Genomic DNA, 72,089 nt, shown 5'->3' with positions numbered 1-72,089 from the left:
AAGACTAAAATCCTCTTGAATTGTCACAAAATGAAATAAAAATCCAGGGCATTATGTGTTTTGACCTGCATGTCTCGTTTTTTTTTTTGTCATCTTTGTCTTTAATGTGTCCTCGAGTGAACGAGCTTGCAGTATAGTAGCCTGCTGTGTGTCTCTGTGGGGGAATCACTGTTTTCGTGTGCTTCTATATTCAGGTAAGGAAGGATATGAATGAATGCTGAATGTTGAGTGAGCAGAAAACAGTCTGCAGCAAACCAACATATTTATTTTGAAAGTCCTTCCTTAAAACAGGAGGAGGTGGCTATGGTGGTTATTTTTGGGATAAATCAGCTCCTTTCGACCTGTAGTCAAACAAGTCACAATGTTTAAAGGGATAGTTGGGATATTTTTTAGGTGGGGTTGTATGGAGTTACTGAGGTATTGTGTGACTGGTGAATCCGAACCAACCTTTCAATACACCAAAGTAAAAATAAAATACACTAACTGATCGAGGCAGCGGTAGACCAGCAACTCCCGTGTTCTGAGAGGTAAAAATGACTGTTTTTGTCAAAGGAGTCTGGTGGCTTTGAAGAGAGCATAGATAACGGCTTCAGTTCGGAAAGGGCTGTATGACAGCAGGGTAAAGAAAATATTCTAACTAGAATGGCACTCGGAGAGCGCAGACCTCCGCCAAGGTGCCCAAGTACGATTGCCCCCCCCCCCTCCGTGCAGTTTGCGCCATCATCCACGTTTATTTTTGTTTATGTTGAGATCAGCTGTACGTAGCGGAGCTTCGTAAAACACTTCATTCAAAGTGGACAGAAACAAAATAAAACTCACCTAAACCGTCGTCGTTACTCTTTCCAACAATCACCAAGTGTGCTTTGGTCGAACTCAACTGTAATTTCAGTTAAATGTGAAAAAACGCAGAATCTACAGAATCTGCTCTCTCCCTGTCTCTCTGAAGGAAAGAGGTGGGGTCATGCGTCATCAACGCGTCATCAGTTACACTGCGTATGTTAAACCCAGAGGTCTTAATGTTCTGTCTGATCGGAATCCTTTAAAAACAATCCTGAATCCGGATCGCCACCAAACTGATGGATTGTTCATTGTGCCACACCCCATCCCTCCAACAAATTTCATTCAAATCCATTGCGGACTTCTGGAGTAATCCTGCTAACAGACAAACAAACCAACGCCTTCGGCTTTGGCAGAGGTAAATATAGCATACACTATATGATCCGGTTTTAGAGCTAGAGTGAAGATACAGATATCATATGAAACTAGAAGACTTGAAGAATCCATTGGTACCGACCATGTCAAGGAGGCTAAATAACGCTCAAAAGTTAAGCTACATTTTGGCGAAGACAAACTGCCATGACCATAGTTTTCAAAAATCTACGCTGCCTTTTTTCTTGTGGGTATAATTGTGTGTATTAAAAAACAAAGCAGTAGGAAGATCTGAAAGCTCGTGAAGGCTTATAAAACGACAGTCGGCAATATAGGCTGCTCCAAAACCATTAAGAGCTTTAAAAACAAGTAAAAGAACCTTCAAATCTATTCAAAAAGACACGGGGAGCCAACGGAGTGGAGCTAAAACTGGGGTAATATGCTCTCTGTTCCTTGTTTTGGTTAAAGCAGCACAGTTCTGAATAAGTTTACATTTTTCAATTGACGGTTTCAAAAGACCAGTAAGTGAGTATTCAAATAAAAAGGCTTGGTTCTGTTCCCCTGACAAATGACCGTGATCAGACTTTTCCGTTGCCCGTCGGAGGAGGATGATGTGCACTTAACGAAGGTTCATGTGTGCACGTCAGTAGAGCTGAAATTGGCTGTTTTATTGCCTTACCCTGGTGAATCCGATCACAAAGAGCCATGGAAATGTTGTTCTTACTATATGCTCCACACATGCATGAGACTGAGATCAATGAAACAATTCAGTGTATTTTTCACAGTTTTTATACATTTTGTCGACGTCAAGGCAGTCCAGGACGCCGACTAAAGAGTCTGCTTTTACTGCACGCTGCTGCTGCATTGCAGTAGACTGTTAAAGTTTAGAAAAACCTAACATTTATTGTGAAAAGGGCCAGTCAGGAACACTGCAGCTGTTTACCTGAGGCTCTTATTCTTCGAAGTAAACACAAATTGGGAAGGATAAGGGACGACATTTAAATGTAAATTCTGCTTCTCAGAGGAGGAAAGTTGATAAGAGCTGGAAAATAAATGAGCCGAGTGCAGTCCAACTCCCAGAGAGAGAGAGAGAGGCTGCGTTAACCGTGCGTCTGACTTGATCATATTTGGATCTTTTGCCTGTAATTGCTTGTTCCAGAAAGATAGAAAGAGAGAAAAACTGTCGGTGCAAAAAGGTTTTAGGGATGTAAGAGAAGCCGATATCAGGTTTTTGGGAAAGTGTGCATCTCGGTACAGTGAGGTGGTGCAAGACCTGTGTTAAATAGTCTGCAAGCAACAAATATGGCTGCAGTTTGAATGCAGTGATATACAGCCAGAGGTAAATGCACAAAGGAAAGTGGTCTGGATGTTTGTATGAAACTATTAATATCTTTGTCAAATTCTTTATGAAAGTTAACACACTGTAAAAAAAAATTCAGCTTGCCTCAAGACAGTAAGTTAACCGATAAATAGTTTCCCAAGAAATTTTGTACAAACATTGATCCTCAGACAAACTTTTCTTGACTTTTCATCAAAATTGAATTTTCTCCAATATGTCACTTTATGACCAAATACCAAATAATTGCTAATAAGCACATGTTAGCATGCTAACAGGCTAAACTAACTAACTATGGTGACAGTGGTGGAGGAAGTACTCAGATCTTTTACTTAAAGGACCCATATTGTAAAAAGTGAGATTGTCATGTCTGTTATAGTATAAAGCAGGTTTAAGTGCTATATAAATACTGTGAAAGTATTGAAACGTTCAATATACGAAGAAATACACGCACAGCCTGTATTCAGAAATGGTGTGTTTGAAACAAGCCGTTGGGATTTCTGTCCATTTGTGATGTCACAAATATGCAATATTAAGACCATTACGCGGTTTTAAACGTAAACATTCTTAATGTGTCCAAGTTTATTTCCGGTTGCAGATTATGTAAATGACATCAGCTGACAGGAAGTAAACATGGACCCAAACTGTTGCCTAGCAAGGCAATTCCATTGAAATTAGCTAAAACAGAGCGTTTCAGACAGAGGATATACAGGCATATTCAGGCAGACAGTATGGGGAAAATAAAGTTGTTTTTTTAACATTACAGCATGTAAACATGTTCTAGTAGAAACACAAAATACAAGTATGAACCTGACAATGAGCATAATATGGGACCTTTAAGTAGCAATACTACAGTGTAAAAATACTCTATTACAACTAAAAGTCATGTGTTCAAAATCTTAAAGGTCCCATATCGTGCTCATTTTCATGTTCATACTTGTATTTTGTGTTTCTACTAGATCATGTTTATGTGCCATGATGTTCAAAAAACCCTTTATTTTCCTCATACCGTCTGCCTGAATATACCTGTATTTACCCTCTGAAACGCTCCGTTTTAGCACATTTCAACGGAATTGCGTTGCTAGGCAACAGTTTGGGTCCATGTTTACTTCCTGTCAGCTGATGTTATTTACATACACTGCAACAGGAAATAAACTTGGACACATTTAGAATGTTTACTGTGTGTTTCAAATCTATGTAGTGATCTGTATAACTGTATATTTGTGACATCACAAATGGACAGAAATCCTAACGGCTTGTTTCAAACGCGCAATTTCTGAATTCGGGCTGTGTGTATTTCTCCATATATTGAGTGTTTTGATAGTTTAACAGTATTTATAAAGCACTTAAACCTGCTTTATAATATAAAAGACATGAAAATCTCACTTTTTACAATATTGGACCTTTAAGCAAAATGACAAAAGTATTAGCATTAAACTATAGGCCAACTTTATTTATGACGTTTTCTTTTGCAAACTGAAGACGATGAAGAAACAGATACAAAACCAGAAAAAAAGGTAACAATACAGTGGTTTTAAGTGACTTAACTTATAATTTATTATTTGATTTACATTTCATATTAATAATCTGAATATGCAAAGTAACTAAAGCTGTCAAATAGATGTAGTGGTGTAGAAAGCACAATATTTTCTTTCAAAATGTAGTGGATTAAAAGTATACAGTAAATCCAGTAAGTGTAGCACTTGAGTAAATGCACTTAGTTACATTTCACCACTGCAACATGATAAACATTTTTTCATGGTAAAGCTGTTAAAATTCCCTTGAATAATATTGGAAAAACCTCTTTATGTTCTGAAAAGCTTGTGACTTGACATCAGCGGTGTTTCTTTCTGTATAAACTGGGCTACTGTAGTAAATGAATAGTTGGGGGGGTGCTGTGAGCGAGGTTATTCTCTATAGAGCAGTAATCAAAGCCAAAGACAGCGAAGCACAAAGACGCTTTCACACCCTGGCCTCATTATCCGTGAGCTCTTTGCTTTGCATGTATACTGACTTTATCTCTCCCAGCCACCTTCATATCTTCATCTGCAGTCGCTGCTTTCAATTAGTGGGGAGGGGTGAGCCCTTAATGAACGGCAGACGGACTCAGCGGAGACATCGTGGACTGGTGGGCTCATTAAGGCTGATGGTGAGTCAGAGGGCAAATAGGGGGATGATCAAGGTTGTCTTGCAAAAGGCCGGATCACATTGACCAAATAACCGTCAGGTCTCTGAGCCCCGTCAAAGTGTCTCCGTCTTTGTTCTTTGATTTGAAAGTGAAGCATCCTTTGCTACCCAGCTGTCACACCAGTAATCCTGCACTGCATCGAGATGCGTTTGTGAATTAAATTAGTTGTTTGTTACCCTTTTTTTACAATTTACAATAGCACCACAGTCAATAACTACGCCTGATTAATCTCAATATGTTTGCACCGTAGGGTCTTTGAATTTGTAGTTAAAAGTTTGAAGAAGGAAATGCATCCCAGATAATGTGTTCTCCAACTAAAGAGGTCATAAAAAAAGAAGCAGTGAGGTACAGGTTGTAATGACGTGTCTCCATTTCCATTTTCAAGATAATAGGTGCCTTTCTTTACCTTCTCAGGTCTGGAAAAGATACCAGTTTAGGAATTTCCCTTTTTAAAGGAACAGTGTGTAACATTTCGCGGGATCTATTAGCAGAATTGGAATATAATATTCAGAACTATGTTTTCATTAGTGTATAATCACCTGAAACGTGTTTCTACATGAGAGCCTTTCACATTTTTACGTTACCTGAAGGCCACCGTAGTACTCCGACACGCTTGTGAAACTGCGGTAACGTGAGCCGCGGAGTGCAAAACTTCAAAATCTTTGCCCACGGTTTGATTTTTACAGTCATTGAATGGTTCGGTTTTGCATCCATATTGTCCATCAGTGACACTTAAAAATGTTCTGCCAAAAGAAAGTAGAGAGAGAATGAAACCATTCAGATAATGAGAACAAATCTGAAATGAATCTCAAGGGCCAACCGGGCTAAATGAAATGAAACCAGCCAAAGGAAATTTTAGATGATAATATAAACATGTCCGTCCATTTCAAAAGAATGTAAGAAGCATCAAGAGCAGCAGCCAGGAGCCTCTCCAAAAACAAAACAACAAAAAAGACTTTCTTCCTGCTACTCAGCGAGTGATGAAAACTGCTGTAACTCTTTTAAGAGCCAAGAAAGGGATGAGATTGAAAAGTGAAGAGGCGAAAGATGAAAAAAGGGGTTTTGTGAAAAGATGTGACAGTTTAAAAAAAAAAAAAAAAAAATGAAGTTGAGCCTGGGGGGAGGGTGGTGAGGCAACAGCGTTCATTTTGATACAACCAGTAGTAGTTTTATGTCAGACTGGTCTGACTGGAACGTAACTGAACCCCTGCAACACGTGTCATGTCGTCACTCTGTCCTCCTTCTTCAAACATCATAATTCAGCACGCAACCGCACGGATGCCTTTTTTTTCTTTTGTGTTATTTTTTTAATCTAGTAACAGAGTACAAAGCCGAGGCTCGTGTCAATGCGACCACAGAACAGAACTCAATTATGAGTTTTTGATCGTGTCAGCAGAAACCATCCAGAGAGCGGCTCCAGGGGCGAGGGAATCCTAATTTCACAGCCGCCCACGTGCTCCGGCTCTGTAGATCTCATATTCTCCTGGTTTCCCTTGAGGGGGAGCAGGATGAAGGCAGGATTATTGGTGCATTGTGTGTGTGTGTGTGTGTGTGTGTGTGTGTGTGTGTGTGTATGAGTGAGTGAGGGAGGGTGTGACAGAGATGGAAGAAGGGAGTTATTTCTATGTAAACTTGTTAATTCAAGGTGTGAAAGAGAGAAAGTGTGTGAGTAAAATTAGAGAATTATTTGTGTACAAGTTGTGTCTGCGTGTGCGTGTGTGTGTGCGTGTGTGTGTGTTATTTCTGGTAACTTGTTTTTTTTAGAGTATCACTCGTCACGCCGCTTTGTCACACCCGTTGGTGTCACTAGGTTTAGGTAACAAAACCACTATGATTAGGTTTAGGAAAAAAATACTTTTAGGCTTAAAACTGCTACGTTTGTACAGTGAAAATGAAACTGAACGTTGTGAACATGGGACACGAACGAACAGCTGATTGTAACGTGAAAGTGAAATTTAACACACAGGACACGAACAGCGGTCTCCTGGATGAAGGTCTTGTGTTTGTTGAACCCATCCACCTCCGTGGAACTAAACTACGTCACCACAGTCACTCCCGGCGCACTTTCTCTGACTGTTTACTGTTGCAGTGAATGGGTTTATACTGTAGTAACTTGAAAGCCCGGGGCGTCTCATACTGGTGCCAAACGGTGCCTTGTGCGGCAGTATCAAACGCCAAGGAGTGTACAGTATTTGACGCCCTGGGAATGAGAACAGGCTTCATTCATAGACTGTATATATAAGAAGTGGACGTAGTCACCGTGATGTCACCTGTTGGTTTGTGGACTGCCGTTTTGAAGCCTCAAGTTCGTCATTTCGGCCGTCGCCATCTTGGTTATTCGCAACCAGAAGTGGGTAGTGACTAGAAGGAAACCAGCAAACTGGGGAAACTCTCACCAGATGGTTAAGGTTAGGCATTGACCTTGAATGGTTGAGGTTAGGATAGGTCATTGGGCAGCGAGTCTCGCAAGAGTTTTTGCACGTTTTTGCAGATCTCCGATCAGATTTGCGGCCTCCCTTCTAGACACAACCCCAGAAGTTACACGAGAGGGTGGAGCTAAGTACAACCGAACGCTGAATAAGACATTTTTAGGTGACCAAAAAGGTTATAATTAACTTTCATGAACTAAAAACACACTGAAAGGGTTAAAGTTCTAAAACGAAAACGCAGACAACTCCCAGACCGGACAACGCCGTGGTAGCGACCTGTCAATCACAAGGTAGCCATGCCCTAAAGCATCCCCTGCTTTATGGTCTATCTGACTCTAAATGGGACCATCATTTACTAAATGAACATCATGCTGTATTGAAGAAGACTTGAAACTAGCAATTGAGACCATAAACTCATGTTTACAATGTTTACTGAGGTAATAAATCAAGTGAGAAGTAGGATCATTTTCTCATAGACTTCTATACAATCAGACTTCTTTTTGCAACCAGAAGACTCGCCCCCTGCTGGCTGTTAGAAAGAATGCATGTTTATAAGGCACTTGGCTTCACTTTTCAGATTCAGAGTGGCCTACTGGCTGCATTCCCAGGGCGTCAAATACCGACGCCTTGTCACGGCCCTCGTTGTGTGATGCTGACTTACAAGGCACCCTTTAGCACCTGTATGAGACGCACCGCGCTTTCAAGAAACTACAATGTAAACCCATCCATGTCAATTTATACGCTCAGAGAAAGTGGTTGGGGAGTCTGGTGACGTTGTTTAAAAAGACAAAAAAGACAAATGTGTTGTTTGTCTTTGTGTTCACAATGTTAAGTTTCATTTTCGTTTTACAAACGTTGTAATTTCAAGCAAAACCATGATGTTTTTTTCCTAAACCTAAGTGGTTTTGTTGCCTAAACCTAAGCAAGTGTGTTAGTTTGGATTCACAACATTAACCACGTGTTTACTGCGACCGTAGTGGAGCATCATAGTTTGACCCCGTGTGTTAGAAAGTGACTCCGAGGGGTCCTGACCAAGCGTCAGTAGGCTATGTGACGAGTTGGGATGAGGGCGTAGTATCACACATGGGCACAGCCACACCAGCAGACTCAACGTGTATTAAAGTTAGCTTTTTGGTAGAAAACCCTTCAATAAATGTATTTCTCTTGGTAGTATAAATCAGGGGTTCTCAAACTTTTTGGGGCCAGGGAGCTTTTACAGGGAAGAACATTTTCCAAGCACCTCCTCATAATCGTAACATCGATTAAGCATAATGCCTACTATTTGCATTCTAAAACTTTTCAACCTAAATACTTCAGACCTGTTTGATAGTGATAAACAGAAACACATCTACATTTGAATCATGTTAACACCACTTTGTTTTGCCCTGATATTCCGGGTGCTTTGTAATCAGATGTAGCTTTAGCACATCCGGCTTCGTTTGCTAGCATCTGAAGACACACATAACGCATTTTGGTCTCTCGTCGCTGTCGCTCAATATAACTGTCCTCATATTTTTCTTAATTTAGCTAGTTTGGGTTTAGCGTCACTTGACGATGTGGACTGACTCAAATATTTCTCCATAATAAGCTAATAAGCTTAGCTAAGCAGCAGCAGGAACGGTTCATGGTGCCCTGAGTGAAGTGACACAATCATATCAGAGTTTCTATTGGCCCAAAGCTAACGTGGGTGGGAGTATTCTGTAGATATGTACTTCTTAATGATACAGCACAATATATAATCTATAGCTAATTATTTCACGGACCCCCTGGCAGAGTGCCATGGACCTCTGGGGGTCCCCGGACCCCACTTTAAGAATCACTGGTATAAATTACAATAAAAGGTGAAAATGCCTTCATCAAATGGAGTTCATGATGCGTACTTTATATTAAAGCTTCAACATTTTACAGTAGTAGTAGTAGTAGTATGTTTTATCACAAGATTTGACTCCTATCTGTTCTTGGAATCAGCTTCTATAACTATATATACATTTCATAATGTTTTCCTGTTGGTAGTGGGCATCAAACCAGCAGCTTCTCAGCAGCGTCAGCAGCCAGATCATGATGTTTTAATCCCAGAGGATTACATAATCCCACTTGTGTTCGGGGATAAAAGAAGCTCCCAATTCAATTATTCCCCCGTGGAAACATTGTAAAGAAGGAAGGCGACGGCAAGCGTGGAAAATCCTGTTTCAGCCCAAATTTGTGTGTGTGTGTGTGTGTGTGTGTGCGTGTGCGTGTGCGTGTGTGTGTGTGTACGTACGTAGTGTGTGTGTGTGTGCCGATATACTGAAATGCCAGACTGCCAATCTGCAGGGATTGTTGATATCTGGCACCACCTACTGGGTCAACTTGTTAGGTGCATTGAGTTTCTAACATGATACACTGTGTGTTACTAATTCTTTTATATCTTATCATGGACAATTAGAATGAATTATATATCCATTAATAACAATGCATGGAGTCGAGACTCATTAGACTTAGATTTATTATTATATACTTATTTATAAATCCTACATGCTGTATTGTTTACACTTAAAGAACACTTGACTTGCATATAGACATTTTCATTTTATTCTTATTTTATTATTGGTCAGTAGTGCTTTACACTGTATATACCTATTTCTTTCCCTACTTGTGTACATAGCAGTCCTGTCTATTCTTCATCTTTATTTGTCAGCTCTGTTGTCCTTGTCCCGAGCTGTTATTTCTATTTCTGTGTAAGTACGCTTAGAGAGATGCTTAAAACTGGAGTCAAAATCCTTGTGGCGAATAAAACTGATTCTGATTTGGACTTGACTTGTCCTCGGGTTTAGACTTAGCAGTCTATCTACACCTGAAGGACAAGGGACACTCTTTTGAGGACAACAACGTGCATATTTTGGACAGGGAGGAAAGATGGTTTGAAAGAGGAGTGAAAGAGGCCATCTATGCCAAAGTAGAGAAGCCATCACTCAACAGAGGAGGAGGCCTAAGGCATCACCTATCTTCCATCTTCAATGCTGTCCTGGCATCCCCGCCCAGGAGATCAAACAACCATCCCCACTTGACCACACCCGACAGTCATTCACACCTGGCAGCAGCTGACTCTAACGACCCTTAACTACAGCGGTCACACCTCTAGAGGAGCACCAATGTACTGAGTGGTTTCTATTCTCCTGCTAACGACCCCACAGAGGTTAAATTCCTGGGTTCCCCTACCATTCAGCCAGAACTGAAGAAGCTTCTTGAATGAGAAGTGAAACGTCTTCAAGAACCTAAACCAAGTCCAGTTGCTGCTGATTTAATCCTTACTCGGATACCATGACCTGGATGACTGAGAACCTTCACAAACAAACTTCTGAGACATTATACCTGGCCCCAACAAAAATAAACTACTGGAAAACTTTCTGAAAAACAAAACTAAAACTGGAAAACACACTCTGCAAACTAACTAAAACTAAACTAAAAATAGAAAACACGCTCTGAAAACTAACTACAATTAAACTAAAACTAGCAAACACGCTCTGAAAACGAACTAAAACTAAGAAACACGTTCTGAAAACTAACTAAAACTAATCTAAAACTAGAAAACACGCTCTGAAATCTAACTAAAACTAAACTAAAACTAGAAAACCCGCACTAAAAACTAATTAAAACTAGAAAACACGCTCTGAAAACTAAACTAAAACTAGAAAACACACTCTGAAAACTAACTAAAACTAAACTAAAAGTAGAGAACACACGGCAAACTAACTAAAACTAAACTAAAACTAGAAAACACGCTTTGAAAACTAACTAAACCTAAACTACAAATAGAAAACACGCTCTGAAAACTAACTAAAACTAGAAAATACGCTCTGAAAACTAAACTAAATTAAACTAAAAGTAGAAAACACACGGCAAACTAACTAAAACTAAACTAAAACTAGAAAACACGCTGTGAAAACTTATTAAAACTAGAAAACACACTCTGAAAACTATCTAAAACTAGACTAAAACTAGAAAACACGCTCTGAAAACTAACTACAATTAAACTAAAACTAGAAAACACACTCTTCAAACTAACTAAACCTAAACTACAAATAGAAAACACGCTCTGAAAACTAACTAAAACTAAACTAAAACTAGAAAACACGCTCTGAAAACTAACTAAAACTAAACTAAAACTAGAAAACACGCTTTGAAAACTAACTAAACCTAAACTACAAATAGAAAACACGCTCTGAAAACTAACTAAAACTAGAAAATATGCTCTGAAAACTAACTAAACCTAAACTACAAATAGAAAACACGCTCTGAAAACTAACTAAAACTAGAAAATACGCTCTGAAAACTAACTAAAACTAAACTAAAACTAGAAAACATGCTTTGAAAACTAACTAAAACTACAATGAATTTGAAAAGTCAAAACTAAAATAAAATAAAAAGTAATTTAAAATCCCAAACTATTCTAATCTTTATTTGAACCTGGTAAAATCCCAATGCAATAAAAGATAAAGTAGACAGTAAAAAGCAGGCTTTGTACAGCTACAGCTTTATGTAGATATATACATGTATTGTTGTGCACTGAAATACTTAATATTAGTTCCAGGCTTGAAAATAAAGTGTCCAAACGCTGCATCATTTTAATGGTGAACATTGAGAGACATGAGAGAAGACTGGAGCTGGACTTACTCCAGAAACATTTGACTAAAACAAACATACTGCTGATGAATGTTGTGCTGTTTCCAGTCAACATTAAAGGACAGAGTCCCAGTTAGTCTTATTTAACCTTTATTTACTCAGGGTGGAGACATCAAGCGTCCATTGAAACAGTTTCTGAGGACTCTGCTGCGCGCTCACACCGGCCACAGTCGTGGTTTGTTTGGTACTGTGCAAATACACTGAAATATTTAGAGGTTAGGTGTCTTGCTCAAGGGGAGGAAACCAACATGTTACTTCAAAGAGGTTTCTAATGCTGGTAAAGACGTTTTCTGTAACACGTCCTCTCTCTTTCTGAATACGTGAGCTTTTATTGACAAATATGAGGACTTTTACATCTGAGTAGTGTGACAGCAGGACGGAGAGGCAGCTAGTTTATGTTCAACCAGTTTACTTTGTTTCATTGGACTCGAGAGATTATTACTCAGATATCAGGAGGAACGCTAAAACCAGAGTATTTAAAATCAGTGTATTTAGAGGTTTTCCTTAAAGATTTACCTCTCAACTTATTTCAGCTCTTTCTGGTATTGATCCGTTTCATTTGATTACTCCTTAAAGGAACAATGTGTAACATTTTGGGGGATCTATTAGCAGAAATGATAATATTCATAACTCTGTTTTTATGAGTGTATAAGAACAGTTGTATTTTCGTTAGCTTATAATGAGTCCTTCATATCTACATAGGCGCCATGTTGCACCACCATGTTTCTACAGTAGCCCTGTTGCTAAAGGGAGCCTCCGTGAGTTGTTTTCCGATCCCGAGGTGCCCTGACCAAACGGCGGTATTTGACAACTTTCACATTTTTACGTTACCTGACGGCCACCATAGTTCTCCAACACGCTTGTGAGACGCAGAGTATTAAACCGTGGCACCGCCAGCTGCCATCTGACTTGCGTTGCTGCTAAAGTAGTGTTATTATGGTAAGGATGACCTCTGAGCGTGGAGAGCAGCGTTACCACGGTTTTGCACTTAGCGACTCACGTTACCGCAGTCTTGGAAAGGGAGGAGTGAGAGGAGGGGTGTGAGGAAGGGTGTGGTTGCAAATTTGCAATCTGCAACCACACCACCAGATGCCGCCGAATCCTACAACTGTACCTTTAAACAAACAAAAACCGTGGTTTAAATAACTTAACCCATCCCATGAATATGGCTGAATTAGAAGAAAACTTGTATTTCAAAATATGTCTCTGTCGTAGGATTTTCTCACTTAAAGTCATGATGAAATGAAAATTGTCTTTTTAACCCTTTTAGATCACCTGCCCGGTCATACTGTGCACCTTTTTAACAATATATAAAAAAAAAAATGTTTCTTCTTTTTTTTTAATATTAAAATCCAATCATCTTTTGGGCTTACGTAAGTTAGTACCAACCAATTCAACTAGTAATATGGCATCCATCCATCAATCAATCTGTAAGCGACAAGGGAGGTGTGTATATATATTTTTATATACTGAGCCCGCCCACTTTTTAGCGGCCCAATCAAATGCAAAGGATTTGATTTAAATCCCTCTTGTAACTGTACACCGCTCAAATATTCAGTTTCACTAGGGGATACGTCACTAGACAGAAGTTAAAGACGCTCTAACTTCCGTTTCATAGGGACTTTAATGTCTTGAAAATGCTTAAAAATGTTCATATATTGTTAGTCCTGTATGGGGCTGAATAAGTTGTGAAACAACATGGATTCAAGTGACAGTTTCAGCTGTTCACAGTAGAATGTAGTGAATTAAAAACACATACTGTAAATTCATAGTCAAAATATACTTGCCACTGGCAATACATTCAAACAGCTGCAGTAACACATAAAGAAAACCAACACATTACCCGTATCTAACTTCAAACATTAGAAACATATCTGTATTCACCGGGCAACTAAAAGTGTGAAAATATTAAAACCTCCTTGTCCTATTTTGTTATGTATGACAGAGACAACAATCAAAAAACATAATTATAGAAATAATGATCATAAACTTTCACTGTAAAAGGTAAACATGGGTTGTTTAAGTATGAACTTTCATGTAAACATACATTAAAAACTGTCACTTTACACAGATTCTTGAAAAACAGTGGCTCTCTGATCCGTTCTGCTCAAAGTTAAAGAAACATAATCAAGTCATTTACAGTGTAAAAAAACATGGTGCTGCCACACGGTGTCGGTCCTTGTGTCAAGAACTCTGTCAGTTTGTGAGGAAAAAAAGGAATAAAAGACAAAAATTAGGAAACAGAAGACACACAATTCATAAAATCACATAATAAATCACGTGATGGTGCTGGAAAGCGCTCACAAAGGTAAAGAGAACCACCTTACCATCAGAATAGTTAGGAATTTAAAGGGCCAGTTCTCACAAATTAAAAAAAATATATATATATATTTTCCTGCAGACTGCCAATACCTCTTTTCAAAAACAATGCACAAGGCACTAATGTTACTAAGTGTCTACTGTCGTCATTGGAAACAATTTTTTACCGAAGAACGGCTGGCAATCGTGTTCTCAAAACCTTGGCAAATAAAATAGAAACTACAGTATCTGCATGGCCAGATATCATGAGGGATAAGTCAGAAAATAAGTTGTGATATGAGTGAACTGACCCTTTAAAAGTCAATGAAAAGCCTCAGTCAAGTCTCGGGCTGCATTTAGACGAGATCAGGCGTTGCGGCGATTCGCCGTAGGGTTGTGTGGCAGTCTGGGAGAGTCACATTAATGACCCATTAACTGCCACGATTAAAGCTGAAGTAGGCGAGATTGGAGGAGATATGATTAAAATAAAGTTATTTTATATAAAACGGTTGCTATATCCTGACAGTAGTACATGAAACAGGTAACCTGAAAAAAATCATGTGTGTCTGTGTCCTCTGGTGCTCCTAACGGCATCTGCAAGATTTCACAGACTGAAGGAACACAAGCAGTCAGAGCTGATCTGGAGTCTGCTGTCCAGCAACCGTCTATGAGAGCCGGCTGTCAATCACTCGCGTACTCCGACCAAACGGTCAAACTAGGCAGCGCTGATTAAATATGAATCAATATTCTGTTACTGTAATGCCCACTTCTCTCCTCAGATGTTCTCAGAATCATCTTGTAGTGTACTGTTTAGCTGTAAAATGAGAAAGTTTTTGACCCGGCAGCCATGTTGAGATCTGCTGAGGAAATACCAAGCACCGCTTACATGACCGGAGCACAGGCAATTGGAACGCTCTCTCTCTTAAGTGGCTTTTTAAAGTCTGAAAACAGAGCCATGAGGAGGAGCAGAAGTCTAGTTTTCTCTCAGAACACTTGAATTACAATATGCTGAAAGGTTATTATGGAACTTTTGCCCAATGATGCCAAAAAATTGTTGCCTACTTGAAACTTTAACATCTTTAGTTCCCTCATGGCTGGGTTGTACAGCTCTAGATTGCCGGTTATGTGATCGATAGTGACGTTGGGTTGCGTTTCTCCAAAAGTAGATTCCGTTTCTACTTTTAAGTAAAACTTTTCTACTGCGTTTTTTTTCCGGCACCCCAAACCCATTACCCCCATTCTAAATGAATGGGACAACCTGCGTTTTCGCCGCAACGCCTGATCTGGTGTGAATGCAGTCTTAACACATGAGGGTTCTTACTGCTGGACTGTCCACGTCACCTCAGGTCCTTCATCTCAGGCTACACCCACACTAATACCATTTCATTTTAAAACGCCGTTTTAGAAACGATTTCCGTCCAGACGAGCGTCTAAGGGCCGTTTCAGAATGAATCTCCGTCCATACTACCACGCCTGAAAACGCATATCACATGACAATTCACGTACACTGGGCATGCACGTGCTTGCCCAGCTTCCCTCCTGCGTATAGGCAGCAGCAGCATTATAAAATGTAGAATTTAACCGCACAACAGCTGCTGGCAGAGACAACAAGGTCAGCAACGCTTGTGACGCTCGTCATCCATGTTGAAATGAACCGCTGGTGGTCGAGGCGGATGTTGTTTGTTTTCTTCCGGTAAAAGGTTCACGTGATGGGACGTGACGATTCAGGGAAGGACACGTCATGACTGATAAGACCCAATCGATAAGCACGTCATCGTTTTTCAAAGATCTTGGTTTCTGTCCGTCCAGACTGAAACGCAACCCTGGAGTTTTAAAACTAAAACAGGGTCAGCGGCGTTCTCACACGTCTCCTTTGTGGATGTAGCCTCAGATGAGATATCTGACGGTACATAAACCATTTTGACTTGATTTTTAGAGGCACATGTAGAAAAGTGAAGCCAGTGAAAGGACATGTTTTAGAAAGAGGTTGGCTTCAGCTGAATCTCGTGGAGTTATCTCACCCGGTTACCACTTATTTTCTCTGGTTTTAGGGAAGCAAAGATGTAACAATGTACAAACATTTCATTCATTTTGACGTCTTTGACTCAGACTTTGATTCAGATCCGATTGGACATCAACCTGGTGTTCAATTTCAGAAAGAACGACTGCAGCTTGCACAGCGGGCACTTCGGCTTCTTCCTCTTCTTCTTACTGTTCTTCCCTTTCTTGTACACTCCGTGATATTTCCCCTCTTCGTCCTCCTCTTCGTCCACCCAGGGGACCCAGGCCCCGCTGTGCAGGCTGGGATCGGCTCGAGGGTCGTCGGGCGGAAAATAAACCTGCACGGCTGATTGGTTGTAGAATGCGAGTCGGGCCATCAGCTGCTGGACCACGTCTGGTCTCTGGTGTGCCAGGTCCTGCCGCTCACACGGGTCGGCCGTGATGTTGAACAACCAGATGTTTTTGAGGGTGGAGGATTTGGGGGACGTCGAGACGACGCGTTCGAGGTTCCACCAGCGACCAGGGAGATTGGGAAGAACCTGAGGAGCAAATGTGCAATTATTTATGTTCAGTTTGAAACAGTTCAAATGGGTCTAAATGTGTTGCAGTACCTGTGGGGGGACCCAGTCTCCGTGACCTGGGTCTCCTGTTAGCAGCTTCCAGTCTCCAACTCTGATGGCAGCCTGGACTGACGCGTCCCACACGGGCTGGAGACTTAACTGGGGCGCTGGTTGGGACTTTGTCTGCGGCATCCCTGGCTGGGACATGTTCTGGTACATGTTCTGGTACTGCGATAACGTCCGCCTGGACTTTAAATGTAATTTGAGCTGCCTTTTGGATTTTGGTTGAGGTGGTCTTGACCGTGACAGGTTCTGCTTCTGGGATATGTTGCGCCTGGATTTTGACTTTAAACGTGATTGGCTCTGAGGTTGAGATTTAGGGCGAGATGTTCCTGATACTGATGGAGCACCACTGGAGTGGGACTTCACATGTGGATTGTAATGTGGCGGTCTCTGGCTCTGAGGGTAGACTTTGGTCTTGGGTTTGGGTTTGAGTTTTGATTTTGGGAGGGGCTTAAGCTTTGGTTTGGGAATGGGCTTGGGTTTAGGTTTAGGTTTAGGCTTAGCATGGGAAAAGGTCCGAGGTTTCTTGGTGGTCTTCAACTTGAACGCTGACTTCTGCTTTGGTTTCTGCTTCAGGATCTTCTTCTTCTTCTTTGGCTTCTTTGGGCCTTTCGATTTGAGTACTAACAAATCAAACAAAACACAAGTTTGACGGATGAGGAGTATGAAGTAAATGTTCAAAACATACCTTAAAGGGAGATTTGTCAAGTATTTAACACTCTTATCAACATGGGAGTGGACAATTATGCTTGCTTTATGTAAATGTATGTATATATTTATTATTGGAAATCAATTATCAACACAAAACAATGACAGATATTGTCCAGAAACCCTCACAGGTACTGCATTTAGCATAAAACAATATGCTCAAATCATAACATGGCAAACTACAGCCCAACAGGCAACAAAACCTGCATGGTTTTTGCCCCAAACTGCATGTGATTATCATAAAGTGGGCATGTCTGTAAAGGGGAGACTCGTGGGTACCCATAGAACCCATTTTCATTCACATATCTTGAGGTCAGAGGTCAAGGGACCCCTTTGAAAATGGCCATGACCAAAATTTAGTGTAAGTTTGGAGCGTTATGACATGGTTGGTACCAATGTATTCTTTAGGTTTTCTAGTTTCATATGATGCCAGTATCTTCACTCTAGCTTTAAAACTGATTCCGCCACAACCTCAGAAAAACCCCTTTGGATTTTTACGAGGTTAATTAAAAATCACAAGTTGCGTTAAAATGGATGAGATGTGGTTGAAAGCTTAATCTGAACAACTTTTTCAAAGGTCAAGAATTCACACTTATGAATAATACTTTACTTTTCAGTCACAAGCTAAATGTAACGAACTACTCTGCTTATAACTCACCATGCTGTTTCCACTAAAAATACACATCAGTAAGACAAATACTATATTTATCACCAGTTGACTTCCTATTGCCACCTGAGTGCAGCTTTGTAATTCATCTCACAAATTAGATGTATTGACACCCCGTTGTCCTTTGACCTTGACCGAGACTGAAGTAGCTTTTTGAGTATGTTTTATTTATTGTTACCTGAGGCTCTGTCTGTGCTGGCATCCCAGTTCATGGTTTGGGCGGGAGGATGGTGGAGAGGGTCAATGTTGTGAAGGATCTCCTGACGAGGTGACTCCTTCCCCTCGCTGATGGTGGGCCAAACATCAAAACCATCCAGGCCGTGACTCTGAGAGACAAACAAATCCCAGAGAAAGTCCAAATGAGAGGTCTCTTTATGCGTGCCAGTAGCCAGATACATTTACTGAACAGGAATAAATAATAATACATTTCCTTTGGTAATAGAGGCTACTCCAGAGTTTCTGGATTAGTCCATTGCTGTCTTGATTGTAGCCAAGATAGCTTGTTTATCTGCTTTGGCAATAGAAACCTACTTGCATACTTTGCCAACAAAGCTCTTTGGGAGCTGCACTAACTTGCCAATAAAAGTAGTTTATGTCTGAACTTTGTATAGAAACTCATCACAATAGGTCAAGAGCACATTTATCTACATGATAGTAAAAAAAGACAGTTTTACAGTAGCGCTGTAACCCGAACTTTAATAAAGTCTGAGGCCAAAGTGAGGATGAGCTCCACATTCAGCTCTAACCGTGACAACAAATAAACTCACGCATGGACATGTTATCAGTGGGAGACAACTGAGATAACATACAGAAACAAAATACTCGGAAAAGCCTGAGAGGAAAGTTTTCGCTCATATCAGGAGCTTGGGTGGCCAACATGGTGAGTGATATTCCTAAATCTGGTGTGTTTTGCAGCGCAATAAAATGGTCAGTAATGCACTCAGTGAAAGTGCCTTTTCCATGGTAGTTACCCTTTAATACCCTGATAGAATGAGAGTAGTCCTAATAGTCGTGTTTCCATCCAGTTGTATAGCGAATTAAGTTTAAGTGTCACGGTCTGGCACTGTGCCAGAGGACATTGGACTTTTTCCTTTTTGTTAAGATCTTGTGTTCATCCTTTTAGTCTATTAGTTCTGTAATAGTGATTTTGGTTTCTTGGATTTGGGTTTTCTGTTATATTGTCTGCTTTCTAGTGTTTCCTGTTTTATTTTGAAAATCACCTGTTGTGTCATGTCTAGTTTTATTTCCTGTCATGGTCCTGGGTTTTTGTTATAGTTACCTCTGCCAAGGCCGGAGGCCTAGGAAGGAGGTTATGTTTTCACCGGCGTTGGTTTGTTGGTTTGTCTGTTAGCAGGATTACTCCAAAAGACCACAATGGATTTGAATGATTTTTTTTGGAGGGGTGGGGTGTAGCACAATGAACAATCCATTAGATTTTGGTGGCGATCCGGATCATGATCAGGAATTTTTTTAAGGATTCCGATCAGCCACAACATTAAGACACATGCGCAGTGTAACTAATGACGCGTTGATGACGCATGACCCCGCCTCGCTCAAAGCTCTTCACACTATATGTCGGCTTTCACCCATTCACTCACACATTCATACACTGATGGCAGAGGCTGCCATGCAAGATGCCAACCTGCCCATCAGGATCTGGACTGGAGGAGCCGGGGATCGAACTACTGACCTTACGATCAGTGGACGACCCGCTCTACCTCAAGCAAAGGCTTTTCCATATCACATTTAGCGCATCGATTCTCTATCGATGAGGGCAAAAACCACCTCAAAAGAGTGTAAAAACTTTTTTTTTCGCAATTGAGGAATTTGTATTGAATTATGCCGTTTCCATACAGTTTTTTTAATGTGCTACTTCAAAATGCGCGTAAAAATATGTGAATGGCACAAGGCTACTGACAAAAAAACAGTAGCCGTGTATATACATACATTCAAAAGTGTTAAAAAATGGTAAGTAATAGAAAAAAGTCCCTTCATATGTTGTTCTAATGAAGTAGTGAATTCCACTGACCTGGCTGGTGTTTCCCCCGGCCAGTCCCACTAGCGTTGGGAACCAGTCAGTGATGTGCAGCAGAGCTTTGGAGACCCGTCTCCGGCGTCTCAACAGCGGGCTGTGAACGAACGCCACTCCACGGACTCCACCTTCCCAATACGTACCCTGGAAACACAGTCCGGACGTTTAGTTACAGTTCGTAAAGTCATTCCTGTCAGTTAGCAGAGATCTCTATATTTACCACTGATATTCATTTTTATCTCATTGTGTGAATATTAGCAGACACTTGAGGATAATGTGTATGAGTATTAATATATTTTTGGGAGAAAACAAGATCCATGAATGTTACTTTTAACAGCTCATACTTATAGGTTATGTAAACTCCTCATTTGAAACAAGGAGAAAAAAAAAACAGGACTAAAAGTCTATAACTACATCCAACAATAGCTATAAGCAGTAAAATTCATGTACGAAATACAAAATACAAGAAGTTCTTTGTACCTTTCGGCCTCGTAGCGGCCAGTTGCTCCCTCCTGTGAATGGCTGGGCGCCGTTGTCGGTGGAGTAGATGATGACGCTGTTCCGGTAGAATCCGTACTTTCTCAGAGCGTATGTGACGTTTCGGACCGCCTCGTCCACCGTGGACACCATGGCGGCGAACTTCCTCCTGGCGACGTTAGCCATGTCACGGTAGGGGTAGATGTAGGACTTGGGGGTCTGTAGCGGAGTGTGAACTGCCTGGAGGAAAACATCAGCATTAGTGTATTTACATGTGTTGTACATTTACATTTTTTTTTTTTTTTTCGTGCTGAATGTGCCACGTCAGATTCAGCAAACGCTCCTATAACTTCAGATAACTGTGTAAGTGACCTGCGTACACATGATGAATGCCACCTGTGCATAAATGAGCGTGCGTTCACGAGAATTGTAGATTAGTATAATTAAATCCCCAATGATACTATATGAGGCTACGCGTCCCCATTCATGTCTCTGCCAATATATCAGCACGGCGTCTAAAGACACGCCGTCTAAAGACACACGCCGTCTAAAGATACGGACTCTTCAAGGCAGAGACATCAAAGACATCCAAAAGCAGTAAGTCAGCCATGATGCGCCTGGTTACACTTCCTGTTGACTTTATTATATACAGAGACAAACAAGGCAAACGTGAGCATGGCTCACATACCGACGCTCACTGCTTGACCCCTACTAAAGTAGGGCATATGGTTTTTCCCTTTTGGAACTAATGGAATTAATGGGCATTAACTAATTAACTAATTACAAACTAATTGTAATCTAGTTGATAACTAATTTGAGGTTCCTAAGTGAAATAGTTTCCGAGTTCTACTTCGGAAACTAAATTGAAGTAAAAAAAACTCCATCAAATGAACACGGCTGTCCAATAAAATAAAGAATAAACGAATATCACTCTGTTGATTTGAAGCACATTCAACCTCTGAGTTCTATTTTCTGTGCAGCGTGCTTTTAATTAAATGGTTTTGGGTCCACGTGGGACTGTGGCAGCTGCCAATTCTCTGGTGCTTGCTGTTGTTTCCCTTTTCCCTGGTGTTTTTTTGGTTGAGTTGCTGAGTGATTAGAGGGTTATTCAGTTCACCTGTTGCGCAGGGTGTGGGGACTGGCTCTTAAATGATAGTTGAGAGCAGCTTGGTGCATTCCCCTCTAGGCCAATCAGGGTGTAACGACGCCCTTTCTGTAGGGCTTAAAAGAGGAGGGAAACTGCACACCCAGTGTCATTCTGATCTCTCCTTCACTCAATGCAACATGTGTTATCAGCTTTACCAGAAACTCTGGTCTGTTTTGGGCCCTTTTGGGATTCTGTGATCTTTGTGTTTTGTTTGTTGAGAGTGTTGACTCCTAGTTGGGGAAACAAGTTAAGTGCCAACCAATTAGGTTACCTGCACTGGGACGTTTAGGTACTATTTGTGCAACGATCTGGCTTGCCTTACAATAGCCTAACGCCTGCAGGCTGTATTTTTGTATTCTATTCATTTGTTGATTTTCAATGAAACCCTTTATACCCATTTCTTTTAGTGTATTTTATTTGGGAAAACTTTAAAGGAGGGTAAAAGGAAAAACACAAACCAATATTTCAGTTTCCTTAATTGTTTGTTAATATAGAGGCATTTGTTCATTATTGAAGAGGCAATTGTTCATTATTATTATTAAGAAGGCATTTTATTTTATATTATTATGTGGATGGGAACTGTTTTTCAGTCTTCTGACTGAACAACTAAAGTCTGGGGAACTCAGTACCGCCACAGGACAAACAGTCTGTAAATACGTTTCTGATGCTCATCGACTTTTCATGTGGCCTCTGACTCCCCACATCCAGACATAAACTAACCGCAGCATCAAAACACACATCGGGCTGTGTTGGATTTGACCTCTTTTATGCAACTACGGGTTTTTCTCTCTCCGCTCCAGATGTTTCTCATCGATGCTTTTCTTGACATTCTCTCTGATGTGAAACCTCGGCGTTGATACCTGGAGGGAGAGCAGCAGGAAGAGGGGCTTGTCCGCGGGGTCGTGACTCTCCAGGATCTTGCGAGCTCTCTGTGTGAAGAGCGTGGTGGAGTACTTCCCTTCCTGGCCCCACGCCACGCCCTCGTTGTCATGGAGATCATACCCACACAAGCCCGGGCCATCACAGGACCCATAACTGGGGACAGATGGAGACATGTGAGTTATGATAAACATACACATTCTGATCAGTTCAGGTTAATTCTCCTAGTAATAATGATAATAATAATAATAATAATAATAATAATAATAATAATAATAATAATAATAATGCATGTTTACCTGTAGTAATCCACACTTCCTGTTAAAGAACCAAAGAAACTGTCAAAACCCTTTCTGGTGGGTAGACACGCCTTCCTGGAGGAAAGAGGAAGAAACTGTGCATCAGATTTATATGATAATGTTCTACAAACATTTTTTAAGTTTTAAACCTGCATTGTCTACATGAACGTTTGTTAGCCTGCAAGTCGTCTAATCTCTTTGTGTATTACACTCAGCGATCAGTGGAAAAGTGTGAATTCATTGGCAGGAATGTGAACGCGATACAAAAAAACCCAAATACTTTACAGGGTTTCTTTAACACATAACAATTTAGAAAAAAACTAATTACAAAACAGCTGTTTGTCGTATTTCCTGCTTTTGAACAGCGTTGGGAAGATGCTTTATTAGCTCTGCTTATTTGGATTTTGATATTTAACAACCAGACGTTTTTTAGTGGCGGTCCGCCTAAATGAACTGAACTGCCTCGGAATGTAGAAGATTTCAAATTAAGATTTCAGTTGTACACTCCGCTGTGCTTTTTACCAGGATTATTTCCTGTTTTAGGTGACAACGGTGACTGAAAAGACAAGACATCTATACATCAATATTACATGTTCATAATCATGTGACTTTTTCTAGCACTAGCAGTTTGTACATCGTGATGGTGTTCCACAAGGCGGGACAGAGGGTGGTAAAAGGTTAACGATGCAAACTTTTCCAAATTGCAAATTACTTTTTCTTTTTACTTTTAGTACATACTGCAGCTGCCCTTACGGCCCAGTTACACAGCCGTTGTCGAAATAGACGCAAAATGTTATGTATTGATTTCTATACATAGACACAAATTTAACTTTTTTTTTTCGTGATTGTCAGCACGAAATCAATTCGTATGTAATCGTAACGTAATTGTGAACCGGGAAGTATAAAGAAACGCCGTGTGGAGAGGAAGTCGGGGTGGATGGGAGGGTCAAAAAACACAGGACTTTCGCCCAGGAGACCGGTGTTTGTGTCCCGTGTGAAACCACAAGTCAAAGTTGATTTATTTGCCACGTAACTTCCGTACTTAAGTTTCTTCCGGTATTTTATCCCAAACTATGATCTTTTCCTAAACTTAACTAATTAGTTTTGTTGCCTAAACCTAACCAAGACTGGAGCGGAAATGGACACGTGTGTCACGTGTCGTTGAAAGTCGTGCTGAGCGTCACGTAAAAAAAGGGAAATTTGTGTCTATGTACACGAATCAAAATTTCGTGACTATTTCAATAAACTGCCGTGAGACTGTGTTGGCCCTTACTACGTACTGTTGCATGCAGTATCCATATAATTGACCCTTCGCTAAGTCCCGCCCCTCGAACGCAGACTGGCCAATCATTGCGTAGTATCGACAAGCTCCGACCAGGGTCCGCCAACTACAACAACAAACTAGTTTGAACGAGTTTGAACTTCTCTCTCAAACTCTCTTTTTTCACAATTCTTTGCATCACCTTTTGTGTGTACAACAGAGAGCAACGCTATAAATGTCTTTGAGGAAAGAAAGTCTGAAAGCGTGCGCCGTATTTAAAGTATTATTGCATCTTCGCTTTCTCTATGGCAGCAGGCTTTTCAACCCACCTTCAAATGTGGCCGTCGTACAAACTACGTTTGTTTCTAGTGTGGCAACATCAACTAAACGATAAAATATTAGACACTATAAAAACTTGAGTGAAGTAGTTGGCAATAAACACTTGAAGAACAGTTTTGCCTACTTTCACAAAATCTGAAGATAAGACACGTTGAAGCGAGGGGGACAAAGTGAGAATAACAAGCTCGGTGTGTTTGGGCTCATTTTGTTAATAGTGACCGTAGAACAGAAACTCCCGGTCGTATTCACCCAGCTGTGACGTCTCACATCTCACCTGTAGAAGCCCAGGTGCCACTTGCCCACCATGTGTGTGGCGTAGCCGGCCTCGCGGAGCCTCTCCGGCAGAGTGTCCATGTGTGAAGGCAGACAGCTCGGCTGGCTGGGTCTGATGATGGAGTGCTGCAGTCCCGTGTGGATCTGATATCTGGAAGAAAAACAGACTTGTTTTTTGGCTTTCTACCAGACGAGCTGCTCACACGCGATCTGCTGCGAGGCCTCACAGTAGGACCAGAGACTTTATTTATCCTCACAGCTTCCTCGCTGTCAGCTTGCCTCATCAATTATCCGATTATTCAGAGCCTCAATAACTGTTCTGTCTTTTGTGTCACACAGATCTGAAGCATTTGACTTTAATTTCTTTCATTTATTTTATCAATCTTCATTTTAAATAATGATTTACTTCTTCTTCAGCCTGTTTCTTCTGCAACTGTAACATATGAATTTACCCTCTGAGGATCCATAGTCTTATCTTATATTAAACTAATAATCATGCAGGATATGCACAAGATATTGAACAATTACTTATAACTAGGGCTGTCAGGTTAACATGATAATAACGCGTTAACGCAATTTTGTTTTAACGCCACTAATTTCGTTCATGCATTAACGCAATCGATGCTGTAGCGGGCTCAGTTTTAAAGCTAGAGTGAAGATACTGATACTAAAGGAGGCTAAATTATGCTCCGAACTCATGCTAAATTTTGGTGAGGAAAAACTGGCATGGTCATTTTCAAAGGGGTCTGTTGACCTCTGACCTCAAGATATGTGAATTAAAATGGTTTCTATGGGTACCCACGAGTCTTTCTGGACAATATTTGATATTTTTTTTGTTGTTAAATGATTTCCAATAATAAATATATACTTGCATTTGCATAAAGCAAACCTATTTACTCACTCCCATGTTGATAAGAGTATTAAATACTTGACAAATCGCCCTTTAAGGTACATTTTGAACAGATAAAAAATGTGCGATTCATTTAATCTTGATTAACTATGGCCGCGATTAAATATTTTAATCGTTTGACAGCCCTATTTATAACATCTGACAATGAAATGAGAGTAATATAAGACCGGAAAGAGTATGAATTAGTGCTGAGATTAATCGATTAGTCATTCGATAGACAATTTTGATGATTAGATAATGTTTTTTAAGCCAAAAATGACAAAAATGTCCCGGTTTCAGCTTCTAAAATATGAGGATTCGCTATTTTTATTTGTGTTATATGTAAATTGAATATCTCTGGATTTGAAAACAGACTAATCAAAATTAAAAATGTTCATGCGCTGCAGCCCTCAAACAAACCCAGCTTTATGCCAAAACATACTAAATGGGGCTAAAACTAAATCAATGCTGTTTAACTCAAACAGGGAATAAACTTATTCGATTGATAAAAAATAACCACATGAATGTATTTGTATGAAGTACAAGTTGCTCTGTATAATATAGTAATGACAAAAATTCCCCTAAGTGGTGTCAAAATCCAGTCCAGAGTGTTTCATGTGGCAGACAGATGGACGAGCCCGTAAAGACGGTCCGTACCTGCCGGTGATGAGCTGGCTGCGTGACGGCGTGCAGATGGGCTGAACATAGTAGTTCTCCAGCGTCACGCCCTCCGCCGCCAGCTTGTCCAGAGTGGGAGTCTTGATGGTCGGGTTGTGGTAGCCGATGTCGTTGAAGCCCTGCGTTAGAGTCATGACAGAGTTCTGTTGAATGTTTCAGATTATAGATGATTTTAACATTTGGCCAATCCATCATAGTGAAGTTAAACATAGAGGGTTTAAATACCACTTTTTTTATGTGATACTCGTCTCCCAGATGGTTACAGACACTCTTTACATCTTCCTGTATGTCGGAGCCATTTTCAGCTCTATTTATACTCTATGTGTTTGTGTTTACACCTCCGACCACCACGCAGACCATCCTTCTGTTGAGATAACTGATAGAGACGTACTCTAATCAGGTTCAGGTGTGCTGCTGTGTGAGAGAGACAGGTTTTGGTCACGCAGCGCAAGGCCAGAGCAGGAAAAAGCCGACAGACGATTAATCGGACGATATTTTCTTTTCTTCTGCAGCAGCCTAGTCGGCTACTTTTGCACAAGGCTTTTTTAATAAATCAGTTTTTGTCTAAATTCTCCGAATTTAATCATTAGTAAGAGAACACCCTGAATTGGTAGATTACTGTACATTGTTGGAATATGTTCTGTTTATTTATAATGGGCGCTGCGCTGTTCTGCTGTCCCTAGTTTGTACCTTTTTGTGGAACATTTTGGTTTATTCCATGTGAAGGAAACAAAGCAATAAACTGGTCACTTTATTGGAAGCATGTATCATTACTAAACCTCACAGGAGCAGCCCTTCGATGGTATTGTATTGTATGTTATCTTACAAAAAATGATTCCTTATCTTTCGTTCGTTTTCCTACGAATGTCCAGCAACACGTGTCAATTTTCTGCTCGTTACATGCATACAGTCTTTTCAAAATAAACTTCCATCTTCACAGGAAACAACTTGGTTAGGTTTAGGAAAAGATTGTGGTTTTGGGTTTAAATAACTGAAACGTAAATTAAGTACAGAAGTTACGTGACAAATCAATCAACTTTGAGCTCTGGTTTCACACGGGACACGAACACCGGTCTCCTGGGCGGATGTCTGTTTTATTTTTACTCACCCATCCACCCCGACCTCCTCCCTACGCGGAATTTGTCGCTCGTTCTATTTCCTCGTTCACTATTATGTGGATTACATACAAATTGATTTTGTAAGGTATATACGAATTACAGTGCATTAGTTTTCATAGGTAGAGCTACGAACGTTGTATGAGACCAGCCTGAAACATTATCATATATTTGAGGTCTTGGCGTTATTAATAATCTACTGCATTTTGAATACTTCTCAGGTGTTGTAGTCAGATCAGCGTCTTGCTGCTAGAAGCGTGATAATCCAAACGTGATTTAAGATTTAAGCCATTCACATACACACACACACACAAACACACACACACCTGGTCGTCTATGAGGATAAAGATGATGTGCGGCTGGTTCTTCTTCTTCGGTTCTGCCTCATCACTCTGGTTCTGTGTGGACCGGTGAGCAGACAGGCAGTCCAGGCTGAAGAAAACACTCAGCACAGTGAGAGCCATGGCAGCAGCAGCAGCCTGCATCTTTACTGCAGGGAACAAAAAAAAAAAAAAAACATAACAATAGAACGAGAACCTCCACGAACACAACAGCAGGGAAGTAAAAAACGTTTGAGTCACACGCGCATGCCATCACGGGCGGACTAACTGTAGATCATAAAACCACATTTGAGATGGACTGGCCAACTTGGCTGTAACTGTGATCTGAAACGCATCCATCTGGTGGAGAGAGAGCTAAAACTCTGAGGAGGTCTTTTTGTTTTTTAACCATTTACAGTCTTTGGAACTGAATAATACCAATAAAAAATGATGAAATATGAGTGGTGCCTGAGAGAGCAGGAACAGACCAGTTTGAATGGGGCTTTTCTCTCTATTCTTTTCTTATTCATTTCCTGCTGTATAAGGATGCACCGACTTTTTTAGTCCCCATAGCGATACCTGGGCTTTGGGTATCGTCCGATACAAAGTACCGATCCGATACCAGTGTTTAATTTATTAATCGTATGCCTCGCTTTGTGGAAGTGACTGGGATCACTCTTGTATATGGAAGGCAACATCAGGCTACACTTAAACATTGTTTTCCTAACTTTAAAAGACAAAATGTAACAAATAAAAACAAAGATCAAATTTACTGCATTGTTATTTATTTATCATTCAAATAATAAATTGTACACCAACTTGGTAAAAAATCTTTAAAATTAAAAGGAATTACAATTAAAGTGTAAACCTGTTTAATGCAGCAACAAATTGGTCAAAATTTAAACAGGAATTAAAACTCCAGTATATAATGTATATAGTATATAAACATAGAACTGAATAGAATAGATCGGCCCCATTCTCACCGATACCCGATTCAGCTATTTGAGTCAGGATCGTTCCGATATCCGATCCGGTATCGGTGCGTCCCTCGCTGTATTTTATGGAGCCTCTTACATTATATAGTGTAGGAGTGTGAAACATGGATAACATCTTCTATTACTGTATATAAAATCTTATAAGGTAATATCATATATATACTCTGATGAAGTAATTTTTCTGGAAAAACAAGCAACATTTGTATAAATTAACCAGACAGGGATGTCTCGTTTAGTCTAATCCAGTTAACAATTAAGTGACATATTAAGGTGCTTAAAGGGGACCTATTATGTGTTTTTCCATTTCCTTTAGTGTGTTATATAGTTTTTTTGTGCATGTAAAAGGTATGCAAAGTTACAAAGCCCAAAGTCCACGTCATAGGGAGTTACTCTCCCCCACAGAAACTCTGCTCCTGAACTGTCTGAAACACCTCGCTTGAAGTCCCGCCTTTTCTTCTGTAACGTGGTGATGTCACCAAGTAACACATTTGCCTGGCGGCTAGTTTGGCACACCCTCAAACAAAGTTAATCTGACTAATCACAACAGTGGGCCAGCTGACCAATCAGAGTAGACTTTGCTTTTCGGGGGTCGGGGAGGAGCTTAAGGTCCTGACACACAAAGCCGACAGTTTGGGGCCGTCAGTGAGAGTCCGTCGGCCTAGTTTTATCAGTGTGTCCCCACTGTCGGCTCTAGTCTGCCCATGTCTGAGTTTTTTCGGCCGATTCAGTATGTTTAATCAGTGGCGGCGCCCGTCGGTGAGAGAAATCACTCTGATTGGCTGCTCATCTTAAACGAATCAGTGCACGAGAAGAGAAACGGAGGTGAGGAAAGCTCCAAATCCAAATTTTTGTAAGGACGCTCTGCCCTGGGACACTCTGCCCTCTATTTTATAAAGAGCCTCCCCGCCAGACAGACGTTGCATCCCGCTCCAAGTTCCCAGCAAACAAAGGGGTGACAGAGGTGGTGTGTGATTTATTAAGGCCTGATTCACTGGCAGTGAGCAACACATGAAGGAATGCTGCCAGACGTGGTCGGAAAAGAAACGGTTGTTCATCCGTACTTAAGACACACTAGCCCTCTCAGTGGAGGTCAACTGCTTTACATTTTACAGGTATTTTTATGGTCTTAACCCTTTATTCTCTCAGTAAAAGCTGCAGTTCAACATTAGTATTCTTCTGTAAAAGGAAGGGAAAAAGCAGGTTGTATACGTCTGTATCATCTATCTACAAACTAAAAAGCCAAAGAGCAGCATGCAGTGTTGACTTTACATGAGACTTAAAGCAGCTGTCTCTGTCACAAAGCTGGTGACCATTATACTACTGTACTGGTGTCTGAACTGGTTCCTCATTACTGGTGTTCAGCACACACACACACACACACCTTTCCCCTCTACTGTGTGTGTGTGTGTGTGTGTGTGTGTGTGTGTGTGTGTGTGCGTGTGTGTGTGTGTGTGTCTGTTCTGGACATGAACTGTGACAGCTTTGAGTGTGTTAGTTCAGACTATGCAAGCACAGACTGGTCCTGCATTAAATGTGTGTGATGAAGTCTGCTGCCAGTATCAGGTTACAACAATAACTGATCTGCATTAGAAATGCTGTATATTTGTCATTATCAACATTATCAGCTTTAATTTAGAATTAAATTGTGACATCACAGTTTCACTATAAGGGTTTTTAATTGTAATAATCCAAACAGCTCCATGTGATGTTATAAAAGCCAGCACATTTCTAATTGAATGCACACATCCATTCCTCATATAATAACAGTTGTGTTATTTTGAAAAGCCAGGCCTTTAAATCAATACCTCGATATTGGATCAATGGGAGTGAACGGCTCTTCTCCTCCTCCTCCTCCTCCTCCTCCTCCTCCTCCTCCTCTTCCTCCTCTTCCTCTCCTCCTCCTCTTCCTCTCCGCTCTTCTTCACTTCATTCTTCACTCTTCGGCTCTTTCTTCAGCTCGCACAAAGTTGGGTTTGAGTAAAGTTTGCAGAAGACGCCGCATGTCCTCAAGTTTCCCAAAAAGAGCCTTCCTCCCTTCAGTGTGAGCGTCCTCACTCCTCCAATGAGACACGACCAGAGTGAAGACAGCGCACAGTAGCGCGCACACACGTCCGGTCTGACCTGTCACAATAAAACACGCAGCAGACTAAACTAAACGTGTTGCAGCGGGTGTTTTAACGCAGAGAGAAACCAAACCGGATTATTTATTTTGAATAAACTGGTTTTAGCAGCAAGGAGACGAAACTCCGGTGTTTTTTTAACAACAGCTGCTGCCGCCATTTTGGACTGAAACATGTATTATGTTTATAATATTTTATTGTTCAACACATGGCCATTTCGGTAGGACATGACAATAGAATATAATTAATTTTGTTTTACTTTTGTATGGCACTTTTTAGGCGTTTTTTTTTTCTTTTGGTTTATTTGTTTTGTTTTATTCACAAGATGAATGAATTAAATTAATAAAGAAACAAACAAACAAAGTTTTAAAAAAGGGATTAAGCAATCATTAGTTATAGACATGGAGATGGGTGCGATATTTAAGAATTTTGCCTTATGAATAAAGAATATGGTTTAAAATTAGTAAAACATTAATCATAGGTCAATTTTTTTTGTCTTCAAATAAAACATGTTTTCAAAATTGAACTTCATTTTGGTAGATGATTGATGAATTTACATATTTAATTTGAATAATCTGTTAGCAAAATATGATATCCATAAAACGATATGGCTTAAAAGACTACCCTCCTTTTACACTTTTAAAGATACTGATTTTAAAACATATTTGACTACAGTTGAAAACTTAAAACTCAAAAATGCTAAATTCACAAATACTATTAGATTATTTAGACATTTCAGATTTATTCCAATTGTTTAACAGACCCCGATTGTTTTTTCTTTTTATTCAACTTCCTTTCCTTTCCTTCCCTTACATTTCATTTGTTGTATAATTCTTTTATTTTTATATAATTTTTGTACTGTGAAATATATAAAATGTTTTTTTTGTAATGAAAAAATCTGAATATGTAGCCTACTTTATGTAACTACTGTATTGAACTTTCTAAATAAAGTATTGACATGAAAAAAACTGCACTTCATTTTCTTTTTCCTATCGTGATATCATTTTATTTTGAAGGGTAAAATGCTTAACATCAGTTACTTTTGAATTTCTCATGTAGCTTGACGCAGGACAAAGCGGTAACAAGCATTTAACAGCATTCCTTCAACGGCTGGACGCTACTTTAATATGGTTCTTGTATTTGATGATTGTTGTCACCGTTAACAGACGTCATTGCTCGTGGTTGTGTGATGCCGGACAGAACATCAGCCCAGCGGTGTGACTGCAGAGAGAGGAGCCAGCAGAGGAGCCAGCAGAGAGAGGAGCCAGCTGGCACTCCGGAGGAAACCAGAGGAATTTCTCTCTTTACGCAACGAACTGTACAGACCGGACCGATACAGATGCAAAACTGCATCAAGTCCACTGGAGACAAACCGGGTGGGAGACCGGAAATAGGTCTGATTAATCAAAAGAATAATCAATTATTTATAATACAAACAGTTAATTAATAAACAACCTCTAAACATTCAGAACATGTTAACTAGAAATGTTTAAATAAATAAATAAAAATAATGTTTTATGAGGAGTTTTAGTCAAAGAAATCAATGAGCCACAATAAAAGACCCACAATAGACCTGTTTTAGTCTTTTTTAGGGGGGTACAGGGGGTCTTTAGGGGGAGATAGCAGGTCGACAGTAGATGTCACATAGAAGTGGTGTACATCATCTGAAAGCTGGGAAATTAATTTGAGATGCAGCTCAGTGCTGTGTGTCAGGTTGTTCTAGTCATGAATCAGAAATTGAAATAAATAGTGAAAGTGTATAACGATATGATAGAAGAATATGATGGTCATCCCCATGCTCACTTTGGGTTGATACCATTTGTTACACTGATTTGGTGCAAAATTTAACCATTTTTTTACCACTCGAGAATTGATCAAAATGATCAATAATCCCTCCAAAATACCACATTAAGACACCAAGACATGCTGTAATTTGGTTTAAGAAACTTTTGACATTTGGAGATTTCTGCAAGAGTTGCATTTTTCAGCAATTGGATGGCGAGCACTTCTGTTGTGTAAACTGCTTAGAAACCCCTTTATTGTTAATCTAGCTAGGAAAGCCATCCATCCTCTGAATGCTCTAGGTCTCTAGTTTGATCCATCCATCCTCTGAATGCTCTAGGTCTCTAGTTTGATCCATCCATCCTCTGAATGCTCTAGGTCTCTAGTTTGTGGCATTAATCTGTCCACAGAAAGTCAAGAATTAGGTCAGGAAGTGTCTGTTTATAATGTCTCTTGACTTTTGCACTGTGTTTACAGTTATGCACTAAAACATCAAGACAAATTCCTTGTATTTGCAAACATACTTGTCAATAAAAGTGTTCCAGGGCTATAAACATCAATTAACCCAATCAAGTATCTTATATTTATAAATGTACATGGAAAACACACCGTTAAGGGTCCACAGTTATATATTCACATCTCTTTTCTCCGCTTGGTTTGAGTGCCACAAAGGTGTTTGTAAAAATTCAAGACATGTCACAGCTTGTTCCTCAGTCTATGCTTTTATCTTGAAAATTATGAACACAAATCCTGTTTGTGAAATCCTGAGTGGGACTGTTATGGATGGCTGGATGAGTTAATGGGATGGATGATTGACAGCCTTTATTCAAAACATGTTAATGTAAATTAGGCAGAAAGACTAAAAGTATGAAGGAAAACTTGTTTTTTTCCCCTTGTGAACTTCTTTTATTACCTTTTAAAGTCTTACTATGTCTTCTGAATTGTGTTATTTTTTTTTAAACAATTTGACTGTTATTCAGACCGTCTGGACTGATTTATTAAAACGCACCATTTTAGTCGTTAAATATCCTTAATTTCTCTATATCAAACCAATATTAATTGTTCATCCAAATGCTAAGGATAAAGAATTCATGGTTATTATCATTGTAATTTAAGGAATTCATTCATGGAGGTTATGGAAGCACATTTCTGCCAATGAAAGAAAAAAAACAAAACAAGGATGAAAAGTTAAGAATGATTAAAAAAAGACGAGTCAAAATCACAAAGCACAAATTCAAAATATAAAATCTCTGAGTCAAAATTAGGAGCTACTAATACCCGTTTCACACCGAGGACTCAGCCAGGGTTGAAGCATTGATTGAGTGTCTGAAAAGGTTAACCCACGATGACCGACTCGGCTTCGCGACCCAGGTTGAGACGTGGGTCGGACCAGGGTCCATTTCAATGTGAACGGCATGCACCAGGGTCCCTAACAACCTGGGTGGGACAAATCTTTTTGGTTGCAAATGGGGACACACGGTCGTGGCGCAATCTTAACAGGTCGCCTTAACTCATAAACAAACGGGGCGACGGCAGCATGAATGATTTCAGACACACTGGAGGTGAACGACATACGAGAGAACAACATGGATATGTGGCAAGACTTTAGGGTGCGGCAACCTGGCTGTCTGCGGTGAGGAAGAAATTAATTTAGTGGCCGGGACGGTGAGAGACAAAGTGGTGTTACGTTATACAAACATAACAAGGCTGCTGAATGAGAGAGGCATCCGCCGTACACAGAAACAGAAACACGCCGTGCCGACCACCTCACGGTACTGCCAGCTCTAAGTGCATCTGTTTTTAAAGCATGTTTGCACTTAAAACTTTTTTAATTTTCCAAATAAACCTGCAAAAAGATACATCCGTCGCCTGTTCTAAAGCACCAAATCCTGTCCTAGTCCCAATTAACAGACTTCATGAAATAGGTATAAACTCATTTTTATCACATTTGGACAAGCTCTTACATTATCCAACAACTTCCACATGCCCAGCTGAAAAACTTTAGTAGCCCTACTATATGTAGCAGATCTTTGCTGAGATGGTGGAGTGAGTGAAATATACATTTCAGTCTTCATAAGTTTCTGTAATGATTTTGTAAATGTAGCCTATATTATCATATTAGATAGCACGATGTAGTCTAATATATGATACATGAGTATCCTACTGTAGATAGAGAAAAAAAAGGTTCATGTTGATTGATAGATACTGATAGATACTGTAAATCTGTATGTTGTCTGCATGTTTTTGCATACATTAGGTACAGCTCCACGTTACACAGTATGACATAGTTTTACATTTTACATAGGAAAAGAAGACGTATGTACCATATTTACAGCGTATTATAATATAAACATGCATCATTCTTTGACTTTAACGTTTTTACACACACATTGATGATGCCACTATTATCCCCTCTGTAATCCTCTCACCCATTTCTAGCACCTGAGGTCAATGGTATGCATTGCTCCCGGGTTTGACCCAGGTCGTATCTGAATTGTCATGACCAATTGTCATGTTTTGGTTTGAATTGACAAAAGAAGGGGTTGAACATGGGTCAGATAATGCTGGTCCGACCCTAGTCATTGGTGTGAAAGGGGTATAAGTTAAAGTATGAGTTAGTATGCCAAAAATGTTCCGTCAGAATTATAGAAGTCAAGATTTTGCCTTTATATAGAACAAGGCAGCATTAAAGCACAAACTCATAATTTTGACTCACCATGAGTATTTTTATTTTTTCCATTCCTAGCATCTCAGCAGATTTTCTTCTCTTGGCCAAAGTGTGCTTCCATATAGGGGTACTTCTAGTAATTTTTATTTTTTTTATTTTTTATGCTTGGTGGGTGTAAGGATTGGCTCAGTGTTGTTAGGAGAACAAACAGAGACCTAACAGAGAAATATTGCAATATCAGTTGTTTAGGGTGCCTGAAAACGACTGTTCCCTGAAACAATGAAAACCGCCACCCCTGCACTCTACTCAACATGGTACAGTCTAAGTTCCTCTACTATATAGCCCATTGGAAACTCTCAAGTTCTGTTTAACAGTTTGGACCCCTAACCAGCAGGTAACACTACCGGAGCTCATTAACAAGTATGTAGTCCGTTAAAGTCAAACATAACCAGTACATTCATTTGAATGTAATGTATGAATTAATTAATAGAGTGGTTATTTCATTAACAACATGCATGATGACAGTATGCATACTGAGATGACCAGGTTAGCATGCTACACCCACATGTACTAACTAGGCTAATACTACTCAGCCACAGAGGCCTGACCTACTCAACCAGGACTACAGATCCATTGTGCAGGCAGGATGGAATAAATAATAGAACTACACAAACTAAAATGTGTTTGACCAGTGTGCATCCAGCTCTTATAGGCACGGGTTAGCACTGTGACAGGGTTAGCAGCCTATCAATGACAGAAATCCTATTACATGTTTGAAATGGATGCTTTTTCAAATTTAAAATTTATTTTTGCTTCATTAGCAAAGGTCACGAGCCTTCTATCAAACCAATAAACTGAAAAATAAGATCACTAACAAACTAAAGTCATTTTAAGGGGTTTTACCCTTAATTAAGGAAAAATTAATTTCAGTGTTTTTTTTAGAAACATCTGCCTTGCAATATTAAAAATATAGTAAACATATATTCTTTTCATGCTGTGACGAAGTTATAATATATATATATAGGCGTAACATTATTCTGAGATGTGTTAGTTGTCCATTTCAGTTCATTTAAATAAAAAAAAAAGCTTTTGTGGTATTTCTCTATGCTGCCCTTAAAAAACAAACTCCACTTCCCATGGTGCACTTCGAGGGGGGCGTCGTCAGAGGCTCATGGCCGCACACTGAATAGCGAGCATGAACTGAACTGTTAATAACTTAATATTGCTGCTTTCCTCCCGTCTCCCGGTCGGTTCAGTTGGTCCAGACGGACAGACAGCAGCAGCAGCATGGCCACAGAGGAGGACTCCGCTCTGCTCTTCCTCATCTTCCAGCACCTGAAGGTGAACGGCTACGAGAAAGCTGCAAAGGTGCTGAAAAAACACGTCGCTCAGGTAACAAGTTTGGTCTGATTCTTCAATATTTACAGCCTCTATTCAGACCAGAGAAGACCTCACTTCATTCTGATGCTTGATTTCTGGTTGTGTTAGTGGTTTTATTGCTATTTCTTGAGCAAACATGCGCGTCTTGCATGTTATATAAGAATGTGAATTAAATATGAATGTGATTTCAGTGTTGCAGTCAGTAAAGTGCATGTCAGCTTCTCCCTGTGTGTGTGTGTGTGTGTGTGAGTGTGTGTAGAAGCACATGGCACCTTGTTCAGGCCTCCTGTAGGAAAAGAACATAATGTTACAGCAGCAGCATGGCTGTAAAAACCAGCCTGCTGCTGCACACTGACACCCCCATTCAAAACCTTTATACATTGTTGTAGTGTTTATTGATAAAAGCTGTTATCTTTTTATTTAAATATCCTAGACCTGCGATGATGAGTCGATTAATCAATTAGTTGATTGAGAATAAACTGAAATTCCCCAAATGTGCTTGTCATAGCTTCTCCAATGTGAATATTTGCTGCTTTCCACTGTTTCTGTAGCATTGCAAACTGAATATCTTTGGATTTTGGTCGTACAAATGGAATTTTTCATCTGTTTTTTTGATGTTATAGACCAAACAACTAAATGATGTTGATAAATTCACAATAATTAATTGCCCAAAGAGTGCATGTGCATAGTCATGATGCAACCAGTCTGTAACAAAAGCTACACACTGCTCAATTAATCTTATCTTTTTTCAGTATTTTCTATAAACTCAGCCAAATTTCAATCAAATCTTGATTTAAAGTCTGAACAGTTAAGTCTTTGTGTTGTTCTGCACATTTTTCAGTAATGCTCCCTACATATTGTCACTTTTATTGTATTGTTCTTGCACTTCCATGCACAAAGAAGTACACAAAGCAATGCACAAAGATTACAAATGTATTATTTCTTATGTGTGCCACGGGGAAACCTGAGCTTTGGTCTGTCACAAGTTTCAGGTTTCAGGCTCATAGGTTAAAAATATCGTTGAGTTTTAGGAATTTAGGTATTCTTTACCAAACATTCTCAACATTCAAACCTACCATCGCTCTCAGAGAAAGTATCTCCCACAGAGGCCATATTCTTTTAATATTGTGAGCATCATCATTCCCCACCCTCCCGTCCCCACATGGGTTGCATGGATTCATTTCCGGTTCCAGCTTGTGGCATCAAAGTGGAATTATTCCTGAACCACAGGAAATTTGCTATTTCCCTTTCAACTCTTTTTTTCATCACAGTTGGGTTACAGGAATATTGTCCAGCCGCTTGATTCTAAATGTAACGTTCAGGGAATCAGTCAAACATGGACAAATTTGGGGAACGTTAGTCTTAAATGCACAGTACTGTTCAGGCTACTGTACTTATTGTGTTTGTGTGTGTAGGTGGAGACACCAGAGGAGACCTCCAACCTACATGATATCTACACTAGCTGGATGAAGTAAGTCAAACATGTTGCTACACGCTGCAGGCAGAGTGAACCTTTTTCTTTTTTAGGATTTGATGGATTCACCAGTAATGAAAATAGTTGTTGCCTGTATTACCCTAGTATGTAAAGAGAACAGTAAAGTTCAAATTATTATTCTATTTATCAAATTTATCATAAGTACGACCCCCTTAAGGGACACCTCGAGAATTTTTTCGAGGACTAATTTTGTGCTCCCCCGCAATATGGTTTGCGTTTCTTCCCAATATTTTGTGTTCTCTCGCAATACTTTTTTTTCTTCCCTTCCTTCAATACAGCATAGTATCACAATAATCGTGACAATATTGTATTGCTACACAGACGTTAAGCATCGATCTTTTATTATATAAACTATTAACCTCTTCGGTGGGCCCGGTCGCTATTCTGTCTTTCAGAGGTTGTAGCTGGCTCGGTCTTAAAGCTAGAGTGAAGATACTGGCATCATAAAACTGGTAATTGCTATCAACCATGTCATGTTAGCTTGTCGGGAAGAACACTAAATAACGCTCTAAAGTTGCACTAAATGTTGAGCAAAAAGCTGGCATGGCCATTTTCAAGGCGTCCCTTGACCTCTGACCTCAAGACGTGAATGAAAACTCAGAGACGAACAGAGTGAAAACTGTATCATATTAGATAAAACAGATGCATAATTTGCAATTAAAAAAAGGTAATAAATAGCAATATATCGTAACGCAAAACTCAGCGTATCGCAAAATGTTTAAAATCGCAACGAGATCGTATTGTGACTTAAGTATCGTGATAATGTCGTACAGTGATAGAGTCCAATAATCAACTGTACATTTAGAGGTGCAAGTAGATGATGTTTACCATACAGTTGGGTGCTAGATTGAGCGTGCATAGGTTGATGGGAAGTTTGAGGGTTTAAACTGCAGAGTATAAAGTGTATTTGCTGTAAATGTTTCTCAGCTCTTCATGGTTTTTATTTCATGCACAATGATTAAATCAAATTTAACTGCTGTGTTTTCTTTCATTGTTGGATTTTTATGACCTTCCTTTTTGGACTCACAGTAGCTCAGCAGGTAGTCCAAAGACTGACGACTCAACTGTCTCTACGAACAGGATGTCACTGTTTGGGTGTTGCGTGCCTCCCTGTGAATGACTGCCTGGCCTTGTGCCCAGTGCATTCTGGGATTTAAATCCCTGCTGACCTGAAAAGGATTAAACAGGCAGCAGATGACATCAGCTCTCGTCTGTGATTTGGCACTGTGAATCTCACATCAAATAATACAAAACAAAAGCAATCACAGAAATCCTATCATATCGGTCTGAATATAAGACATACAAAGACATTCCCGCTGTCAGAACAATGTCTTCTGCTTGTTAACATCTTTCAGACTCGTTGAGTTCCTCATCATGACATCCACAAACATCTGTAGTTCGTGGCAGCTTGACACATGATAGAACTGGTCCTCAGCCAGTTTTCTGTAGTGAAGATGTTACTTTCAACTCGTCTTCACTCGTCAGGAATTATTTTTCTCCAAAACACGTTACCCAGGCTGTCAGAAACTCCATAACTCATTTAGGACGGATGAATGCTACAAGACTTGAGTTGCGTCCCAAATCTATACTACATACTAATTATACAGAGTGTAGGGACCTCACGAGACAAAGAGCGGCCTAGAGCAGAGCTTAGGAGTAAGCCTAAGATACCGGCCTACATGGGTGATTTAAAGCCTGATAACAGAACAAAGACTAAACCGCCAGCTCATGAAATCTCGCGTCTTCACGCGAGATCTCAGTTGAATCCAAACGGGAGCAGCCCTATTGGATGAGGCTAATAGGAAACGTGGGGTCTTTCCGGTGAAACGCCCACTTTTCTCACAGGAGATATAGGCACGCTCACCTGAATCTCACCCCTTTCCACTGCGACTCACGTTGCTACAGGAGGTACCCAACGCTGCGGCGTTCACCTTAAGACTCGAGCCACAATTTCCTGACCTCGCTGGACGAGTTTAAGAAATTGTTGTGTCCATCAGACTTTGATCCACATCCCTGCAGAAGGAAGACTACAGCCCGGCTTCACCAAGGAAGCCGAGGACAACCGTTCTTCATCAAAGGAAACGAGCGCACCGCCTTTTCCTTCATTTCTGGCTGCTTTCCCCTCCGCTGCCACACGGAAGTCCAGCCTGCCGGTCATCAGACGTCCAGACCACCATACCTATAGAAGGAAGACCCGGATCCGCGTCCTTCACCAAGGAAGAGACGATCGCCCCGCCATCTTCACATCAGCTGCTTCCATCCGCTGCCACACGGAGAGCCAGCCCTGCCGTTCTTCCCCCGCTGACGAGCATCATAACGGCCCGTTATTGTCCGAGCCAGCGCGACGCCGCCGGACCAACTAACGACGATATACTCCACTATCGCTCCGAAGAAGCGATTCAAGTAAGAGGCTTGTGTCTGGGCAGAGACTAGTGAGATTGTATATTCCAATAAGTTAATAACTATTGTTGATTTATACTGAACGTACGGACCGCCGAGTCCGTCTGTTTGTTAAGACCAGTGCACGGCTGACTAACGTGAGTTTGCCCGCCGAGCATCTGAGTAATAATAACCCAGCTAGTACATCTCTCGCGCGGCAGTTAGGATTCCTGCTGCTGCGGTGTTTACTGTTTTACTGTTTTGACTGTGATACTGTTTTCAGGCGCTCCCCGCCTTTCTTTTCTTCCACTTCTACCACACACAAACAAACACTTTGCCGACACGCGGGATCACATCCCGTTCGTGCGCAGTCGGTAATTTCCGTGGCGCTTCCGCCACCAGAGCAACTCCTCCCTTACGTGACGTAACCACTTACGTGGTGACGTCCACTGAGGGCGTCCTTTGCTCCTCCCACACCACACACACACACACACACACATAGACACGCCTCCTCACATAGGCTCACACCCATTACCTTACAGGACACGTGGGATTCACACCCCCGTTTGTGCGTGATCTGTAACGTTCGAGCAAAACCCCCCCCTTACGTGACGTAACCGCTTACGTGGTGACGTCCACTTAGGGCGTCCTTTGCTCCTCCCACACCACACACACACATAGACACTCTTCCTTCACACCTAAACACATACACATTTGCATTCACACACACATCTCTCTCTCTTACACACACATCTCTCTTTCTCCCGCACACACATTTTCTTTTGCTTTGTGTTTTGTTTAATTCTAGTTTAGTGCTTAGAGCTGCATTGTAGGACATCCATTTGTTTATTAAGTGTTGTTAATTAGTAATTACTGCTGTGATAAATATTGATTTAGATTAATGTTGTTAGAGTGTTTATTATTGATTAAGATTACTGTATTTAAATAAATGGTCTTATTTTAAATAGGAGTTGTCTGTGTTTATTGTGCATTCATATTGTAATAACAGCTGGTTATGAGAGTTAGTGCTCGGATTCACCCTTTGCTATTCACCTCCTAAGTGTAAAGTAGTGTTAAAATACTGGCCTTTGGAGGGAATATTTCCCTTTTGAGACTGGATTAACGTTTTGGTTATTGGTCCCTGATTCCAGGGTGGTGCACCGTTCATTATTAATGTTGATTAATAATTCTTATTAATAATAATAATTCTATGAATATTATTTATTAAATTAGCTAATAACCAAACCTGTTCCATTTGTAAATCCCTTACAAGAGTATGTACTGCACACTAATCGTCACTGTATTCTGTTTTATTTAGTTAAACATACAAAAAAACTGACTTTGGAAGTTGAACTTCAAAAAAAGCAAAATGTCTTTCTTAAGATTGATTACTTATTTTTGTTTTCCGAGATTTTTCTGGAACTGTTCAGCCTCCGTAGGGCTGATTTGTTATGAATTTTCAAAGTTGTAAACTTTATGTGTTGGCTGTAGCGCCACCATCAGGACTACTGGCACATAAAGCCAGTTGAGGAAGTATAGCATAGAACTGGACCTATGTGCAAAGTTTGGTTTATTTTTATGCATGGGAAGGGAGATTTTCTATGAAGACGAAGGTCCCTAATAACAAATAATATACAATGCAGGAAGAGGTAGAAAACCCACTGGGCCTATCTGAAGCCTCCACCTAAATAATGTTAAAATTCCAGTGTTATGGAGAACACAAGATTAATATACAATAACATGACCACATGATAGCGATGACGAACAGTTGGAACATGATATATCTCTAATAGTTACGAACAACAATAATAACATTCAACATATCATAAAAGACAGGAATGCAAATGAATTATTTTTTATCCCAGCTGTGAGCAGCTCCTCCATTTCCTTTGTGCATTGCATTGTGGGAGAAAAGTATCCATCAACTCAAAAAAACTGTATTCAATATTAGGGTTTGGGAATCGATTCACCTATGTATCGCGTTTTTTTTTTATGATTTTGAAATTGATTTTTTAATACTGGAATTGATATATTTGCTTAATTTGAGTCTATACGGAGGTAAAAGGAAGTTACCGCTTTTATTGTAAGGTGACGTCATATCTGTTCCGTGTCCGTCAACCAAAACAAACAATAGCCGGCCGGTCGTAGTGAGCTGAAATCGGCCGATACAAAGAGCAGAAAACGGCGGAGGGTCAGCGTGGATACGACCCTCACATTTTAAACGTGCGGTCAAACCAGCCGTCCCTCTCATCTCCGTGGTCAAATGGGCCGACACTACAACTGTAGAGCACCTATATACTGACATTTATGTTAAATGTATTCAAACGGCCCCGATGGAGCTGACCATGGATGGATATAGAGAACGGAGCTGACAGGAGAGCTAGAGACGGACTTAGAGAAGTTAGAGGAAGTATACATGTGTGACTATGTCCGGTTTTCAAAATAAGGGAACTGTATATACAAAATACATATATGGAAATAAGATTGATGGATTATATTCACAAGAAGTGTAAAACATTACATGTCCCTCATTAAGTTAAAAAGAAAATACCACTAATTTGTGAGGGAAATGTCTTTATTCTTTGGTTTTTTGTTACTGAAAAAAAACAAAAACATGACAACGACTGATATATTTGACTTCAGGACATAACTAACTACATACATGCTGAAAATCAAACATTATTACTGTATTCATTTAGATAATTTCCAAAGTAAAAGAGTGTGAATGTCTGTGTGTAGGTTGTGCTCTCTGGCTCAGCATGCCAAGCAGGAGACGGAAGACTCCTCGACTTTGAAGAAGAAGAGCATCAAACCAGAACCGGCCACCAGCGAAGAAGAAGAAGGCGAAGTCACTAAACTCTCCAACATCACAGAGGAAAATAATGTGGACGCCAAACCTCCACCTGGTAAATGTTTGTTTTTTCCTTTACAGTATGAATATCATAATTAGTTATAATAAGTTTTAACCATAACCCCCTAATCTTTTACATGTATTTGTGCCCCTGCTTCAGGGTCCAAGACTGATGTTGTTGTTGAGTCGTCTGATGCAGAGCTCCCCTGTGAGGAGAGAGACGCTGAGACGGTCTCTGAGCAGCTGCTGCATCCTGCAGGTGAAACCAACACAACAAACTCAGACAGAGAAGAAGAAGAAAAAAAGAACGAGGAGGAGGAAACAAAAAACGAGCAAGAGGTGAGCAGAGAACATCACACTCGCCACATAAGATTTTATTGACAGATACAGATGGCGGCAGCAGCATAGAAGTGACAGAAGCAGGCTTCTGATTGGATGAATCCCTGAACCATCTACGGTATTAACCCCTCAGCTGCTGCCATTAAGCTGCAGCCACCAGATGGAAAAGTCCAATTTCCTTTTTTGTTTTCACAGTTTTATTTGAGTTTGTGCATCCCCCTCCTTCTAATCTGGTATACCTTCACACTCTAGTGTTGTTCTTATGATCCATGTGCTGCTTGTCCTTTTAGTCAACAACGTGCAGCTGTTCACCATCGTTGCCAGGAGATGAGATCGGCACCCTTATTGACATTTGCAAGAAAAATGGAGAACAATGAACGGGTAGTTGTGTGTGCAGAAGTAAAAAAAAAAAAAAAAAAAAAAGCACCCTTCATCTGGACTCTAAAAATATATGGCAATTTAACACATCAAAGAGTCATTTTTTTCTCTCGTTTTCTTGCTAACAATACAATATATACCCATAATTCTGTTTTAACGACGTGCATACATAAATTTGTCGGGCTGTCCTCAACCAAAGACATTCGACTAACACTCATTAAATTTTATTGACCTGATCCAACGCCAATTCTTTGTTTGCTGAGGAGTCCTCTCTAACAAAACAATCCAGCTGATCGTGTCATCTTCCAGAGTCTCATTCTCCCAGTTCAACTTTAATTCATATCGTATAAATAATGTAAGCTTATAAACTTTATAAGGAAAAATAATGTGTCAGATTTAGTAGCTACAGCTGTCCGATACATATTTAATCAATGTTTAGGCAACTATAAGTATTGGGTCAGATACCTAATATTAAGGGGTAACTATTCAACCTGGACCCTATTTTCCCATGTTTTTATGTCTAAGTGACTAATGGGGACAACAATTTCTGAAATTGGTCCAGTATTTAGGGAGAGCGCTGAATATTTAGATTTCGATGATGTGGATGTGACATGAAATTTCGGAACGAGACTTCTCCGAACGAGACACACAATGACAAACACAGTTGGGGCCTGTACTACGAAGCAGGATTTTGCGGTTTTAAGCATTCACACATCGGCATTTTATTCTTTTGCCAGCTGTCCTTCCTGCATTTGGCAGCTTCAACTGTGTTACTTTTAGTCTGGATTAAGTGTTTAACTTCTTAGTATTTGTTTTATATAGTTTCGCTCTTCCTTTATAAAATGTGCTGCTCTGCCTGTCTGTCCGTATACCTGTCCATGTCTGTGATTAGTCATATGTTTCAAACTGCGCCCCGTTCATGTGAACGCCCTCATGTCCAGATTGTGAAACCCTGGGTTGATTTACTGAGTTGATAACCAGCGTCGTAGGACCGCTTAGCAGGAACTCGTTTGTTAGGGTAAGTGAAGCCAGATAACGAGAGTACACCCTGGGTGTGTTGAACTCGCTTCGTAGTACAGGCCTCAGATCAAGCGAAAAGTAAGAAAAAGGTTTTATTTCTCTGTAGGTTCCTTTCCATAATGTTGTCAGACAGTTATACTAACAATCTGAGCCCGTCAGTGGACATACATTGATGGTGAGGATTTGCCCGGAAGGATTACATCGCACGGAAGGATTACATCGCAGCTCGTTTGGTGGCTGCCGGTCACAGCATTCTCTCTCAAACACTGGACCAATTTCAAAAACTGTTGTCCCCATTAGTCACTCAGACACAAAAACATGGGAAAATAGGGGAAACTATCCTTTTTAGGACTTGGATCGGAGCCAAAAAAAAATGTGATCTGGACACCCCCTGATTTAATCTGTAATCATTTTATCTTCATTAGCACTATTATACTACAGCCACATTTACATGAAAATCACAAATCCTCTGCACAGTATACAATAGTTGGTACTACTTTTAAGTGGAAGAGCGACCAACACATTCTGTGTCTGCTTCTCAAGATCACAGCTTTACAATAAAGTGGGAAAAACGGGAAAAGACTACAATCACACAGTGAAACATGACCGCAATATACCATATCATCTAATTAATGATACATGATCAAGTCTTGAATGTTTGTGCAGCAGCAGGAAACCACCAGGCTCACAATAACACACACACACACACACACATAGCTGTTGTCCAGTCAGTGTAATAATGTGCTAATAGATGGACAGTAGCGCCAGTGTTGTTATATCCTCTGAAAATACACACAGACTCACGAATGTCTACTTGTCTCGTCTGTATCTGTTAGTTTGTGTTCGTTTGTTATTTCAAGTGTGTGTCTGTCTGTCTGTCCAGGTCGTGTCTCTGTTCTTTTCTTTTGGCCCAGTGATGCAGTAGATAATGCTGTTTGGACAGAAACTGTGCGTGTGTGTGACTGAGACTAATTGTGTGTGTCGGTGTGTGTTCATGTTTCAATGTTTCATTGTGATTCTGTCTAAAAAAAAAAAAAAAACTAATTACTTTGCATTTATTATTATTTGTGTCTGACAGCAGACAGATTTTTCTCTCTGCTGAGACGAGTTCAGCACCACGACGCCGTATTTTACTTTTAACAGAACAAAATGTTTCTACTGAGCAGAATTAAATTAAAAGCAGACAGCTCCATCTGGTCGGATTAAATCTGGCCAGCATGAAGAAGTGAAGATTTAACCCTCTGAGACCCACAATAGATCCGTTTTTGTCTTTTTTTTTATTTTAGGGGGGTCCAGGGTGTCTTTAGGGGGAGATGGCAGGTCAACAGTAGATGTCATATAGAAGTGGTGTACATCATCTGAAAGCTGGGAACCTGAAGATTAATTGGAGATGCTGCTCAGCACTGTATGTCATAATTAATAATAATAATAAGGGTAGGGTAGTGTATAAGGTTTAGATTATTTATTTATTAGATTAAGTTTATGATGGTCATCCCCATGCTCTATTATGTCTCATAAGTTGTTGCAGCATTATTTAGGTTGATACCATTTGTTACACAGATTTGGTGCTAAATTTAACCATTTATTTTCACTTGAGAAATGATCAATAATCCCTCCAAAATACCACATTAAGACACCAAGACCTTGAGAAACACCGTAGAAAAAGCCATACAGTGATTTGGAATAAAAAACGTTTGACATTTTGAGATTTCTGTACAAATTGCATTTTTTGGCAATTGGATGGTGAGCACTTCTGTTGTGTAAACTGCTCAGAAACCCCCTTATTGTCAATCTAGCTAGGAAAGCCATCCATCCTCTGAATGCTCTAGGTCTGTAGTTTGTGGTTGTAAAGTTTCATGAGGCTGTGATTATCCTAGAGGTCACCACAGGTCTTTTTTTACAGTGAGGTCAAGTTTCACATGAATACAGTTGGGCTCATTGGATCCTCAAGAGTCTCAGCTTTACAGTGATACCCAATTTATGTAATTCAAGACTGTTTAGGGACCCCAGTATGCAGAAATATTCAAAAATAATTTGAGAATAGGCAAAAATAACACATTTATACTGTATTAAAAAAACTGCATGTGATTATCATAAAGTGGGCGTGTCTTTAAAGGGGAGACTATCTTGAGATCAGAGGTCAAGGGACCCCTTTGAAAATGGCCGTGCCAGTTTTTCCTCGCCACAATTTAGCGAAAGTTTGGAGCGTTATTTAACCTCCTTCATGACAAGCTAGTATGACATGGTTGGTACTAGGTTTTCTACTTTCATATGATGCCAGTATCTTAACTCTAGCTTTGAAACGGAACCCGCTACAACCTGAAAAATCACAAGTTGCCTTAATGTGTTTAAATAATTTGCGTTGACGAGTTATCGCGTTGACTTTGACGGCCCTAGTTTCTGTCTTTCGCTTCATCGTGTTATACACTTGCGATGATGTCATTACGTTACGTTATGTGCGGAACGTAATGAAACCATCAAAACACTTTTGCACTCGAGCTGCTCATAAAAATGAGCACATCTCAAAAACTAAACTAATACTACTTTTTTGTCTGTTGGGCTGCAGTTTGCCATGTTATAATTTTTAGCACATTTGTTATGATAAATGTAGTACCTGTGAGGGTTTCTGGACAATATTTGTAATCATTTATATATCTACTGTATCTACTATAACTAAAAAAAAAGTGCATAGTTCAAATAACTTATGGAGTGATACAATTTCAACACTTTTATCAATTATTATTATGGTTTATTGACTCACATAAGAATACATTACTTAAACAGCTGATCGATAGTCCAGTGTTGGTCATGTATGGTTTTCTTTGTTTTCTTTGTTCCTTTTCCCTGATGATGGGCCTTGAGGCTAAACAAAAATTGTGGAAGATTTGTGTATGAATTTGAAATTTGAAATTTATATATGTTTGAAAATATGAGTGTTATTGGTGTAACACAAATGTGATGTTGTATATAGTATGTATGTGATAAGTTAATGTACATGATTTCGGACCCCAGGAAGACTAGCTGGTGCCATTGGTATCAGCTAATGGGGATCCTTTTTAAATAAATAAATAAAAAATAACCTTTTACTTTAGGTTGTACAGATTTTAGGGATTTGAAGATACTCCAAGAAATGATATCACAATATAGAAAAAATAACCAATGTAGGCACTGGCGGACCATCTCTGTTGCAGAGTTTAAAGGGTTAAGGATTTACATCTTCAGTAGGAACCCCCAGACAAGGTGGGGAAGTCAAAGTATTGGGAGACTGAAGGTCTTTTCGTGGGATTTGTTGACAATAAGAAACACATAGAATATCGTCAGCCTTATCCTTTTAAATCCCGTCGCAGGGAGCTGTAAAAAGACGCTCCAATGTTTTGAATTTCAGCATAGATCCTTTATTCTGTGGGAAAGGTAGCAGGTACACATCTGTTAGCTCTGCCGTGTGTTCTAACTGCCTACCTGTACATGTGTTTGCAGTCAGCTCCCGTTGAAGTGTCTGCTAAGGCATCCAACGAGGCAGAAAGTTCCAGCTCCCACTCTGAGGAAGAGGCTGAACCCGGCCCGGTCGAGCCCAGACAAGCTGCCTCTGATCAGGCTGAGGATCAGCTCGCGGCCCCCAATCCAGCTGCGACCTCCGGCGATGAGCCTAAAGAGGACGACGATGAGCTGAAGGAGGTTAGTGACCCCGAGGCGGAATCCAAACTATGTGATTGTGTAAGATCCTTCCTCCTACACACATAAATAACGTTTACTTTTAATCTATTTTACTTTGAAGTGCTGCCAAGATTTTCACATCTATCAGTTTGTGAAGTTAATTCTTACCCTCCTGTCTAAGGAATTAAACTTTTGATCAGATTTTCCGCCCATCTTCTCTGCTCTCTATGCTGGCATTTTTCTTTTTTCCCAACCTCGTACAGGAGAGGATATCTCTCCATCTTTTCTTATCCATGTTTAAATCGATGTAGAATAAAAACCATAATAGCTAAAGCGTTCATTCTTTCTGCAGCAGAAAGCTCAGGTTCCCATTAGGGCTGTCAATCGATTGAAATATTTAATCGTGACTAATCACATGATTGTCTACAGTTACATCACACACTTTCTTATCTGTTCAAAATGTACCTTAGAGGATTTGTCAAGTATTTTATACTCTTATTAACATGGAAGTGGGCAAATATGCTGTTTTATGCAAATGTATGTATATATTTTAGGGCTGTCAAAGTTAACACGATAATAACGCTTTAACGCAAATTAGTTTTAGTGCCACTAATTTCTTTAACACATTAACGTAATTGAACTTTCAGAGCTTGTAGCGGGCTATTTCCAATAATAAATATATACATACATTTGCATAAAGCAAGCATATTTGTCCACTTCTATGTTGATAAGAGTATTAAATACTTTTTGAACAGATAAAAAAATGTGCGATTAATTTGCGATTAATTATTCTAATCTCCTCACAGGTACTGCATTCAGCATAAAAAACATGCTCAAATCATAACATGGTAAACTGCAGCCCAGCAGGCAACAACAGCCGTCAGTGTGTCAGTGTGCTAACTTGACTATGACTTCGTTTCAGTCACATATCCTGAGGTCAGAGGTCAAGTGACCCCTTTGAAAATCGGATTTTTAAGTGTCTAATGAAAGTTGTTTTAATGTGTTAAAGGCATTAAATCAAATTTGCGTTAACGCGTTATTACATTAACTTTGACAGCCCTACTTTGTAACCTCTCTGAATTTCTGGTGTCCACTCTTTTAATTTGTCCTACATTCGAGCCACCAAGCAGCTTCCTGTACCGTATATTTTCCGTCCTGCTCCACCAAACTGCTCCAGAAATGAGCAGAAATGTTTTAACCACAACTCATAAAAACTGGAGTATTTGTTGATTGCTGGCACTGCAGAGCCTCCGTTCCCCTCAGCTCTCCCCTCTGCACATCTGAAACTTATTTTGCAGAGGGATTGTGACTGGCTGAGGTGCATTGTTTGTGCTGTTTAGCTTCCAGTAGGAAACAGTGTGAGCAGTTTCTTCTTTGCTGAGTCATCAAGTTATTTTTTTAAGAATATTCTGGCATGTGGAGGTTTGGGATTAAGTGTCACCATACCTGTTGTTGGCAGGAAAGAAAAAGTTAAGATTGCTGTTGATTAGTGTGAACAATAAACCACTTGTTTTTTTTTACAAGATGGTGAACCCCGACAAGCTGCTGTGGATATGAGTGATCCATGACTTGCCTCAAACTGCATGTGATTATCATAAAGTGGGCATGTCTGTAAAGGGGAGACTCGTGGGTACCCATAGAACCCATTTACATTCACATATCTTGAGGTCAGAGGTCAAGGGACCCCCTTGAAAATGGCCATGACAGTTTTTCCTCGCCAAGATTTAGCGTAAGTTTGGAGCGTTATTTAGCCTCCTTCGTGACAAGCTAGTATGACATAGTTGGTAACAATGGATTCCTTAAGTGTTCCAGTTTAATATGATGCCAGTATCTTCACTCAAGCTTTAAAACTGAGTCGGCTACAATCTAAAAATCGCAAATTGCGTTAAAGAAATTAGTGGAGAAGGAATTTGCGTTCACACGTTATCGTATTAACTTTGACAGCCCCAGCCTAAACGCTGGCTTGTTTAAACCTGTCTCACCGTCCGACTTCTCAATATTGCCGTGTTTCCAAGACTTTGATAAGAAACATTATTATAACTAGGGATGCTAATTTTGAAAAAAATAATTAACCGATAACCGACCCTCGTTAACCGATTATTAACCGACAAGATTAGTGCGTCTCATGTAGAGGTGCGCCAGCTGCAGTGTAGGAGCACAACTGACAATTGAGTCCTCAGTTCACCCGTCCGGGTGCGTTAGCAGCCACGGTGCTGCACGTAGTGTTGCCGACATGCAGCCACTCTCCCAGTAGAAGTCCGCCACCACCACCGCATCGTTTAGTTTAGCAGGTTGTCAGCTGTGTGTCTGCCCGGCTTCACGACACTCTGTCGCCCAGCGTAACTTCAGCGAGTTTTCGACAGGCCGTGTGTGTGTGTGTGGTGGTGGTGAGTGTGGGGTTGTCGGTGGCGTTTTAGCTGTGAACGTAGGTGTAGCAGACAGTGTGTGTACAGTTCATTTGTCTGTGAGTAGATACTACGAGGCTACAACTCCTCTGCTCAAGACCCAAGCCAACTTCCTGTATCTGTAACTCCGACTCAGACTCTCTTAAGGTGGACCAGCTTTTCTCCTTAAACTGACGAGCCGCTCCTCTGAGCTTTTTAATTAATTATTAATATTTCTTTTAAACGATAGCATTAATCGTTAAAATTCTTAATGTCGGTTGACGGTTAAACGGTTAATTATTAACATCCCTAATTATAACTGATAGAAATAAAGAGCAAAACTATGAAAATATAAAATTATCCTTTAATCCCTACTGTTAAAAGGAAGAGATAAAAAAAAATGAGAATCTGTGTGGTTTCATATTTAATATTTTTTGTTTATCTGCTCTGTTTTCCTTCGTTAGGTGACAGAAGCAGCCACAGACGAAACCTCTGCATCTGAACAGAAAACCGAGGCCTCAGAAGAAGATGAGGAAGCCAGCGCTGCAAAGGTGCAGTACTGGTTGATATTTATATGTTTGTTCATATTTAGATAGATCCTGTGTATCCTTTTTGGTCCTCTGGTGAATTATATAAGATTTAGTACTGTCGAAGTTAATGCAGATTTGTTTTAACGCCACTAATTTCATTAACGCAACTTGTGATTTTTAGGTTGCAGCGGACTCTGCAATCTACGATACAACTTTATTGTCAGTTTGCACTGAAATTCATTTTACATTCATAGGCAGCTCAATGTGAGAAAAAGTACACATACAATAGACATACTGTTACCATGAACAAACAGACAAATAAGACACATCAGACAAAAACCAAAAACATCACAACTGACCATACATAACACATTAAAAAATGACCTTCTGTCTTCTTTACATCTACTTAGCTGCACATTAATTATTATTTAGCAACAAGATGGACTGATGAACAAAAGCGTTCTTCAGCCTAATGCGATTAAGTATAGGGACTCTAAATCGCCTCTTGGAGGGCACAAGTTGATTAAAACATGAAAGGGATCACAAGAGATGCTGTTAGCAAGTCTGAGCATGCTCTTGTTGTGAGCTGCTTGAAAGGAGGTTGTCTCAGGTTGGCCAATGATCTTCGCACAAATTTTGATTTGGCTATAAAGTTTAGTTTTAAGTTTCACAGATAGACTACTGAGCCAGGCTGTGCTGCAGTACAACGGGACGCTCTGAATCACTGAACTGAAAAATAGAAAAATAATCTGGCTACTGGCTCCAAAAGATCTGAGTCTGAGAAGAAATTAAATGCGCTGCTGTATCTTCTTACAAGTAAATTCAATGTGAGGGGTCCATGATAGAGTGGAATCTATCATAACTCCCAGGTATTTGTAAGAAGAGACCTGTTTAATTCCCACTTTGTGAATTGTGAAGATATTGGCATTAGATGAAACCAGAAAACCGAAAAAATCCATCAGTACCAACCATGTCATACTAGCTTGTTGTGAAGGAGGATAAATAACGCTCCAAACTTGCTGTCCACTTTATGATAATCACATGCAGTTTGGGGCAAGTCATAGTCAAGTCAGCACACTGACACACTGACAGCTGTTGTTGCCTGTTGGGCTGCAGTTTGCCATGTTATGATTTGAGAATATTGTTTTATGCTAAATGCAGTACCTGTGAGGGTTTCTGGACAATATCTGTCATTGTTTTGTGTTGTTAATTGATTTCCAATAATAAATACATTAGCGCTGTCAATCGATTAGAATAATTAATTGCGTGATTGTCCATAGTTAATCGTGATTAATTGCAAATTAATCACAATATTTGTCATTGTTTTGTGTTAATTGATTTTCAACAATAAATATATACATATATTTGCATGAAGCAGCATATTTGCTCCTTCCCATGTTGATAAGAGTATTAAAGGGCTCCAGATTAATTTTTTACATTGGTTGCACTGTTGTGCCAAACCTTTTCATTTAGGTGCACCCGAAACTTTTCACAGCGCCTTTTGGCGCTGCAATAATACATTTTCAGTGTTTTGTCAGTTCCCATAGGACAACACCAGGGACGTCACAATACTAGAAATTTAGTAGTCAATACCAATAACAGTAAAATTCCACGATTCTTCATACCAATTCGATACCACGGTAAAAAACAAAAGTAAAACAATAAATCCCGTGTACTTCAACATCCACTCCTTTATTACCGTTTGCAGGTCATAATTCCTGTTCTATTATCTATCGTCTTCAATCAACTGTATTTATTCAAGTTTCTCGCCAAAAACTAGATTTTATGCGATTACATGTGAACACATCATGATATCATTATTATTTACCTTAGTCCGATACTCATCTTTACTGAATAGAGCCTGGACGCATCATAGTGTGAATCAATGGCATCTCCCATTAAGCTCTCCTCCTGATGATTTCAGCATGCATGGATTTATTGTTCACTATGTAGCATTATCAATAGTGAGTTTACTGCGTACTGTCAGGTATCCATATGTTTACATATTACCTTGGTGTTAGAGAAGCGTAATGTAATGTGCACGATATTGAATGTGTGGCCGAGTGACAGAGAGAGATGCGCTCAGAGCAGATCAGCTGTTTGAGGATCATCGGAGCAGAGAAGTTGTCTCATGTTATAATGTACAGTCTCTCACAGTGACTCAAAAGCATCCAATGTGTGTCGTGAATAGAAAGCAAGAGAGAAAATGAAGCCTGTACTGAAGAAAGAAACTCTTCCTGTCTGGTGTTGGAGACTGTTTGTTGACCTGTTGATTCCTCTTTCAGAAGCCCAGCCCAGCCGAACCCACCACAGCAGACCTGACGGCTCAGGAGACCAATGACCAGCAGACGGAGAGCGAAGCCCCGTCCCCTGCAGGTACGAACAACCAATGAGCCGTTTGATAGCCAGGTTGTTCTTTACATGTTACGTATGGCATCCGTACTCGTTCTCACCGCACTGACAAGAGTCACAAGCTGTTGTGAAGAAACTGCTCAGAGGTCTTTTTCTTCTTACAGCCACTGCAGCGGATTTTAAAGCTGCCAAAGAAAAACCACACGATAGTTTTACATTTATTATGAAAATCTAAACAGGAAGGATGCTTGTCAATCACACAGTATCAGGTGTCCTGGTTTATTTCTAGAGTTATAATAACGTATTTTAAAATGCTGTTATACATACATAAAGCTCATTGTAAGGTTGTGGATTTAAGAAAAATAAATACGACTTTTAGTTTTTTTTAAAGTAAATGTTTTAGGGCTGCAACTAACAACTAGTTTCATAATCAAATTAATCAATAAATCCTTTGGTCTGTAAATGTGCTTTATGTCTGTAAATCAGTTCGTAAAACTTGTTTTGTCCAACCAAACCGTAAAATATTTATTTAAACATTATATGTGTCAGACCGGCACATACGGGTACTTTGCAAAAAGTACCCGTATCCTTTTGGGGGTAAGAAAATCCCGTAGACTTCGATGCAATTTGACGTATGTTTGGAATGTAATTCTGGCAAATCCGTATGCATTCATCTCTTGTTATACAAATGATTGTTTTATACACATGTTTAATAATTATTTAGCGATCTTATCTGAGCCTGAGCATTTGCGATTCCTTAATAAATGAAGGAAGGAACAACAGCAATTTTTGTGTTTTCGTGACAAAAGGTATTTTGGAGACCTCATCAGGGATTCCTCCTGGTGAAAGATCTTGTAGTGTGTGACCTCCTGTCGCCGGTCTGTCACGTAGTGTGAAAACCACAACGACTTAAAGACTCCTGATTACAAGACAGCAGGTTGTGTAGTGTGAACAGTACAGAGATCTGACGGCTTTGAAAGTTGTGTTGCGTGAACTTGTCTTAATCGTCCGTTTTGGTCTCCGTCAACTAAGATTTCTTTAGTCGGTTAGTCATTTTTTATGCATTTTTCTTGCTGAATGACTTAAGAAACGTAAGAGCACGTCTCTGGTAAACACAAGATTTAAAGGGGAGTTTAAATCTATATTTTCTTTGTGGAGAAACTCAGTTTTACAGATCTGTCGATTAAACCATCTAATCAATTAGCCAACAAAACTGTATGTGTTAGCCCTGGTGTGTATGATTATGGCCTGTATTTTAATTAATTTTTAGTTTATAGAGCAGCTGCTTTCAACCGTATGTCTTTGCTCTCTTTGTCATGAGATGGACTCTTAAAACTGAGAAGAAACCCTTTTTTTTCAAATTAAAGATTTTATTTTCATCTTAAAAGAACAGGACAAATAGTGGCATTGTTACAACTTTCTTTGACTGACCACATTGTGTCCCAAAGAAAACCTTAAACGGTCTGTTCACCAAAACCATAAAAACAAAATTTCAACAGCGACGTATTTTCACAGAAACCGTCTCCTTGTTAATCTGAATAATTCACAGAACTCACTGTGAACATGTTTTTATTGGACGTACTTTACACTGAAAGTGGTCTCAATGAAAACTGTTGACGGTGTGTACACAAGTGAGAATTTTGTTTTCTAATTTGGATGAACAGACCTTTTTAAAAGTTATCCATCAATCTTGAAATGCAGCTCTAAAAGTTTTAAACTCTACTACACTTTATTCAGGAGGAAAAAGAAACTTACTGTATTTCCTTTTTATTGGCAGCACTTTGTCTCTTGCTGTTTAAATGCAGAACTTCTGGATCATTTAATTTTATTTGGGGAGAAGAAAAAAAAGGGAACAGAGAAGAAATCTAAGACATAAAGTTGAAGATTTGATGCACTTGGTCTCAACGCCAACACTTGTAAAGAGTTTTCAAGGATTGCTGCCAAAGCTGAGAGAAACCGCTCCGTCAGCTCAGTTCAGATGAGTTTCCCACAACGTCCCTCACTTGTTTAACCACTCAAAAGGTTTCGTTCAGCTTGTCAGAGCTTGTTAAGCAAACTGGAGCGATGACTAGTCTGAGAAATTACAGTCGTCTGGAACACAGTCACCAAAGTGGTTGAAATTAATTCACGACTTAAGGGCAGAAACTAAAGTTGAATAGACGTTTTTCTTCTCAGCAGACATTTTGACTAATAACATTACTAATTGCTGGACCAGAGCCACCGTTAAATTAGTTCCACCTGTGCTGATGTTGGCATGACAAGTTCAAATGTCTGCTGTGGAAAAGGCTTCTGGATTTGAGAACAATAAGGAAATGAGTGCTCTGATGTTATCAAGACTGAGGTTAGCAAGATTTATTCAGAAAGAGACAAACTCGGGCAGTTTGGATGAAGTTTAAATAGCTTTTTATGAGCCATGCTCCACCACCATGACATTGACATCCGTGGTATTTAGTAGAGATGCACCGATCCGACTTTTTCAGTCCTGATACCGATGGCGTTACCTGGGCTTTGAGTACCGGCAGATACCAGTGTTTAATTAATACGCTTGTATGCCTCACTGTGGAGAAGTGACTGGGATAAGACTACATCAGGCTTGACTTAAACATTGCTTTCTTTATTTTGTAAAACAAAATGTTACAAATAAATAGATGGATATAAATTTAGTGAATTGTTGTTTATCATTGTATATAATAATTGTATATACTATTGTTAGAATCCCCGAGCGGTCCTGGAGGAAATGAGGCTCAGTCCACAACTGGATGGTATTTCAGCATAGAAGCATTTATTTTTCGTTTCATACCCGTCACACATGTTGCCTCCACCGTAGTATTCCCCCAAATGGACCCAAACTCATGGTTTTTTATACTCCCCTCAATTGGCCCATACCATTTTCCCACACACAACACCACACCAATATACAAAAACATCCACATTTATGTACATAAAGCCATCCCCCACATATAAATCCTTTTAACAAATACATACACCCCCAACTATCCTCAATAAACATCCATAAACACTACCCCTTCACAAATACACACAAAACAGTCCCACCAAACTCCCCTCCACCCATTTCCCACTGGTTTCGCCCTCCCGGAACTATTAATAGGGCGCGAGTCCCCGGGGATCTCTTTCACCCGCGCACCTAGGGAAACGGAAACTGGCAGAAGTAAGTTTGGCATGTTATTGACTGTTTTTAATTAATTAATACCTCCGTGTGTTCATTAAGTATATTCAATAATCCATATGTATAGTAATTATAGTTACACATACTATATTACTCCCGTAACGGCGAGCCGTCGTTACATTTCCTCCCCTCCTCTCCAAAGAGTACAATACCTCAATTTTCATGTACTCTGGAGAGACAGTCTGCTACCAGGTTGGCCTTTCCTGCCCGGTACTGGACTGTGAAGTCGTAGGGTTGCAGGGACAGGTACCACCCTGTGATACGTGTATTCGAGTCCTTCATCCGGTTCAGCCACTGCAGAGCCCGATGATCCGTCTCAAGGCAGAAGTGACGTCCCAGCAAGTAGTACCTCAGTGAATCAACGGCCCACTTCATGGCTAGACACTGCTTCTCCACTGTGGAGTACCTTGTCTCCCGGTCCAGGAGTTTGCGGCTCAGGAACAATACAGGACGCCTCTCCCCCTCAGCCTCCTGTAGCAGCACTGCTCCAAGGCCGACACCAGAAGCATCCGTCTGCAGTGTGAATGGCTGAGAGAAGTCAGGAGTGTGTAGAACAGACTCCCTTGTGATGGCACTCTTGAGATCCTTGAAGACCCTGTCACACTCTTCATTCCATCTCACTCTGTTTGGGGCTGAGGCCTTGGTGAGGTCAGTAAGGACAGCTGCCCTCTCAGAAAGGTGGGGGATGAACTTGCTGTACCAACCCACCAGCCCCATAAAGGCACGCACCTTCTTCTTGGTGGTGGGCACCGGATACGAGTGGATGGCATCCACCTTCCCCACTCGAGGCTTGACCACCCCTTGTCCAACGACATGGCCCAGGTACTCCACCTGTTCCTGTGCAAAAGCACATTTGTTTGGATTGATGGTTAGCCCGGCTGTCTTGATCAGGTGGAGGACCCGTTGCAGGTGAGCCATATGTTCCTCCCATGTCTGGCTGAAGATGACAACATCATCCAAGTAGGCGGCTGCAAACTGTGGCACCTCCCTCAACACTTGGTCCATGAGTCGTTGGAAAGTTGCTGGCGCCCCATGGAGACCAAACGGCATCACCCTGAACTGAAACATGCCATAGGGCGTCTTGAATGCTGTCAGCTCCCTGGACTCAGGTACCAGGGCCAGCTGCCAGTACCCCTTACTCAGGTCAAGCGTGGTGATGAACGTGGACCTCCCAACTCTTTCCAGCAACTCATCGATGCGGGGCATTGGGTAGGTTTCAAACTTTGAGACTGCATTGAGGTACCTGAAGTCAATACAGAACCTCAGTGAGCCATCTTTTTTAGGTACCAACACAACAGGACTGCACCACTCACTGGTTGATGTCTCAATTATTCCCAGCTGCAACATCAGTTCAATCTCCTTCTTGAACTCTGGTACCAAACGTTCAGGGATCCTATATCTCTTCCGGCGGGGAGCAGCCTCTCCCTTCAGATGGACCTTGTGCTGGACCAGAGTTGTGAAGCCAGGTTTTTCTTGGAAAAGCTCTGGATCCAGCAAGGCTTTTATCTCCCTCAAACTCTTCCCTGGCTGTAGCCAAAACCTTTTCCCTCCTTCTCTGAGCTCTGGACTTCAGCTGCTTGACTGGACCTGCCTCCAACTCAACCTGGTAAAATGGTAACTCCTCAAGTGTATTTCTTGCCTTCTGTGCTCTAGTTGTGACCACGTTACATGCTTTAACTGCCGGTTGGAGCTGTAACTGCTGCTCAACCTCCTGAACTGGTGCCTCAACAGTGCCCTCTACATGTCCCCTCACTGGTAACTTGCTTCTTACCTTTTGCCTGCTCAATCAAATCTAACAGTGTGGGGACATCCTGGCCAAGGATAACAGGATATGGTAGTCTGGGCACTAACGCTACTGGCAGGAGGTAAGTCTGGCCACCAACCGTAAGATAAACCTCAGCTGTGGGGTACTTTTTCTCATCACCATGTACACAACTAATATTGGCAGTGGTCTCACTCCACAGTTCTCTAGGAACTATGCTGGACAGCACAACAGACTGAAAACTGCCAGAGTCCAAGAGGGCCTTCTCACACTGACCATTCACTAACACCGGTGTTGTGAGCGCTTCTGCCTGCACAGAGACTGGGTTAGCGGGTCTGGGTACTGTACACAAAAGGGAAGGCTTACTCTGTCTGGTTGCGGGGCATGTATACTGAGTGTGACCTAAGGCATTACACTGATAGCAGCGGATGTCCTGCTTAGAGCTGGAAAAGGGCTTGTTACTGTTAGGTTTACTGGGAGGGAACTGCCTAGCATTGTTCTGAGGCCTAAACTGAGTTTGACCACCCCTTTCACCCCCATTGGACTTACTGCGCCCGGTGAAGTAGCTGTCCCGGCCGAAGGTGGTTCTTCTGCTCCCAGTTCTGGCTGACAGGAAAACCTCTGCAAACCGGGCGGCATCTTCTGCAGACTTTGGGTCCCGTTCACGGATCCAGACCTCCAACTCCGGGTCCACCATCCTCAAAAACTGCTCCAGAATCATCAGCTCGGCCATGTCTTTCACCGTAGAGCTCTGTGGTTTGATCCATTTGTTAAACATGTCCTTCAGTCGAACATATAGTTCACGTGGGGTCTCTCCTTGATCAATGTTCAGTGCACGAAACCGCCTTCTATAGGTGTCGGCTGTGATCTCATATTTAGCTAGAATAGCCTCTTTAACCTTTTCATACTCTTCAGAGTCTGTGATGTCCATGAGAACATAGGCACTACGTGCCTTACCTGTGAGCAGAGGAACAAGATGAATGGCCCACTCCTCTTTCGGCCAAGGGCAGACAGTGGCCATCCTTTCAAACGTTGTCAGAAAGTGTTCGATGTCATCCTCCGGAGTGAGTGGTATCAACTTGGGGTCTCTATGCATGTGTCGCACCCTCTGTGGTGGTGGCGACCACTCCCGCTGACTGGATTGGCCGGCCATCACCTCCGGTTCTTCCCCGTCTGCACCATCAACACTTTCATAGCGCTCCCCTCTGCTGTCATATTCTTCTCTCATCTCTGTCACCTGTGTTTGAATCTGTTGGAACTGGTGTTGCATGCTCCTCCATCTCTGCTCTTGGCGTATGGACTCTTTTTCCAACTGCTGATCTCTGGATGTTTGGGAGCGGACCAGAGACTTCATCATGCCAGTCAGCTCCTCCAGCTTATCAGGATTTCCACCAGCCGCTGCCCCCTGCTGGTCAGCTGAAGTACCTGCTTCCCCACTGCCTGGCTCCTCCTGAGGATCTTTCTTTGTGCCTCTAGTCATCATGCTCTCCTCAATATGTTGTCCGGCCTTTTCTTCTGACACCACTTGTTAGAATCCCCGAGCGGTCCTGGAGGAAATGAGGCTCAGTCCACAACTGGATGGTATTCAGCATAGAAGCATTTATTTTTCGTTTCATACCCGTCACACATGTTGCCTCCACCGTAGTATTCCCCCAAATGGACCCAAACTCATGGTTTTTATACTCCCCTCAATTGGCCCATACCATTTTCCCACACACAACACCACACCAATATACAAAAACATCCACATTTATGTACATAAAGCCATCCCCCACATATAAATCCTTTTAACAAATACATACACCCCCAACTATCCTTAATAAACATCCATAAACACTACCCCTTCACAATACACACAAAACAGTCCCACCAAACTCCCCTCCACCCACTTCCCACTGGTTTCGCCCTCCCGGAACTATTAATAGGGCGCGAGTCCCCGGGGATCTCTTTCACCCGCGCACCTAGGGAAACGGAAACTGGCAGAAGTAAGTTTGGCATGTTATTGACTGTTTTTAATTAATTAATACCTCCGTGTGTTCATTAAGTATATTCAATAATCCATATGTATAGTAATTATAGTTACACATACTATATTACTCCCGTAACGGCGAGCCGTCGTTACAACTATATATATATATATATATATATATATAGTGATGGCTAGATGACTAGGTCAGAGCATCTCCAGAACTGCAGCTCTTGTGGGATATTCCCGGTCTGCAGTGGTCAGGACCTACCAAAAGTGGTCCAAGGAAGGAAAACCGGTAGTCAGACCCGAGGCTCATTGATGCACGTGGGGAGCAAAGGCTGGCCCGTGTTGTCCGATCCAATAGAAGAGCTACTGGAGCTCAAACTGCTGGAAAAGTTAATGCTGGTTCCGATAGAAAGGTGTCAGAACACACAGTGAGGAGCAGTTTGTTGCGTTTGGGGCTGCGTAGCCGCAGACCGGTCAGGGTGCCAGTGCTGACCCGTGTCCACCGTCAAAAGCGCCTACAATGGACTCTTCAGAATGTCTCTGAATGTCATGTTTGGTAAATAAATTGGGATACTCCTGAAGCACTAATAAAATACATTATATTTAGATTATATAATGACGTAATGGTGTTTTCATCTTTTTTTCCAGACCCTGATTCTGAAAATCCAAATGAGGAAGAGGAGGAAAAGGAGGAGGAGAAATCCAAGGTTCTGGTGGTAATGCCTACCAGAAATATCCAGTCTTTGTTGGGAGAGAATACAAATCTAAACATAAGAATATATACAAAACAATTAGTAATTATAGTAATGTAATAATGAATTGATGTGTGTGCGTTCACTCAGAGGACAGAGGGCAGTGATGTCACATCCCCACTGAAGCCTGAAGACCAGACGGAGACGTCAACAACCCCAGACAAGCCCATCGCTGACACTGGTAACACGTCACACAACTCAACCCCAGTACACCATGCTTTAATCGTACCCAAAACATACAGTATGACAACTTTTTAATACATTTATATTTTTACTAGGGATGCACCAATATCGGGTCCGAAACTGTGCTCATGTACTTGACTTGCAAAACGGCTCCGATACAACGGCACCGATACCACTTTACGGTGGTGCGCCCGACCCCGCTTGGCCGGGATCCCACCCCACGGCGCGCGCCGGCCCTCACTTTCATTGCGCCACAGGGTTTTGCTTGCACCCTCTGACTCGCCGAGTGTTAGACTCCTTGGTCCGTGTTTCAAGACGGGTCGGGTGGGTTGCAGACATCGCCTCAGACCCCTGGCGCCTTTTACGTGGGCCGAGCCCCAATCTGACGGCACGACGCGGTTGGGGCACACTGAGGACAGTCCACCCCGGTCGACAGTCGCACCGGGAGCAGGGGGCCGTCCCCGGCGGGGAGAGAGGGCGCAGCGAGTCCTTTGTCCACGGTGCGGCGAGGTCTGGGCGGGGAGCGCTGTAAAGCTGTGGCCACGAGCCACCTTCGCCCCGAGCCTTTCCAAGCCCACCTAGAGCCGGTCGCGGCGCACCGCCTTGAATGCGGGACTCCCCAGCCTGCCGTGTGTCACTCACCACCCTCCATCCTGCTGTTAACGAGGGTCCTTTGGTCTTTTATCAAATAAAACCTTTTATATCTTAAACCTTCAATGGTTAAACACAGTATTCAAAAATCTCTTAATAATTATGAATAACTCTGAATAATTTTATCTGTAGTTGATCTTGCAGATTTATTACTTATTGGTATAATTTTGTATTTATAGTCATTTATATTTCAAGATAGCTGAAAATGTTTGGTGAACTGGTAAAGAGAGACGTGCATGTGTTTAATTTGAATTTGCACCTGGCTGTGTGTTCTGAAATTTATAAACCCAAGGAGTGTGCCATTTTATTTTTTTTCTTAACTTTGTCTCTAGTGTTCCTGCTTTGATTTGATTTTTATTAAGAATTTAAAAGCACAACAGCTCAAGTATTGTGACACAATATCCCAGAGGATTGCACTTAACACATTACTAAAAACTTGGGCTGTCAAAGTAACTTCATAACAACGCGTTAACGCAGATTTGTTTTAACGCCACTAAATTCTTTAAAGCATTAACGCAACTTGCGATTTTTAGGTTGTAGTGGGCAGAGGAAGAAGGCGTGAAGGAGGTTCAATAACACTACAAACCTGCGCTAAATTTTGGCGCGTAAAAACTGTCATGGCCATTTTCAAAGGGGTCCCTTGACCTCTGACCTCCAGATATGTGACTGTAAATGGGTTCTATGGGTACCCACGAGTCTCCCCTTTACAGACATGTCCACTTTATGATAATCACATGCAGTTTGGGGCAAGTCATAGTCAAGTCAGCACACTGACACACTGACAGCTGTTGTTGCCTGTTGGGCTGCAGTTTGCCATGTGATGATTTGAGCATATTGTTCTATGCTAAATGCAGTACCTGTGAGGGTTTCTGGACAATATCTGTCATTGTTTTGTGTTGTTAATTGATTTCCAATAATAAATATAAACATACATTTGCATAAAGCAGCATTGTTGGAAAGGCTATTGACTGTTGCAACAGCGCCCTCGTGTGGCAGAATGTGAAGCTGCGCTATTGAAGCACATGGAGCTGCGCACTCAGTAATTAAGAAAGAGAGAGTGAGGCAGAGCGAGAAGCACGTTGAACAGAGAGTGTAAAAAGTGGACTTTACTGCATCTGTGGTGTGATTTGTGTGCGTCTCTGATGAAAAGTGAGTAAACGCCGCTATTCCCCACTGAACAGGACTTTGTTTTAGACTTTGGATTTATGTGTTTGGGGCTGTTTTACAGATGCTGAGCTAATCTGTCCATGCTAATGCTGTTAGCTGCTCTTTTCTGGTATACTGTTAGATGTAGATAATGTTGGCATTCTGCTATATATATGTTTAAATGACTTGGAAGTATGTTTGTACTGCAACTTAAAGCAGCAGTCAGTATAATTTCTTCCTTTATATATCTCTACCTGATTTAATGTAGTAATAATAGTAATAAGCCATTTAAGTTGAATATAACTGGTTAATTTAATAATTATAATATGGCATTTTCTTATGTTCTTGTTATAGACCACACACTCAAGATCACACATTGTTCAAATGGAAACCTGTAAGCCTGTGTGAGGAATACTGTGCTGTTATGTTAAAGACTATCCAGTAAAAGGAGGAATCAACCCTATAAAGAGCGTCCTGAGTGTTCTTACAGACACACTAAGGCTACATCGCTACCTGCAACCAACACCTATACAGTCCTCAATGAATACCTATTCAATAAGCCATATTTGCCCACTCCATGTTGATAAGAGTATTAAATACTTGACAAATCTTCCTTTTAAGGTACATTTTGAACAGATAAAAAAATGTGATTAATCGCAATTAATTATGGACAATCATGGGATTAATCGCGATTAAATATTTCAATCGATTGACAGTCCTAGTTTCTGTGCCAACTTTTAATCTGAAAAGTAACTAGAAACTCCAGCTGTCAGATAAATGCAGCGGAGTAAAAAAAGCACAATATTTCCCTCAAATCTTTTGGAAGTATAAAGTAGCGTGCGATGGAAATACTTCAGTAAAGTACATCAAATTTGTACTTAAGTATAGTACTTCACTAATACTCAGCATTGAGATCTCATGTATTCAAGAGAAGTGAAGTATATAGTCTGACTCTACCTGTGGCCTCCACCTCCTTTTCTGTGTCGATCTCTGCTGGTCTTTCATCAGACTGCACCTCCTCTTTCTCTTGTCCGCCCCCCTTTTTCCACTTTTTCTTCTTCTATTTCTCGATTAATCGAGATTAATCGCGATTAACTATGGACAAAAACTAAAGTTTTTTTTTTTTTACAATTTAAGATAAGTGTAGCTGCAATTTCCTCCCCACAGACAGATTCATATTATTATTCCAGGTATTTTACATTAGTTTTAGATTCAATATTATTTCCTGCACACTGTACCTTAATTGTTTCACTTTTCTTAAGCTTGTGTTTAGAGCCAAATAAATGGACTCTCTTTCCCAGATGTAAAGACAGTTTGTTGTCAATCAACCAGTCTCATCTTACCAGAGACGGTTCTCTACTACGAGAGTTTCCTGTGTTACTCCTGGTGTCTGCTGTCCCAAGTCTCTTTCTTGGCATTGATACATGCTGCATGTTTTCAAAAACACAGAAAAACAAAATTCTTTTGTAACCTTCTGTTGTAGGAAAGATGACGGTGGTTGCGGCGGCAGAAGACCCAGAAGTCTCCATCATCCTCAACATCGAAGCCGAAGACAGCAAAGCAACCGAGCAAGGACCAGCCAACCGCTTCCTGAAGAGGCTGCAGAGTCCTGCGAAGATGCCGAAACTCCCAAGAAGAAGAAGAAAAAGAAGAGCAATACATCAAGCACAGATTCATCCACCTTAGATACATCCAGCGATACTTCTCTTTCCACCAAGTCTGGCAAAAAGAAAAAGAGAGACAAAAAGAGAGGCGGAGGAGGTGCCAGAGGAAGAGGAGGAACAGAAGGAAGAGGAGGAGAAGCAGGAAGAGGAGAAGCAGGAAGGACATGTCTCAGGCCACTTCATCAGAGAAGAAGAAGAAGAAGAAGGCTAAGAAAAGGAAAAGGGAGCAAGATGAAGTGGAAGAGAAAGATGAAGACACTCCCGTCGCTCCTTCAGAAAATAAGATTAAAAAGAAAAAGTTAAAAGGTGTGGAAGAGGAGCAAAGCCAGGCAGTGGGAGAGGAGGAGGAGAAAGTGGAGAATCTCGTGAGTCCAGCTGAGACAACAGAGGAGAAAAAAGAAAAAGAAGAAAAAGAGGAAAAAGGCGGGCGGACAAGAGAAAGAGGAGGTGCAGTCTGATGAAAGACCAGCAGGGAGCGACAAAGACACAGAAAAAGGAGGCGGAGGCCACAGGTAGAGTCAGACTAGATACTTCACTTCTCTTAAATACATGAGATCTCAATGCTGATGGGCTTTCACCCTTTAATCATCAGTATTAGTTGAAGTACTATACTTAAGTACAAATTTGACTTACTTTACTTCAGTATTTCCATCTCAAGCTACTTTATACTTCCAAAACATTTGAGGGAAATTTTGTGTTTTTTTATTCCGCCGCATTTATCTGACAGCTGTAGTTCTAGTTACTTTCAAATTAAAAGTTGGCACGGAAACATATATATATATATAGACAGACAGATCAATCAAATTCCCCGCAAATCTTTCTTGCTATTTTGCTAGTGATGAAAAAAAATGGTAAATCATTTTGAAATCATTTAATTTAAAAATGTTTTGTATAAACCAAACAAAGGAGGGCTTACTATTTCTCCACCTGCTACAATGACTGATATATACCCATAAGAATGATCATATTAATCATGTCAGAAATATGAGTTTAAATTATCCATATATAACAAATTGTGAGAAATGTCAAAAGTCAGAATGTCATTTACCTACCCAAATTTCTTATGACGGGAATGTTTCTAATGTTAGTCACATTAGAAAATCAAAATCTGAACCTTTTTTTTTTTTTTTAAAAGAAAAACTTATGAATTATTTTGAATTGTTTTCTTTGACCATTGGAGGAAATAGGCCATTTAATCAGTTCATAATGTGCTTTATCCGTACAGAAGAAAATTTCCATATCATAATCTTGTGACGTATCATAATAATGAAACACTTTAGATTTCAGAACGGCACTAATAAATTCATTACATTAGTTATCATGTAAATTACATTACAATTTGGCAATGCTGACGTGTGTTGTTATAATTGAGTTCAGTGATTTGTACATTTTCCCTTCCTAACTCCTTTAGACGGAAACACCTCTCAGCTCTCCTCGGCCAAAAAGAAACGTCTCAGGAAGAAGTTCAGCCTGAAGAAGAGATTGAGGATGAAGAGAGAGGAGGTGAAGAAGAGAGCGGCAGCATCACTTCAGAACCGACTGCAGAGGAGGGCAAGAAGAAGCTCAACGGCAGAAAGAAGTCAGTACGGTTTTTCTTTGGCATCTTTATGTTTAAAACTTTACAATATGTACGCTGTTACTACTACTGTGTCAGCTGTCGTAAGTGTACATAGTTAGCATTAAGACTTATTGAAATTTGGGATTTGAAAGTTATTTCAGTACTTAAAGAGCGGGTCCATCTACGCAGGGCTCCAGACTAACTTTTTTACAGTGGTTGCACTGGTGCGGCTAACCTTTTCATTTAGGTGCACCCAAAATTTTCCACTGTGCCTTTTGGTGCTGCAATAATACATTTCTTTCAAAGGTCTTTTCTATTGATTGTCAACAATCAATAGAACAGTCACTATACAGGGAAAGTTATCACCCGTTTACAACACATCATCAACCTGACAACAACATACACACAGACAGCCACAAAATACATAACTGATTCTCAATCATGGATACATAAAATTCAAATTGGTAGAAAATACAGGGAGAGTATCCACAAATAAGTCATAAAATAAGAAGAGAAAAAAAAAATAATTAAAAATACTAAAAAAATATATAATAATAATGATGATAATGAATAAATAAATAAACAAATAAAGTAAAAAAAGTAAAAGAAGATACTACTACTGGCTACTCAGAGATTACTGTAGTAAAAATGACAAAAAAAAATGACAATACATTTTAAAGCGTTTTGTCAGTTCCCATAGGCCTACACTAGGATGTCACGATACCAGACATTTAATAGTTGATACCAATACCAATAAAATTCCAAGATTCTCGATACCAATTTGATACCACGGTAAACATCCACTCCTCGTTTGCATACTGGTTTTTGTTAGGAAGTTAAACGGGTCATAATTCCCGCTCTGTTATCTATTTTATATTGCCTGTGAAAACATCTCCGTTAAACAACTGGATTTACTCAAGTTTCTCACCAAAAACTACATTTTACGAGATTACATGTGAACACATCAATGATGACGTTATAATTTACCTTAGCCCAATACTCATTATTACTGAACAGGGCATGAACACACAATAATGGCAACCTCCCGTTAACTAAATTAATCCGGTGCCTCAGGATTAGGTATCTTACCAGGGACCGGGGGAGACATGTGACGGAGCAGTTACCTCCGCCGGGCGCACCGGTCCTGCATCTGCGTTCTTTTCCGTTATTTTTCAAATGGAAACGACCCACTCAGCCGTTATCAAAAAGTAGCGACGTAGGTTACCAACGTAAGCTAATCAATAAAGTTGTGAATAATGTGAACGCTAGCACTAGCGGAGTCAAAGTTAGCTGTGCTAAGTTTGGAAATAGCCGAAAGGGGTTCGTTCAGAATTTTTGAAGTGGGGTTGTATGAATACTCCATGTATTACGCGAGGTAAAATGACTGTTTTTGTGAATGTAGTCTGGTGGCTTTGAAGAGAGCGATTATAAAGGCTTCAGTTCCCCGTCAGAAAGGGCTGTCTGACGGAGAGGTAAAGTGGTTGTAAATGGGAGCAGCAGAAAAATGTATTTTAGCCACTTAAAAAAAGAAATCAATATGAGTTTTTGTACACTATATTTAGACTATTTTCAACCGCTGCCATCCGACAGCCCTTTCCAACGGGAAACTGAAGCCGTTATATCGTCTTCAAAGCCACCAGACCAGAGTCCATTCACAAAAACAGTCATTTTTAACCCTGCAGAACGCAGGATTTGATGGTCTATCGCTGCATTGATCGTTAGGAAACCCAAAATAGTGGACCCGCCAGTTTAAATAATTTCACAAAAATAAGGTAAAAAAACATCCAATAAAACAAAAAAAATCCAGCAAAACAAAAAGCGCAAAAAGTCACAGTAAAGGGTATAATATCTCTCTCATAGTAATGCTCAAATGCTTTTTTCGGTCATGACATTGAAAAAGTAGGAGAAATAATTCAAAATATTTGCAATATGAATAGAAATACTGTGTAATTAGCAAAAGTTAAAGGGGAAATTCAAATTCATAAATATATTTAGGCAATGTATAACAATAATGGAATAATAGTAAACATGCGTAATGCGCATCTTACAAGGATAATATGACATTTATATAACATTTAACATTTTCCAGACAAAACCAGATCGAGGAGGCAGCAGAGGAGACGCCTCGATCAAAACCAGCCAAAAGACCTCACCTGATTCTGCCCAGGAGGGGGACGACGACGACACACCAAAGAAGAAAGAAAAAGATGAGAATGAACACAGAACAAGAAGAAAACTCCTCAAAGGAAAACCAACCGCCAAAGACGAAGAAGGAGAAAAAGAAAAGAAGAGTTGGCGAAGGAGGAGGATGAAAGCGGTGCGGGTGAGCGCCGAGCCTCCTGAAGTCGACTCGTCTCCACTTTCAAAGGAAAGCAAGAAGAAGAAAAAGAACAAGATGAAGACTGGAGGAGGCGAGGAGACGACGCAGAGCTCAACTCCCATCACTGAGAGCCAAGATGGACCTGCAAAGAAAAAGAGTAAGAGACTTTTTCATTGTTTAATACTTATAAAATTAAGTATACTTATAAAATTAAGTATACTTTCATAAGGCTGCAGCTAACTATTACTGTCATTATTATAGCCCCGCGACAACGAAGTCAGGGGTATAAATATAGACGTATAATGTATGCGTTTCCGTCCTTTCGTTCGTTCACTAGTGTCACACTTATCGTTTCTGGAGTAGAACTCAAAAACGATTTAACTTAGTGAAACTTCAAATTTGGTCTTGATGGTTGACAGTGTTGTTTATAGTTGTGCCTTCTGAGGGGGGTTAAGAAGTCCAGGGTGCCCAACATTTTTTATTTTCTCAAAAGGGCAAAACCTTTGGCCCTACTTTAGTAGAGGTCAAGCAGTGAGTGGGGGGTATGTGAGCCATGCTCACTTTTGGCCTTGTTGATCGATTGTTTAGTCAGTAAAAGAAAGAAAAATAGTGAAATCACAATTTCCCAGATTCAAACGTGATCTTCACATTTTTGTTTGTTACAACTAAGAAAGACAGCACTGAACAAGTATATTTTTCTATTTTTATAAATTAAAAGTGACTTGACCTTCTTGGAGATAATTTAACACATAATAACTTGACGATGTGCTGATATGATATTCATGACTGATGTTTGCAGAGAAGAACCGATTAAAGGCGAAACTGGAACCGGCTGCAGACGAACAAACTCCTACAGCTTCTTCTACGGTAAGAACGCACAAACAAACATGACTTTTAATAACAATACTTGCATAAGAGGTTCAGTGTTTCCACAGGATTTTGTGAGACTGTTGAGGGGTAAACTTCAGATCCTCTAAGGACAATTTTTTTTAAGTTTAATGCATCAGTCTGGAGCACTTTGAGAGCAAAATTAAGACGGTAGATCTATGAAGTGTTGGATTATAAATAAGTACATTTAGTAGGGCTGAGACGATACACCTACTATCTCCTAATTAGATATGGATTGCGATTCGATATTGCGATTTGTTAACTTTTTTAACACTAGACTATGGGAAAATGTTAAATCATGCACATCTCTAAATTGACACAGTAAAAATGTTTGATTTTCAGCATGTTTGTAGTCAGAGATGTCCTGAAGTCAAATATATCAGTCATTGTCAGGCAGTATTTATACATTTTTTTAGGCAATCCAAAAATCAAAGAATAAAGACATTTCCCTCACAAAGTAGTTGTTTTCTTTTTAATTTATAAGGGAAATGTAATGTTTTATACTTCTGGTGAATATAATCCAATCAATCTTATTTCCATATATGTATTTTGTATATACAGTTCCCTTTGTTAACACCTTATTTTGAAAACCGGACGTAGTCACACGTATCTACTTCCTCTAACTTCTCCAAGGTGGTCTCTAGCTCTCCCGTCAGCTCCGTTCTCTTTATCCATCCATGGTCAGCTCCATCGGGGCCGTTTCAATGCAGGGAGCATAAATGTCAGTATATGGGTGCTCTACAGTTGTAGCGTCGGCCCTTTTGACCACGGAGATGAGAGCGACCGCCGGCTCGACCGCAACGTTACCGCGATGCGATAACGTTTCCTGTCCGTGACAGAGTTAGCATGCAGCTTTAGCCGTGATGTCTAGCTCTGCTTTTCCTGTCAGTGTGTGAAACCCAAAGTGTTTCCATCCTTTACTGGATGTGTAGTATTTACCACGCTGGATTTAACATGGGAGGGTTCAGGTCGTATCCACGCAGACCTTTCGCCGTTTTATACTTCCTCGTTGCGGCCGGCTGTGGTTTGTTTTGGTTGACGGATACGGAACGGATATGACGTCATGTTACTCTGACTACTACAGTAAAATAGGTAACTTCCTTCTACCTCCGCATAGACTCAAATAAAGCAAATATATTGATTCCGGCATTAAAACAATCAATTTCAAAATCGTAAAAAAAAAATTTCAAAAAATATTGCGATACATAGGTGAATCGATTTTTTCCCCCCACCCATAACATTTAGGCTATTCAAATGCTGTAATTAGGTACAATTTTGAGGTACTTGTACTTAACAGTTCTCCCAGAGGGAAGTAATTTTTTTTTACTTCAATACATTATTTGAAAATATTAGTTACTAGCGACTTTGCGGATTCTAAATACAAACTATAAATAAACTGTGATGTATTTTTAAGTAGTACATAATCATTAAGTATATAAAATAGTTAAAATTAGCTCCAACTTTACCAGCTGCAATATTAAAGTGATGAATGCATTAAAAATTATAATGTGATAACATATTTCTGCATATTGAGTCCTTTTACTTTTGTTACTTTAAATATCTTTTGATGCTGATACTGTAAACTTTAAATTGGGTAATAAGCTGCGAATGACTGGGAGCAATTGTTTATGTGGCCAAACTGGCCGTGCACTTCAGCCGCTCCACTACAAGTCAATAACTTTGCATTTCTACATAATTTTAAAACCTTTTTTTTTTTCCTTCTAATATTTCCAGAAAAAGAAATCCCTCAAAAAGATGATCATCTCTAAATAAAATGTGGGTAAGTTGAATGTTTTCACCTCACGTTTATGAGATATTAATGTAGAAATGCTTGTTTCTTCAAGGGTTTCGTGTTATGATATTTTAGATCCATTAAAAATATGCTGTGTGCATCTTGTCAAGCACA

The 72,089-nt window shown here is 40.4% G+C and overlaps 2 protein-coding genes across 4 annotated transcripts; one reads left to right on the top strand and one right to left on the bottom strand.

Moving 5' to 3' along the window:
* Nucleotides 1-15,275: 15,275 nt before the first annotated feature.
* On the bottom strand, nt 15,276-30,925 carry LOC119498594 (arylsulfatase I-like). 2 transcript variants are annotated; one of them, XM_037787597.1, is made up of 11 exons: nt 30,571-30,925; nt 27,777-27,940; nt 26,315-26,454; nt 24,770-24,919; nt 22,896-22,970; nt 22,578-22,752; nt 20,574-20,810; nt 20,091-20,237; nt 18,240-18,387; nt 16,675-17,309; nt 15,276-16,602 (listed from the first exon to the last, which is right to left on the bottom strand). In XM_037787597.1, exons 2-11 carry the CDS (start codon nt 27,933-27,935, stop codon nt 16,180-16,182), a joined length of 2,289 nt encoding a protein of 762 aa, XP_037643525.1. In that variant the 5' UTR covers nt 27,936-27,940; nt 30,571-30,925; the 3' UTR covers nt 15,276-16,179. The 2 variants fall into 2 exon arrangements, with proteins under 2 accessions (XP_037643525.1, XP_037643527.1); XM_037787599.1 differs by having other exon boundaries at nt 16,675-17,294.
* Nucleotides 30,926-35,589: 4,664 nt separating this feature from the next.
* Nucleotides 35,590-70,162, top strand: LOC119498595 (translation initiation factor IF-2-like). Of its 2 annotated transcripts, none has more exons than XM_037787601.1 (14): nt 35,590-35,729; nt 36,592-36,727; nt 38,131-38,186; nt 43,329-43,495; nt 43,601-43,779; nt 48,655-48,852; nt 51,680-51,766; nt 54,031-54,121; nt 61,670-61,728; nt 61,864-61,954; nt 65,237-65,929; nt 66,829-66,996; nt 69,065-69,452; nt 70,095-70,162. In XM_037787601.1, exons 2-11 carry the CDS (start codon nt 36,623-36,625, stop codon nt 65,437-65,439), a joined length of 1,236 nt encoding a protein of 411 aa, XP_037643529.1. In that variant the 5' UTR covers nt 35,590-35,729; nt 36,592-36,622; the 3' UTR covers nt 65,440-65,929; nt 66,829-66,996; nt 69,065-69,452; nt 70,095-70,162. The 2 variants fall into 2 exon arrangements, with proteins under 2 accessions (XP_037643529.1, XP_037643528.1); XM_037787600.1 differs by lacking the exon at nt 35,590-35,729 and adding an exon at nt 35,859-35,881.
* Nucleotides 70,163-72,089: the final 1,927 nt, after the last annotated feature.

Source organism: Sebastes umbrosus, chromosome 12 (genome assembly GCF_015220745.1).
Source record: "Sebastes umbrosus isolate fSebUmb1 chromosome 12, fSebUmb1.pri, whole genome shotgun sequence".
Taxonomy (NCBI): Eukaryota; Metazoa; Chordata; class Actinopteri; order Perciformes; family Sebastidae; genus Sebastes; species Sebastes umbrosus.
This window is presented reverse-complemented; position numbering and strand designations above follow the sequence as displayed.

Coding starts and splice junctions, on each gene's coding strand:
- LOC119498594 (XM_037787597.1), bottom strand. CDS start 27,935: ATGCAGGCTGCTGCTGCTGCCATGGCTCTCACTGTGCTGAGTGTTTTC. Junction 26,455..27,776: donor TTATCCTCATAGACGACCAG/GTGTGTGTGTGT, acceptor ACTCTAACGCAG/GGCTTCAACGACATCGGCTA. Junction 22,971..24,769: donor TGGCACCTGGGCTTCTACAG/GTGAGATGTGAG, acceptor TCTTTCCTCCAG/GAAGGCGTGTCTACCCACCA.
- LOC119498595 (XM_037787600.1), top strand. CDS start 35,862: ATGCATACTGAGATGACCAG. Junction 43,496..43,600: donor GGACGCCAAACCTCCACCTG/GTAAATGTTTGT, acceptor CCCCTGCTTCAG/GGTCCAAGACTGATGTTGTT. Junction 48,853..51,679: donor ACGACGATGAGCTGAAGGAG/GTTAGTGACCCC, acceptor TTCCTTCGTTAG/GTGACAGAAGCAGCCACAGA.